This window comes from Balaenoptera musculus, chromosome 8 (assembly GCF_009873245.2).
Source record: "Balaenoptera musculus isolate JJ_BM4_2016_0621 chromosome 8, mBalMus1.pri.v3, whole genome shotgun sequence".
In the NCBI taxonomy this organism is placed as follows: domain Eukaryota; kingdom Metazoa; phylum Chordata; class Mammalia; order Artiodactyla; family Balaenopteridae; genus Balaenoptera; species Balaenoptera musculus.
Window position 1 is genome coordinate 48,609,703 of NC_045792.1, and position 72,089 is coordinate 48,681,791.

General features: G+C 41.4%; 1 protein-coding gene and 1 long non-coding RNA gene across 2 annotated transcripts; both read left to right on the forward strand.

The window, feature by feature from the left end:
- Positions 1-7,655: 7,655 nt before the first annotated feature.
- Positions 7,656-56,046, forward strand: LOC118899974. Its single transcript, XR_005021016.1, has 6 exons — positions 7,656-7,890; positions 11,228-11,389; positions 26,458-26,617; positions 42,896-42,983; positions 54,960-55,073; positions 56,010-56,046. It is a non-coding gene; the product is annotated as an uncharacterized LOC118899974 (long non-coding RNA).
- FAM181B (family with sequence similarity 181 member B) lies at positions 47,555-49,432 on the forward strand. The gene has a single exon (XM_036862066.1). It carries the CDS (start codon positions 47,712-47,714, stop codon positions 48,990-48,992), a length of 1,281 nt encoding a protein of 426 aa, XP_036717961.1. The 5' UTR covers positions 47,555-47,711; the 3' UTR covers positions 48,993-49,432.
- Positions 56,047-72,089: the final 16,043 nt, after the last annotated feature.

Below are 72,089 nucleotides of genomic sequence, written 5' to 3' on the forward strand. Positions count from 1 at the left end.
TAAGGTGAGACGTCCCCTCTGCTCTGGCTATCACACTCTATTGGGGGTGTGATCTAATCCCAATTGCTGGAGCAGAAGCCCTGAGGGTCTGGCCCAACCTGGCTCTGTTTCCTTTAATTGTGTGTTTTCCCTTCTCTCCTCACTGGGACCGTTGCCACAGAAGGGAGCAGTGCTGAATCAATAATTCATAAGTGTGATGGAATTGTAGAATGGGGTCTATTATCATTTGAGGCTGCTAAGCGAAAGTTAGCCAAGTGTCCTCCCTCCAGCTCATCACTTCCAGAAGCATAAGAGAATATAAAGTACCCCATTGGTTTGGGTTTTGGATCCATTCAATTTGCTTTTTCATTTTTGTCCTGACTCTGCCTTGTTCCTTTTGAGACTAATTTGGTGCATCAACAGCTTCCCGCCCTCAAGCCCAATCTCAGCCACATTTGACTTCTTTCTCTGCCCTCAACCCCACGTCCAACCCATTGCCAAGTCGGTTCTTCTGTCATCCCAATACCTGTCTCATCTGTTCATCTCTGCTCATAAAGCTCATAGTAGCAGCTTGATTTGATTTCACTGGGTCCACTCCTCAGATCGTCCTCCCAGCTTCCTTTATTTGGTGAAGTGTTACCTGATTTTTAACACTCAGATTAAACTTGGCCAGTTTGTTAAATCTGTGCTGAAACTTCCCCTTGAGGGTTACTATACTGTATACTATGCTTTATACTTTTTTTTTTTATTGAAGTATAGTTGATTTACAATGTTGTGTTAATTTCTGTTGTATGGCAAAGTGATTCAGTTATACATATATATACATTTTAAAAAATGTTCTTTTCAGATTTCCCTGGTGGTACAGTGGTTAAGAATCCATGTGCCAATGCAGGGGACATGGGTTTGAGCCCTGGTCCGGGAAGATCCCACACACCGCAGAGCAACTAAGCCCGTGCACCACAACTACCAAGCCTGCGCTCTAGAGGCTGCGAGCCACAACTACTGAAGCCCGTGTGCCTAGAGCTCGTGCTCCATAACAAGAGAAGGCCCCACAATGAGAAGCCTGCGCACTGCAACAAAGAGTAGCCCCCACTCACTGCAACTAGAGAAAGCCCATGCACAGCCAAAAATAAATAAAATAAATAAGTTAAAAAAAAAGCTTTAAAAAAAATTCTTTTCCATTATGGTTTATCACATTATATTACTGAATATAGTTCGCTGTTCTATACAGTAGGATCCTGTCGTTTATCCATTATATATATATAAAAGCTTACATCTGCTAACTCCAACCTCCCACTCCATCACTCCCCACCCCTCCCCCTGCCCCCCACTTTGGCAACCACAAGTCTGTTCTCTATGTCTGTAAGTCTGTTTCTGTTTCGTAGATAAGTTCATTTGTGTCATATTTTAGATTCCACATATAAGGGATATCATATGGTATTTGTCTTTCTATTTCTGACTTACTTCACTTAGTATGATGATCCCTTGTTCCATCCATATTGCTACAAATGGCATGATTTTGTCCTTTTTTATAGCTGAGTAGCATTCCATTTTATAGATGTACCACATCTTCTTTATACATTCATCTGTCACTGGACATTAGGTTGTTTCCATGTCTTGGCTATTGTGAATAGTGCTGCTATGAACATAGGGGTGCATGTAGTTTTTTGGATTAGAATTTTGTTTGGATATATGCCCAGGAGTAGGATTGCTGGATCATATGGTAACTCTAGTTTTTGTTTTTTAAGGAAGCTCCATACTGTTTTCCATAGTGACCGCACCAACTTACATTCCCACCAACAACTTACATTCCCACCAATGGTGTAGGAGGGCTCCTTTTTCTCCACACTCTCTCCCACATTTGTTACTTGTAGACTTTTTAATGATGGTCATTCTGACTGGTATGAGGTGATAATTCATTATAGTTTTGATTTGCATTTCTCTATTAATTAGTGATGTGAGCATCTTTTTATGTGCCTGTTGGCCATCTGTATATATATTCACTTATATTTTGTACACACCTCTTGTAGCCTTCATAATATCACAATGTGCAGTGGACTGAATGTGTCCCCCACCAAATTTATATGTTGAAATCCTCAGCCTCAATGAGATAGGAGATGGGGCCTTTGGGAAGTAATTACGTCACGAGTGTGGAGCCCTCATGAATGGGAACACAGTGAGAAGGCAGCAGTCTACAACACAGAAGAGGACTCTCATAGAACCTGACCATGCTGGCACCCTGATCTTAGACTTCCAGCCTCCAGAACTGTGAGAAATAAATTTCTGTTGTTTATAAGACACGCAGTCTATGGTAATTTGTTAACTAGAACTGACTAAGATACAATGTAATTACTTGCTTTTCATGTTTGTTGTTCTCACTAGGCTGGGAAATCCTTCAAACAGGGATTAACTCCCCTCCCCCTTTCTAAACTATCATTTATTGATGAACTTCTATGTGCCAAGTACTATATAAGAATTGTACCTATGTTATCTCATTTTATTGTTTCCTCAGCAACCCCTGGAAATAGATATTAGGAGTCCAGGTTAGAGGTGAGGATTATAAGAACAGAGAGTTTATTTATTTATTTAACATCTTTATTGGACCATAATTGCTTTACAATGTTGTGTTAGTTTCTGCTGTGTAACAAAGTGAATCAGCATATGTATACATATATCCCCATATCCCCTCCCTCTTGCGTCTCCCTCCCACCCTCCCTATCCCACCCCTCTAGGTGGTCACAAAGCACCGAGCTGATCTCCCAGAACAGAGAGTTTAAGTGACTTGCTGAGCTGTGGTTTGGAAATGTCCTCTTTGTATTCTGTTGTTTCATCCAACTCAGTGACCAGGCATGTGGCAGATGTCCATTGCTGAGTGGCAAGCTAAAGTTCCTGAATGTGAACCTCAGTTTAGATACCACCTGTTCTAGGTACCCTTCTGTACCCTAATGTTACCTCTTTGTTGCACATAAATCCTGCTCAGTCCTCTGTTACCACCCTTATCACTCTGACCTGTGATCTTCTACTAGGCAGGTCACTTTTCTAAGTCTGTTGAGTCGAGTAGATGGATTAGGCTCCTCTTCTGGTCTGAGCGGGCAGGGGTGGGAGAGTGGCCTGCTGGGCCAGCTTGGGAAGAAATGCTCCAGGAGCACCCAGGGCCGAGGCAGTTAATTTGCCCCAGTGGTGAGGAGGAAATTTCTTGTAAAAGCGAGCTCCCCTCAGAACAATGTGGCCTTTTATTTTTTAGCTTTGGAATGGAGCCTAGCTGTCCGTGGAAACAAAGAGAGGAGAGAATCACTGAACCAGTCTCGCACATAAAAAACTGACCATGTCTGTCTTTGAAGTCTCCTTTATGTCGTTCTGAAAACTTTGGATTATAGGGGTGCTTTTTCCTCTTTTTCTTCCTCAGTTCCTTACCCCACCTCAATTTTTTTTCAGAGAAAAGAGAGAACTGGGTGTAAGGGAACCTTTCTTTGAAACAGGGCAGAAGTCATTAATTAAGGCTCCCATTCATTCCTGCTGACACTTGCTCATCAATCAGATTTCCTCTTAGCATTCTGATGACCCTGCTGACCTGGAGTCCTCCATACTGTCTGCCAGACAGAATTGAAACTCAGACCACACACCAGAAAAGAGAGAGTGGGCCCTGGCTCCTGGCTTCCTGAGATGGAGGAGAAAGTGTCTGGGGACAAAGCTGGCTGGTCGGGAGCGCTTCGGAATCGAGGTGAAGGTGAATAAAGAAGATATTTTCCCTGCGGAAGCAAGTGTTGCTCACTTCACTGAAACAGTGATCTATAGTTGCCCTTCCCTTTCTCCCCCAATCCAGGGCCAGCCATGCAGCTCGGAGCCCGGCCAGCTGAGCCGGGGAAACGAGGCTAGCAGTTTCTCTCTGCCAACACGGCACTTCTGAAAGAAGTTAACAGCTCGAAGCCTTCTTTCAGAAAAGTACAGGGAGCTGTTCTGGAGAGGACAGTTGTGGGGAGGGGTAGTCAGCCTGAGCTGTGGGACCTTTATTGCATTACTTATTCATTTATTCACTCAATAGCCATTTACCTGGCACCCACTGTGTAGTAGGCATCACACTAGGTACTGAGGACAGAACTGTGAAAGAGGGAGATGCAGTCTCTCTCCTCAGGGAGCTTATAGTCTATCTGGGAATGTACCTGGGCCTTTTCTTCAAGAAAAATTGGGTATTTAGGAGGACTGACTGTGGTCATGTGCAATTAGAATTCAATGGCTATGTGTTGGTCTCCTTCTATGTACTAGGCATACTGAATACTGAAATGAGAAAGTAAAAAAAAGTGTCCACATTCCACGTCCTCAAGGAATTAACAGAGTAGGCAATGGCAGACTGGTAAACAAGCTCATTAGTATTCGGTGTAATAAGTGTTATTACAGGTACATACAGGATTCATAGGAAATAGAGACTAGTTTATTCCTCATGGAACTCCTTGGCTCTTACTCTGAGTGAGATGGGAACTGCTGAAAAGTTTTGAGCAGAGAAGTGACACAATCTTACACATTTTAAAAAGTCTGGAGAATAGATTTAGAGGGCAAGGCAAGGGAGGAAATAGGGACTCTGGTTAGTAGTTTTATCGCAATAAACCAGGTTTGTTGTCTTGGACCAAAGAGCTAAAAACATAGGTGTGGAGAAGAGGTTGGATTGTAGATATTTGGAAAACACAGACAGCAGAACTTGGTGATGGATTCGATGTCTGGTATTAAAGAAAGGTGTCAATGTTGACTCCAAAGTTTTTGACCTGAGAAGCCAGAAGTTTGGAGTTTTCATTAATTGAGATAGAGAAAATTGTGGAAGTAGAGGTTTTAAGGGAAGAGCAAGAGTTTGGCTTCAGACATGTTAATTTCAGATGTCTGTTAGACTTCTAAATGGAGTTATTTGATGAAGCAGTTGGATATTTAAGTGTGAAAGTCAGGTGAGAAGTCTGGACTGAATTTATAAATTTAAGAATTGTCAGCCAGGCGGTTGTACTTAAAATCATGAGGCTGGATGAGATCACAAGGATATGAGTACATGAAGGAAAGAGAGCAGATCTAAGGGCTAAGCCCTGGGGTGTGCCAATGTTTAGAGGTCAGGAAGATAAGGAGGAACCAGAAAAGGACACTGAGAAGGAGCAGTCAGTGAGATGAGGAGGTTTTCAGTTTCTTGGATTCCTAGTAAACACGATGTTTGAAGGAGGGAGGAACCAAATATATCAAATGTGTCTGATTGGCGAAGTAAACTATGATTAAGAATTAGTCATTGGATTTGGTAGTGTTGATTACTAAAGACCTTGATGAGAGTAGTAGCTATGAAATGGGAGGAGTGAATTCTTGTTTGAGATGGATTCCCTAGAAAACACAAAGAGAGGAACTGGAGAAAATGAACACAAGACAAACCTTTCAAGAATTTTGCTTTACAGCAAATAAATAAGTTAATATCTTTTAATAAATGGAAGAATTGCAGGTGTTTTTTATGCAGATGGGGATGATTTTATAGAAAGATAGTAATCAATGACATAAAAGAGAGAGAAGAGAATTACTGGAGTGATGCCCTTGATTATAGGGAGAGGAGAAAGAATCACTGTAGGAGTAGACAGGTTGGCCTTTGGTAGGAGGAGACTGTCCATTCACAGTCATGAGAGGGAAGGTGGAGAACGTGGGCACAGACACGTGTGAGGGCAAATGTGGTGATGCAGCTTCTGAAGTTCTATGTGAAAGGCAGCAATGATGGAAGAGGGGTGGAGGTTATAGAGAGGAAAACATATGAAATACTTATCTGAGAAAGTGGGAGAGTGAATGGATCAGGGAGACAATTCTTGAGCTCCGAGGGTCTGCTCAAGTTTAGGAGTCATGAACTTAATTCAAACCAGTCAGCATAGTTGTGTGTTTATTTCCAACCAGGTTCAGCTGCTTAGGTGCCGGCTAGGAGAAGTGAAGAGGTGGATCTCGCTGAGGTTGGAATTTTTCAAGAAGAGTAAAATGAAGCGAGAAAGGAAAAGAGCACCAAAGGAGCATGTAAGGGAGAAATTATGTTGAATTATAGATGCTAAGCTGGATAGAGATGGGAGGGAAGCCACAGCAAGGTGCTATAGTGGGGAATAGTGAAAAGGAGTAGGATCTATAGATTGTAGGTCTTTGTGGGGTCAAAGACTTGTTGGAATTGGAATACCCAAACTGGAAAGATAAGAGGTGGTGGTGATCGGAATTGGCATGCTTGGAACTGAGATGAGGTAGAAGTTGCAACTCTTGGTAATAATAAGGTGTAGGATATGACTATGGGGATGAGTGATTATGTTGGGGTATAAGACAATATCACTGGAGGGGATGAGATCAAGTAACACAAAAGCCAGGACATGGAGAAGAACAGCTATATGATTATTGAAATTATGTCTCAGTGAAATTATTGAATTATAACTGAGAATAAAAGTGAGATACAGTCTCCAGGAAATGAAAGAGCATGACTTAAAAGTCAGTAGGTGACAGCAACAATGAAAGGGTAGAGGGTAGTATGGTCTGGCAACATTATTCAAAGTTGGGAATTTTAGGAGGAAAGGGTAAGCGTGGTCACGAGACACTAGGATGGGAAAGGAGAACATTTACTTCACCTGGGTCTGTGGTACAAGGAGTTTGGAGGTAAGACAAAAACCGCTTGAGAGCATTGCTGGGTAAGCAGCGCCCTGCCAAGAGAGTCAGATTTCTGTTAGAATAAGAAGGCAAAGGGACAGTACAAGATTGAGGATATATAGGATTTGCTGATGACTGCTCTGACTTCCAGAGGGATACAGTGGTTGGGTCTCCTCAGGTATTTCCTGAAGTCAAAGGCATCAGAAAATTGGATATAGAGAGCCAAGTGGGGGATGAGAGCCCAGAGGATGAGGATGCCCTGACCACAGGGTGTCTGACTTAAACAGGTATAAAGTGCATGTGAGATTAAGCTTGAAGGTCTCAAGGCAGTTAGTGGTGTGAGGCTGTGAGTGTTAGACAGGGGAAGGAGGGGGAGGTCAGGTCCCATCAGAAGCACAGAATTCTGAGAGAGGCGGTCTTGTCTGTTTCAACCCAGCCTCCAAAGCACTCTTCTCATTTATAAAGCACAAGGTGCTCTGAGGCTTTCTTTTTCTTTTTTTCTTTTTGATGCAGACCATTTTTAAAGTCTTTGTTGAATTTGTTACAATATTGCTTCTGTTTTATGTTTGGTTTTTTGGTCGTGAGCCATGTGGGATCCTATCTCCTGACCAGGGATCGAACCCGCACCCCCTGAACTGGAAGGTGAAGTTGCAACCACTGGACTGCCAGGGAAGTCCCTCTGAGGCTTTCTTCTGACTTTGTTGGTGGATTTTTCTGGTGAAACTGGGTTGCTGTCACTTTTTAAAACCATCTGTGTTGATATTATATAATATAGACCTGCTTTAGCTCTCCGGATAAATTGGGGTCTTGGGAAGTGGCCTGGTTGGCCTGCCCCTAAATTTGACTCTAGGAATAATGAATAACTCAGTTTGGCTGAAGAGAATCACTGGATTAAAACAGAACATTTGTGATAGGATATAACTGAGCCAGGATATCTTTGATTTTGAGATGTCTGGCAAAACACTAGGGAGTAACAGTTCATTGAATCTTAATATGTTCCTTGGGCCAGATCTGCTAGTGGTATACATGCCTTTCTAAAAATATACTTTTTGGACATTCAGATGAATTTTAATATAAATCTTGTTGCCTTGTAGCTCCTTGCTCAATGACGTTTTCATTGGTGGGCAGAGAGACAAGATAGCAGAGTAGAAGGACCTTTGGCTCATCTCCTCTCACAAGCACACCAAAATCACAACTAACTGCTAAACAACCATCGATTAAAAAGACTGGAACCGACCAAAAAAAGGTATTCTACACCCAAAGACATAAAGAAGAAACCACAGTGAAACGGTAAGAGGGACACACTCATTATTTAATCCAGTCCCATACCACTGGGTGGGCGACCCGCAAACTAGAGAAAAATTATATTGCAGTTGTTCTCCCCCAGAAGTGAGAGCTCTGAGTCCCACGTAAGGCTCCCCAGCCTAGGGGTCTGGCATCAGGAGGTAGAGCCCCCAGAGCATTTGGCTTTGAAGGCCAGCGGGGCTTGATTGCAAGAACCCTACAGGGCTGGGGAAACAGAGACTCCACTCTTGGAGGGTGCACCCAAGGTCTCGCGTATTCCGGGACCCAGGGCAAAAGCACTGGGACGGCAGATACCACCTAGAACAAATTGTCCATTATTCAGCTTTCAGTTTCAGACCTGAATTCACTGATGAATACTTAGGAGGAGAATATTTTTGAGAATCAGGCATTTTTGAAAGAAAAGATTGACTTCTAAAGGTCTTGAGCTACCTTTATAGATCAAAGGTGAAGCTTAGATTTCCTAACGTGAACATTTAATTTTAGCCGTGGTTTTCAGACTTTTTGACCACAGCCCATGGTAGGAAATACATTTTTAAAATCATCACCCAACATACACACACATGCCTATATTCATGTAAAATTGAAACAAAAATTTCAGGAAGTAAAAACGAACAGTATAATTAAAAAATGAGCAGAGGACCTGAATAGACATTTTCCCAAAGAAGACATACAGATGATCAACAGGCACCTGAAAAGATGCTCAGCATCACTAATCATCAGGGAAATGCAAATCAAAACCTCAATGAGATATCACCTCACACCTATCAGAATGGCTACTATCAACAAACAAGAAATAACAAGTATCAGCAAGGATATGGAGGAAAGGGAACCCTTGTGCACTGTTGGTGGGAATGTAAATTGGTGTAGCCACTATGGAAAACAGTATGGAGGTTCCTCAAAAAATTAAAACTAAAACTACCATATGATTCAGCAATTCCACTCCTGGGTATATATCTGAAGAGAATGAAGACACAAATTCGAAAAAATATATGCACCCCTATGTTCATTACAGCATTATTTACAGTAACCAATATATGAAAGCAACCTAAGTGTCAATCAATAGATAAATGAATAAAGAAGATGTGGTGTATATATACAATGGAATACTACTCAGGAAGAATGAAATCTTGTCTTGCGGCAACACACATGGACCTAGAGGGTATTATACGAAGTGAAATAAATCAGACAAACCCTGTATGATTTCACTTATATGTGGAATCTAAAAAACAAAACAAATGAACAAACAGAACAGAACAGAAACAGTCTCATAGATACAAAGAACAAACTGGTGGTTGCCAGAGGGGAGGGAGGTATGGGGATGGGTGAAATAGGTGAAGGGGATTAAGAAGTACAAACTTCCAGTTATAAAATAAACATGTCATGGGAATTTAATGAAGCAGATTTAGGTGTACAACATAGGGAATATGTATAATCAGCACTTCGTATGGTGACAGATGGTAAACAGATTCATTGTAGTGATTTTTTCATAATGTATGAAAATATTGAATCACTATGTTATACACCTGAAACCAATATAATAGTGTAAATAATTATACTTCAAAAAAATTTCAGAAAATAGTATTACTCTTACTTAAGGGATTGCCCTCTAATATTTTCTATTCTGTTCAATTCTATTTTATTTCATTTACAAAAATGCTAGCCTTGACCCACTAAATTGATTTTGCAACAAATTAATAATTTATAACATAATTTAAATAGCTACTATAAATCATAGTCCAGGGAACAGTCAGAGTACACAGGGAAAGGCTCTGACTCATGAGACTGAAGAAATTCCACCTGTCTTACCATTGTTAATGTAGGAAGAAGAGAGACCATGGAAGAGGTAGGGTAAGATAGACACTGGAGTCCTCATCATGCCCCCCCCCACTTTAGGGTTCAAGCTTGAGGTGTGTGTATGTCACATGTATGTGTACGAGTGTGTACGTGTACCACAGAAGTCTTCGGATAGGTATGAGGGAACGGTAAGCATTGGAACTAGTGGCCTGGGTGCAGGGCCTAGGGATGCTTCAAGTCTCTAGGAGAAGTTGTGCATTTGGGTTAGTACTAAACCTAACCAGAGTCAGGAACTGTACAGTGTAACAGTACCTGAGAATTGGTCTAGATAGATGGTGTAAGATAGCACTGCTGGTTCCCTTGGCTTGTAAAGAACACAAGGAATTTAAAAGTTTCTGCTTGGGTTGGTGGTGGGGCTGAGATGTGCTGAGGAGCTTGGTGGACTAAAGAATAGGGAAGATAGCAATAGAAATTTTGCAACCACGGGCAAATGACTAACAGTTTGAACTTTAATAGCAGCAGACACTGATATGATATCCACAAAGATCTGACAGGATCAACAACACCTCTGTGTGTACCAGTCTAGGGACCAGACATGAGGGTGATGCATAAGGAACTTCTGAAGAGATATGAGGGCCTTCCTCCCCAGCTGCCCCAGACCTGTGTAACCACCTCCTCACAGATACAAATACCATTCCTGGGGTGGATTACAAGTAGGTGGAGAAAGCCAAAAGCCTGAGCATTTACCCCCAGGACATCAAGATACATGAAAGAGACTAGTAGTTGCCTTTTTGTGTCTGGCTTTGCTGTTCAGGACTAATGGTGGCTGAATATCTGACAGGTGATAAATGGCAACCGTTTATTTCCCTTTCTGTAGTCTGAGGGTTGGTAACCACTGCAGCTGGGAAGCCGCTGCCCAAAGGTGGGGTGAGGTGGGAGAGGGGGCCTCTGAAGCTGCTTGGCCACAGGCAGATACAGTTACACAGGGTTCTGCTTCCAAAGCCTTTGAAGGAAGCTCCTGCCTGTATGCAGACCTTTCTGACCAGCTGGTTTGATGCCTTTTCCTCCCTGGTTTTGAAGCATCAGAGACGGTGAGGGATAAGGGAAAATGCTTTCTTGCTGACTAGAGACCTAGATTGGAAGTCTGAATTATTTGGCTTCCACATTAAAAAAAAAAAAAAGCTCTAAATGAATTGTGAACAGAAGAACTGATGTGTCTCTTATCAGTCTGCTGCCTGTTGACTTTGGCTGGGAGATAATCACCATGGTTAACAAGGCTATTGGCAGCCAGTTATTATTCATTCCTGACCATTCTCATTCACCATTGTTTTGGCGTATAAAACCCTGAAAGAATATGAAATCCCCAGTGCTCTGCTGCATTGTGAGTTTCTCTTTAGGAACCACAACATCCTTTCCCCAGCTCTCTCTCCCTTCCTGCTCCCTTCCTCTCACCCCTACCAACTGCATGGGATAAGGAGGGGGCTGAGCAGGTGGCCTTCCAGACCTCATATCCTCACTCTACCCACAGGAGCTTTATGAAATGACCTACTGGGCACAATTTACTCGGAAGGGTTCCTCTGTGAAACAGTTGAAGACTACACGCTCTCAGATGTTCACGATCTCCAGCTACCAGCTCTGACAGGGGTGAGGCAGTTGCATTCAGGCTTCCTGTTCTCCACCCATTGCATAAGTAAGTACAAATCATTGTTAGACCTTGTTATCTGTCCTCCCCCGATCTGTGACACCAGAAAGAAGGTGAAGGAGCCCTGGTGCATCCTGTTTGTACAGGTGTCTGACAGCTGATTGAATTCATTTTTAAAGTCAAGCCCCAAGTCTCTGAAGGTAGAGCTAATTTTCCTGTCAGGAAAAGGGTGGTCACTCAAGTTTTCTCAGGCTTGGTCCAAATTTTCTTTGGTCCCTGGGGTAGGTTTGAAGTGCCACAGATTAACAGTGTCCACATTGTTCTGTTTCTTTAACTATCCTGGGCCACTTACTCAAATTCGTGGTGGGAGGATACAAAAGGAGCAGCAGGATTGGCTTCCGGTCTCCAGAGGTAATTTGGGCGTCGTCACGAGCTTCCTCCAACCCAGTTCCTTGCTCCCTGGTGCCCAGTTTGTCTCTCATTGATCCCTTGGCTCTCTTTAGTTGACATACTATTTTGGACTCATTTTCCATCACAATGTCATCATTTTCTTTTAAGATATATATATATATAAAGTTTATTTAACTTCAATTTCTGGATCCATACATTGCAACTGGGCCTAAAAGTGTTTCCCTGCCAAACCCCCCATTCCCACCATATCTTGAGGAATAAATCCTAGGGCAGCCTCCTGTCTGAATACTTTTGTCAGGGAAGAGCAGCAAGAATGTGCACAATTAAGGAAAATCCGGAGGAGAGAGCAAAATCTCTGTCAGGAATGGGAAACTGGGCTAGTACATAAAGTTGTTAAATGTTACCAGGACCTGAGACAGGTGATCAAGACCCAGCTTTTATATTCATGGTGCTCATAGGCCAGTGGAGGGGGTATCTTCCAAAGCAAATAGTTCCAATAGTTTGTTCAATGTTTTAATAGATTTCATAACAAAAACCAAAGGAGAGAGTAATTGTTAGACTGTTAAGATCTATGAGAGCAAAGATCCTGTCTATCTTATTCACTGTTATATATTTTGAACTTAGCACAGTACCTGGGACATAATAGTATTTAATATGTATTTGTTTAATTAAATTGATTCAATTATACCAGGTATATCCAATGGCTTGAGTGATTCATTCAATTATGTAGTCATTCATTTTATTATTTATTCACTCCTTAAATAGTGTTAGCTATTTTTAGGTAGTAAGACAATTTATCACCGCTTAATTTGAATGCAGTTATCCTTCAATAACAGTAGGAAGAATTTTGATTAAATATAAATGAGAGTATGACCTTGGATACACCTACCCTTAATTGAACAATCATCGTGTGCTGATTCCTCACAAGATGCATAGTATTGTTCTCCATAGGCAAATAAGAAAATAGAATTTTATAGAGCTGAAATAACTTGCCCAGCTCATACAATGGGATTCAAACCCAGGTCTGTCTGCCTGACTCCAAAGTCTATGATAATTGCCTATCCTACACTGCCTGTGCTAGAGGGTGTGGAACCCTAACGTTAGGTCTTGGAGCAGTGGATGGATCTGGACCCAGGCAGGGCCAGGGCTGAGAGAAGAAGCCTCTTAGCAAAGGTTTGTAGGGCCTTGGAACCCAGGTAAAGTAGGCTGGATTCAGGAAACTAAAGTGCAAACCAGCAAACCATTTGCTAAATTTCACTGAAGGTCATTTTTAGGGTATACCTCTCATTTCCTCTTTTTGCCAATATCTTAACAACACAGCTGCAGTGTGGTGTTGTATGAAGAATCTTAGACTTGGGCCTCCTTTTTTCTACTTGCTGGCTTTGAACATTTTGTCAAGTGGCCTCATCTCTGTGGATTTCTTTTTCCTCAATTTAAACATGGAGATTTTAACATTGGCTTCACTTTGTGACTAATAGGATAATATGAGAAACAGTTTGTGAAGTACCGCACTGTTTGGATGCTGGGGCTCTGTATCCACTGAAGTCTTATTCTTATGTGTTACATTTTCTATAAAACCAGGGCTTGAAACTGGTCTGTGGACAATAGGCCTGGAAAGCAGAAGTTGGTGGAATGGTGCATGTCAATGATTATAGGGCAATGGGGCATCAGTTAAAAATGGACTGCAACTTTCTTTGGGGGAGGTTGTGGGACTTAATGCAAAGTAACAAGAAATGCTCATAAAACAGCTCTTTATGCAGAGGGGAGCCAGTTTTTGCCTTGTTGCTAAGGTCCTGATTGTTTCCTGGCTGTTTTGTGTGTCTGTGTCAGGCCATTCTGTGTGTTCCTTTCAAAAACTTGGTGATATTGGCCTGCAGATAATTAGATCAGTGTCATCACTTTCACCGTCCCCTTTTTTATTCTGCTGGGACAATTTGCATCAAAATAGAAGTGGGTGATAGTCCTTTCCCATTAACAAGGCTTAATTTCTTACTGGGACACAACTTGGGGGAGTTATCACACATAGGGGCTTTGGAAAAAAGTCTCAAGTCAGTAAGTGAGTGAGCCTAATTTAAAGGGGCTTACAAGACCCAAATGTTCAGATAAGTCATCCACTTCCCAAACTGACCCTTCAAATCTTCCCCACATGATATAGAAGAGCTTCATCTGGGGTTAATCAGGATGCAGCTTGTTCCAGAGAAATTTTTGGAAGCTCACATTCTGTAGTGAAATTGGTTCTGATGTTCATAAGCACAGATGTATATGATTTCGTAAGTCTTTCCTCAGTTTAGGGCTTATCAAAGAGCTAGACCTAATAAAAACCTCAGTTTGCAACAAAGCAATTTGGGAGAAAGATTCACGTAGTTGTCATTAATTTGCTGTAAAGCAATGGAGGTATGGTAGAAAGAGGATAGATTTAGGTGTCAATCAGAACCAGATTTAAATGTTAGCTTCACCGTGTACTAGTGGTGTGATCTCAATGACCCATACCCATGGCTTCATGGGGAATTCTCTGTTACCATTAAAAAAATTCTAGCCTGGTCTACATGTGGTTCCACATGTTTTACTGGCTCCAGCCAGAAGTGTGCTTTAGGAGCACATTTAAGAGCAATTTTGTAGAAATCAGTCTGTCTTTTTTCGCAGCCACTCTGCTTGCACAAAGTTGTGCATGGGTTTAACAGCATGGGCCTCCCCGTCTGTAAGGCTGACCTACCTATCACTACAGCTGAAAGCCCAACTTGCCAACAGCAAACATGAATGCTGAGCCCCTTACTTCACACTGTACCCAGGGGGTTGATTAAAATGTCCCTTCCATCACTGAGGGAACACATTTTCTTTTCTTCTTTTTTTTTTTAAACAAATTTTCTCACTAGAATAGTCATTCTGGGTATAGATTTGCTTTCCTTCCCAAATGCTTCTGCCAGCTCCATCATCTATGGACTTACAGAATGCTTTATTCTCCACCATAGCATCTCACATTTCATCGTTTTGTCCAAGGAAATAATGATTTACAGCAAAAGAGTGAGGCTAAGGGCTCTAGCTCATGGGAATCATTGTTTTTATTGTGTAATCACATATCTCATTATCCAGAGGAAGCTGGCTTTATAGGACAGTAAAATATCAGCTGGGAAACAACACTTTTAGAGGTTGGATGCTATCCTACAATTTGCAATATATGCTAATCTAGTGGCCAATATATGATACTGTTCATCTCATAGCTAGAATACACAGGCCTGGAAATCAAGGGGTTAAAGTGGGAGTTGCTCCTTTCATCACCTCAAAAATTTCAGAATTTTTTCTTCCCATATTTATGTATTTGGCCACTGCTGATTTTAAAAGTATTAGTACTCAAAGAAAGTATGCTTTCATCAGGAAACATGCAATGGTTCCATTGAATTGGAAGTTGAGACTGTCACCTGGCTATTTTGGGCTCCTCACATCATTGATCTAACATACAAAGAAGGGTGTGACTGCCGGGGCTGAGGTGATTGATTCTAATTTCCAAGGGAAAATTGGGCTGCTGCTACACAGTGGGGAAAAGAGAACAATGTCTGGAAACTAGGGGATTCTCCAGGTGTACTATAGTGACCCAATAAATGTAAGACTGCTAAAGCTTCAGACCCTTTAAGAATGAAGATTTGGGTCGTTCCACAAGATTATGAACCTTAATCAACTGAGGTAATGGAAGAAGGAAAGAGGAACATGGAAAGTTAGTGTAATAAAAAAAGTATAAACCTCAACTAGAGCATTGTGATCATTTATAGAAATGAGAATTATAGCAGATATTATTTCAGTCTTTGATTTTATGTGTATTTTAGTATAAGTTAACTATTTTGCCTCCTTCCTTTTCTCTTATTTTTTATGGAATTGTTTGTTGGGATTAACTTTACAATTTACTATTTAGGTTAAAAAATAATCAGGTGCAATTTTGACTGAACTAAAAGAGAAGTTAACTTCATCCAGAGATGGATATGGTGGCTGTTGGGACTCTGTCTCCCCTTTTTGGGTGAGAATGTCGTCCTTTGTATAAATGTTAGTTGCATCTTGTTAGGAGGCAGCCTGAGGCTGTTACTTCTGTTGTATGAAAACGTAAATATGCATAGAGAGCTTTGATTGGATACTGAGTAAAGGGGTATATTGTGCATTCTTTTTACTTACCTATTGTCTCCTAGATCTAAGCCCACTATTCTATATTCTGTACTGTGATGCTGGGGCGGGACTCTGCAAACTACTTTTCCTAGATTTCCTTGCTAGCTGGTTTCCTTCAGTTAGGTTGTGCCAGTGAGAGGCACTGGTGGGAAATTGGAAAGAGAGAAGAGAGAAGAAGGGACTGCCTCCCTGTTTTCAGCTCCCTTTGGTGTCAGCTGAAATTTTGATAGTGATGGTATTGCATATGTAGAGCGAGTTGGTTAGTATTGCCATCTTAACAATATTGTCTTCTGATCTGTGAACATAGAATATCTTCCATTTATTTAGACCTTCTTAAATTTCTTTCAACAATGCTTTGTAGTTTTCAGAGCGTAGGCTTTGTACTTTTGTCAAATTCATTCCTAAGTATTCTATTCTTTTTGATGCTATTGTAAACAGAATTGTTCTCTTAATTTTACTTTTGAATTGTTCATTTCTAGTGTATAGAAATACAGCTGATATTTTATGTTGATTTTGTATCATGCAATCTTGCTGAACTAGTTTATTAGCTCTAATAGTTTTTATGTGGATTCCTTAGGATTTTCTATATATAGGATCATGTCGTTAGCAAATAGATATATTTCTGGCTTTCCAATCTGGATGCTTTTTATTTTGTTTTCTTGCCTAATTACTTTATCTGGACTCTCTAGTGCAATATTGAATAGAAGAGGTGAGAGTGGATATTCTTCCCTTTTTCCTCATCTTAGAGGGGAAAACGTTCAGTCCTTTACTGCTAAGTATATGATGTTAGCTGTAGGTTTTTTGCAGTTATAGATATTATTTTTGGACTTTATGTATAATTTCTTAGTGAAATGAATTTTCAGTCCTTTTATGACTATGAAAATATTGTTCATAGACTGACCCATGCAGTAGGTAGTAAAAGACCTATGGAGACTTGTGTCTGTGTATACATCTCACACACTGGAAATTCCCAGAAATAACTTTAAGAAAAGCTTATTTTCTCAATTTAGACTAACAGGGCTCTTGAAGCAGATGGCATTTTTGTCTAGAAAAACATAAGACTCTACCTCCATTTCCCTTTCAAATTATAGTTAATTATTTAAGCATAAATAATTCAAACCTCCATTTAAATATTAGCTTAGTTGTTCTGCCAATAGATTTAAGAAAGTAAATTCATTTCTTCAATGGAAAAATAGCAGTATAACAGGCTGTAACAGAATCGAGAATATTGAAAAAGAGTAGGCCAGAGAGTCAAGCCATGGAGTTTAGATGGGGCTGAGGCTGGTAGCCTGGGATAGCATGGAAGAATCAAGGAACCAGAGGCCTCTATGAGGTGGAAAAGCCTATGTAAAAAAAAAAAAGAGGTAAACTAAAAAGTTGGAAAAATTGGAAGTTGTCATCAAAAAGTGAGATATTAGGGTTTAATATTTCAGAACTGAAACATTTTCACATTTGGATCAAGCCCAGGGTCTGACAAGGGTAGTGGGTGATTGAAGCGAAGCAGGTTTCTGTACTTTCCTTATTCCCTGGAACACTTGTCACCTTTCCCTTTGCCGTTCCTACTGGCCAACTTCTGCTCAGTCTTCAGGTATCAGGTGCAATATTATCTCAAAGAAGCCTTTGTTGAGAAAGTGTCTAAAACATGGAAATACAGCAAAAAGGTAATTCTATGTCTTTTCAGTGTCACACTAAAAAACATTATCCAATGAATTTGTCTAAGAATCATCTGATAAAACTTTGTTTTGGTTTTATTGCCCTGTAGAACACTAACTTAGCAGTCTTATTTTAGGATTCTATTTTTTTCACTGACTTTGAACTGATTTTGTTATCCTACTCTTTCCCTTACTTGTGAGTTAATTAAAATTAAGGCACCCAATTTTTAAGTATTTTAATGAGAATTGTATTTTTAACATTTTGAAAATTATACTTCGAGTCTTTCTCCCCATCTTTCTATTATCTGTCTCTCCTTTCTGTTCTCATAGCATCCTGTGCTTACTCCATACATTGCATTTTATATCTGTCAGTTTCATTCATTTGAGGAATACGTATTAAGTTCCTCCTAGGTGCCACATACAGTGATAGGTGCTAGTGATACTGTGTTGAACAAGTCAGACATGTCTAGCCCTCAAGGACTTTTTCTGTTGCACAGCCTTCTCCACTTACCAGAGTGCAAGTCTCCTAAATATAAAGACTATATCTTAGCAGTTATGGTATTCTCAGTGTTTAGCATTGTGCTGGCCTACAAAAGTTGCCCAATAAATATTTGTTGGATAAGTGCATGGATAAATGTTTAACAGTGGAAATGTGGCATTCATAGAACTGAGATGCTAGTGTGTTAGATGTACTGTATCCTTGAACATTAAAGTAAACTAAGGCAATGGCAGGTATTAGAGTGGAGAGGCAGACTACAACTCAGTCTTCAGTAAATGGAGAGAAGAGACTGGCTTGTGACAAAACCTTAAATTATAGGAAGTATTTACATGATTGGAAGAGGAGAAAGGGCTGGAACTGGCCCTGGGAATTGAATGAAATGCAAGGCAAAGTAGGATGCTTAGGGTAAATTTAAGTTTTCATTAAGGCAAGATGGTAGATGGAATTTGAGGGAAGAGTTGAAAGATGTCACGAGAGTTGTTTTCAATGGAATAGCTTTCTAGAAGGCCCTGAGGAAAAGTTTGGGTTGGAGGGATTGGGAACAGTGAGAGGTTGATTCAAATCAGATGATGAATGGAGATGACAAATTTTGATCACAACTTAAAGTTTGATCATATAAAACTCTCTCTTTCAAGTTCTGTTTCATAGCACTTTATCTCCTGCTGCCTGGTCTCATGGTCATTCTCCTCATTCATTGATGGTGTCAGACCCTGGCTTCCATGCCACTCTCCAGGCCAAGGTCTTTCATTACCCTAGTGACATTAGTGTCTACATGGACGAGCCATCCAAAACCTTTGTCTTTCTCTTTACTGAACTCTTTATCATAAATGTTTATTGAATGTTTTCTTTGTTTCATTTACTATAATACATAGTGGGTTGAGAATGATTTAAAAAAATCATGCCTCCCATCGTCATGAAACCTACTCTACACTGAGTGACATTGACATTCAATATAAATGCACAAGGAAATATACAATTGCATTATTTTGGTACCAATGTTATGAAAACAGGTACTATGACAGAGAATAATGCTGGGATCTAATCTAGCTGGAGGGGCAATAAATGAAAGTCTCTCTAAGGAATTAATATTTCATCCAAGCATAGAAGAACAAGCAAGAGTTATCCAGACAAAGAATGGAGAGAATAATTGAAAAACTACCACATGGGGTACAACATTCTGGTGAAAATAGTTCTGGCCTAGGAGACAGAGAACTTGAGCTTGGTAAGAGTTTGATGTTCAGTTACACCTGGCTTGGATTGATAAATTGTCTTAGACAAGTCTTATTCCCTTTCTACATGTCAATTTCTCTGACTTTCTCTTTGGAATGTATGAAGAATTGTAATGGCAGATACACATTATTTTCAAACTACTTTTATTTTAACCTCCTTTTAAGGAGTATGGTTACTGGATGGAAGGCCCTTAGTTCAGCTGAGGCCTTGATGGATTTGGAGAGGCAAATTCGGAGGTAGGAGTTAGAGAAAGCTGAACTATCTTTTATAATAAAAGGAAGATAATTCAGTGGTGGGTGGTGGGTGGGGACACACAGTTCAGGAAGGAAAAAGCCCACTTTGGAGGTTATATGGTGTGAATAGAGAAAACTGACCTGTTATACACAACTGTTCCTCCTTTTTTTGATTCAGTACTGGGTTCCAGACAGAAATTATCAGATTCTTCTGAGAAGGTTCTCTGAGCAATTCTCTTAGAGAATTAACCCCTTTATCATTATGTAGTGTCCCTATTTATCCCTGGTATCTTACCTGTGTAAAATTAATATAGGTACTTCCACTTTTTTTGGTTAGTGTTAGCATGGTATATTTTTCTTCATCCATTTACCTTTAATCTATATGTGCTTTAATTTAAAGTGGGCTTTTGGGGAATTCCCTGGTGGTCCAGTGGTTAGGACTTGGCCCTTTCCTTGCTGGGCCTGGTATCCAATCACTGGTTGGGGAACAAAAGATCCCACAAGCTGCGTGGTGCAGCTAAAGAAGAAAAGAAATCCACCAGAAAAAACAATAAAGTGGGCTTTTTTTGTGGATAACATGTGGTCATAATTTTTGACAATCTGTGTCTTTAAATTGATGCTTTTAGACCACTGATGTTCAAAGTAATTATTGATATAGTTGGATTAATATCTGCCATATTTATTACAGTTTATTATTTGTTGCCCTTGGTCCCTGTTCTTTTTTTTGTTTGTTTTCCACTCTTTTTCTGCCTTTTGTTGTCTTAACTGAGCATTTTATATGATTCCATTTTCTCTCCTTTCTTAGCACAGCAGTTATACTTCTTTTTTTACTTTTTTTAGTGGTTGCCCTTGAGTTTGCAACATGCATTAACAACTAATCCAAGTCTATCTTCAAATAACACTATATTGCTTCACAGGTAGTGCAAGGGCCTCATAATAACAAAATAATTCTAATTCTTCCTATCCCTTGTGTCATTGCTGTCATTCATTTCATTTATACATAAACATATATAAGCATATAGATATACACATACATATGTATGTGTACATAAGCATATATAATCAAATACATTGTTGCTACTATTATTTTGAACAAACATCTGTTAGAGCAATTAAGAATAAGAAAAATTAAAGTTTTATTTTAGCTTCACTTATTCCTTCTTCAACACTTTTTCTTTCTTTTTGTAGATCCGAGTTTCTGGCCTATATTATTTTCTTTCTCTCTAAATAACTTTTTTTTAACATTTCTTGCAAGGCAGGTCTACTGGCAACAAATTCCTTCGATATTTGTTTGTCACATGAAAAAATGCTCAACATCAGTAATCATTAGGGAAATGCAAATCAAAACCACAATGAAGTATCACCTCACACCAGTCAGAACGGCCATTATCAAAAAATCTACAAACAATAAATGCTGAAGAGGGTGTGGAGAAAAGGGAACCCTCCTGCACTGTTGGTGGGAATGTAAATTGATACAGCCATATGGAGAACAGTATGGATGTTCCTTAAAAAACTAAAAATAGAACTACCATATGACCCAGCAATCCCATTACTGGGCATATACCCTGAGAGAACCATAAGTCAAAAAGAGACATGTACCACAATGTTCACTGTAGCACTATTTACAATAGCCAGGACATGGAAGCAACCTAAGTGTCCACTGACAGATGAATGGCTAAAGAAGATGTGGCACATATATACAATGGAATATTACTCAGCCATAAAAAGGAATGAAATTGAGTTATTTGTAATGAGGTGGATGGACCTAGAGTCTGTCATACAGAGTGAAGTAAGTCAGAAAGAGAAAAACAAATACCGTATGCTAACACACATATATGCAATATTTAAAATACGGTATTGATGAACCTAGTGGCAGGGCAGGAATAAAGATGAGGACATAGAGAATGGACTTGAGGACACAGAGGGGGAAGGGGAAGCTGGGACAAAGTGAGAGAGTAGCATTTGCATATATGCACTACCAAATGTAAAATGGATGGCTAATGGGAAGCTGCATAGTACAGGGAGATCAGCTTGATGCTTTGTGACCACCTAGAGGGGTGGGATAGAGAGGGTGGGAGGGAGATGCAAGAGGGAAGAGATATGGGGACATATGTATATGTATAGCTGATTCACTTTGTTATACAGCAGAAACTAACACAAAAGCAATTATACTCCAATAAAGATATTTAAAAAACTGTTTGTATGTATTTATTTCTCCTTCACTTTTGAAGGATAATTTTACTGGGTACAGAATTTTAGGTTGGTGGTGTTTTTTACTCTCAACACTTTAAATATTTCCCTCTACTCTCTTCTTGCTTTCATGATTTCTGAGGAGAAGTTGGATGTAATTTTTATCTTTGCTCCTCTATAGGTAAGGTGTTTTTTTTCTCTCTGGCATCTTTCAGGATTTTTTCCTTATCTTTGATTTTCTGTAGTTTGAAAATTATATCCCTACATGTAGCTTTTGTTTGTTTGTTTGTTTCTGGTTTTTTTGGCATTTATCCTGCTTGCTCTTCTCTGATCTTTCTGAATCTTTTATATGGTGTCTAACATTAATTTGGGAGAAATTCTCAGAAATTATTGTTTCACATATTTTTTCTGTTCCTTTCTCTCTTCTCCTTCTGCTATTTTCATTACTAATTTTACACCGTTTATAACTGTTCCACAGTTTTTGGATATTCTGTTGTTTTTTTCCCTCAGTGTTTTTTTCCTTTGTTTCTTAGTTTTGGTTGTTTCTCCTGAGATATTCTCAAGCTTAGAGATTCTTTCCTAGGCCATGTCCAGTCTACTAATAAGCCCATCAAAGGCATTCTTCATTTCTGTTATAGTGTTTTGGATCTCTAGCATTTCTTTTTGTTTTTTTCTTTAGAAGTCCCATCTCTCGCTTACATTGTCCATCTGTTCTTGCATGCTGTCTACTTTATCCATTACAGCCCTTGGCATATGTCCCTAGTTGTTTTAAATTCCTGGTCTGATAACTCCAATATCAGAGTTATATGAGTCTGGCCATATATGAGTCTGGTTCTGAGGCTTGCTTTGTCTCTTCAAACTGTGTTTTTTGCCTTTAAGTATGCCTCATAATTTTTCTTGATAGTTGGACATGATGTACTGGGTAAAAGGAACTGCTGTACGTAGGACTTTAGTAATGTGGTGGTGAGATGTAGGGGGAGGGGAAGCATTCTGTAGACCTATGATTAGGGCTCAGTCTTTTAGTGAGCCTATGTCTCTGGACTGTAAGCTCCATAAGTCCTTCTCAGGTTTTTTCCTTTCCCCAGGTAGGTTAGGCTCTGGTTAAATAGTTTCTTCTGAGAACTGACCTTGTTCAGAACAGAATGGTCTGGCATATTTCAAGATGGCTCCTTCTCCCCTCCCCCTGCTGAAAGCACAACAGGATTTTTCTCTGCTATTCACTGTGAGGATGGGTAGAACTCCAACAGGTAAAACTTACAAAATTGTGGGGATTCCAAGATGGCAGTGTGCCCCTGGAGTTTTTATCTCTCCAACTTTTTCACACTGAGCCTCCAGCAATTTGTCAATTACAGTTCAGGTCATCTTACCCGAACACTGGTTCCCATAGATGCTTCTGTTCTAGTAAGTTGTGTTTCTCTGTATTTGTCTGTCTGTCTCTCCAGTTTGGAGGGCAGTGTTTTGCCCTGTGACCTCAATTCTCTTATGGAGCTAGAAAGGGTTGTTGATTTTTTCAGTTTTTTTTTTTCTTCAGCTTTTTACTTTTTTGGATGAGGTAGCAACTTCTAGGGTCCTTTCATCCAGGACCCAGAAATCTTTTAACTTTTTATACATAGCTCCCAGTTAAATTATTGGGTTTCTAAAAGAATACATTTTAATCTCTTTTCTAAATGATATACTTTAAATATGTGAAGAAAGCTATTGTGTCATTTCTAAGTTTCCCTGGGCTAACATTTTCCTTTCATTGTCTCACATTCCCTTTTTTCTCTTCCCTTTTCTTTCTTCTTTTTTTTTTACTCTCTTGTCAAATATTTCTTAAACCTCTACCTGTCATACTTTCCGTCAGGCACTGAGGACATCTTTTTCCTTTCCTCAGAAAGATAACACACGGGTAGGAAAAAAGGCACATAAAATTTTATTTCTTAAAATAAATAGAAGAATTCAAGGATGTTCTGAATCCTATAGAAGCGTACTTTCTCCTGTGCTTTAATTTTGATCAGCATCACTCTCCTGGTCATTTTCCTTTAGACAAGTTGTAACATATTAACATTTTCCTTACTGTGGTCTGGCTGTGGTCAGATCCAGAAGGTTCTCTTATCTCCCATATTTAAGGCTAAATGTCTTTTGAGTAGGTTGATGATTGTTTATGTAGGACAAGTCATGACTGGAAAAGTGCATTTGAGTGACTCGTGCCATGTGTAAAAGTTGGACCCTTCTAATATGTATTTTCTAATGAATATTTACTGCACTGTTAAACGTCAAAATGTAATCAGGCTCACACAGGATGGCACAGCCATTTTGGACTCTGGCAATCTTTTATGGAAAGTGAATGAAACTTTGTTTGCTCTGATGCAGGTGTAGACCCTAATAACCATCGGGGCTCACACTGAGCAAAGTTCCCCAGAAGTTGTCACAGGCAGCAGTTTTTTATGAACCCAGAATTTCATGGTGTAGAGAGCCCATGCTTTACATTGGTCAACCGTGACTCATTGGTGGTAGATGGACGAAGAATAAAACAATACTCTTTAGTGGGTCACCATAGTTACTATTAAAAATGAGCACATATAGAGATTTATTTTTTTCAACTTCAGGATATTTTCAAGGCGGCTTTGAATTGCTCAAAGCAGAATCCTAAAAAAATTAAATTGATGGCTTAGAATTCAAAATGAAAAATAAAGTAGGTTCCAGAAAGGGAGCATAAAACTTCTTAGAAAGGAAGTTTTGCCTTTTCTATACAGCTTTGCAACTGAAAATCTGTGTTTGGATTCCAGTGACCCTGAACAATGAGGGTGGAAGTGGGCCTTTATTTATTTCACATTGCCTTTCAGATTTCTCTTTAAATTCCCTGTGATGAGTGACTTTTGTCGTTTTTTATGGTAAAACGATGCTTAAAGATGAAAACCAGGCCTTGACTAGGGAAGCCTATAATGTACCCAGGAGCCAATTCTGTATAAAGATTTGAAAACATGAAGGATAAGGGGATCTTGTAAAGAATAATTCCCAGCTCACAGCAGTTTAGCAGAGAAAAGCTAAGACCACCATATAGTTATTTTATCTGCTAAAACACAGTGGCTTTTACTTCTTGCACATGAGAGTTATTGGAAACCATAACATTCCAGCATATGTTAGTAGAAGTTCTATCTCACCATGCTTAGAAGTGATATAACTCAGAAGAAGAAGTTGAAGAGAAAGTTCTTTGGTGCACTTATGCATACTGCTGAAATCTCAAACCTAAGAGAGAGGCTGCTGAGTTAGATGTCAGAGCACAATACTCAAATCAAATATAACTCTGAGCTGTAGTGTGAGGAGAAACAATTGGATCTCCTCCTGGAGAGATTCCTTATTCCTGAAAGAGAGCAGAAAAACTGAAAAGAATGGCCCTTGGTCCCTCAAATGTCCCAAGAATGAAAGAGAAAGCCTGGTCTTAAACAAAATAATTTTAAAAATTAAAAAACAAACAAACAAAAAACACTTCTTGTGGCATATTGCAGAGTCCCTTCATATTTCCTTCCCAAAATTAGGTCAATCGTTTGTTTTCTCTGAGAGCCCAAGACTCACTTTGGGGCAATGCTAGTGAATAAAAAGCATCACTATCTTAAGCGTGCATTCTCTGCTTTTATGTCTCATTGCCTGTCACAAGGAAGTTTCCTGGACATTTTACACTTTTTTAAAAACTTCAATTCAATAAAAATGAACATTTTCCTTTTAGGTCACCATTTCTTCTGGCAGACTGAGTCTAAAGTGCACTTTATTTCCCTTTAATTTAACAGCTCCAGCAGCTTTTCCAGTTAAATCGACTGTTCATTATTGAGCCCCATTTATGAAGGGGCTGTGCAGTGCAGTTTAATGAATCCTTGGCACAAAGCTCCCTTTCAGGACTGGGAAAGAATAGGGGCTGTTCAGGCCCTGTAGGGCTGTATGTCAAAGCCAGCCCATAATGCCTGTCAGCCAAGGGCAGAAATTCCCACTGATATAAGAATGTGCAAGAAATCAACTTTCACCACCGATGAGCAGATTAAGACACGATCAGGAAATGAGACTGTAGGTTGAGAACAGTGACACCTGTTTGAACAGAGCATTTTCCCATCCCTTGATCACTGTGTGGCTGGAGCGGGGGCTGGTAGATACAGCAGCACAGCCAAGGTCTCATAGCCTTCCAGGGTCTTCTGAGAGCGGACGGAAAGACCAAAAGACGACTGGGGGCGGGGGCACCTTTGCTAGGTCCTGCGCTAAGTGTGTTCACATTCCTTTTTCTACTTTAATCCTCATAACAAGCCTATGAGGATTACTTGCCTGTGACAGGGGAGGAAACTGAGGCTCACATGCCTTCATTTCTGGTTCAAGGTTACACTACTAAGTGGCCATGAAATGGCAATGATGGGCTAGACCATAGGCCTGTCTGGCTCCCAGGTGTTTGTCTTTCCCAGTGCTCTGAAGTGAGGCTTATCAATTGATTTGGTCCTTTGAAAATATCCAAGCTCTAGCCACTAGGAATACGTAAAAATTTTTAATTGCATGGGGTATATGTTGGGCACCTCCTATGTGCTAGGCATATGTGATATACATTGGGGATACAGGCTGATGAGTCATGGCGTGAAGGTATAAGGAGTGTGGTTACAGGCCTGCCTTTTGTGCTAGACAGGCCTGGGTTTGAACCCCAGCTCTGACCATGTATAACTTTCATAAACTTCAGACCTTGGGAAACCCTGGGGAAGTCCCCGTCACTAAGCCTTGGCTGTGCTGCTCTTTCCCCAGCCTCCACCCCAGCCACGCAGTGATCAAGGGATGATGGCTCAGGAGACTCTGGTATTGCTGACTACTCTCTGAAGGGTAATATGGTCCAGAGGATTTCTGCAGAAAGGAGTCCTTGACGCCTTGTGTTACATTAACGTCATATGATCCCTGAGTTCTCAAGGTGGGTGTGTGGATTGGTTTTCTTCCAGTACCATGGCTCAGATCAAGCCTGTTGACATATAATTTTTAAAAAGATAAAATCACTACAAATATAAAATGAACCACATGTAAGAGATTCTGTTGAACTCATGAATTAGTGAGGGAACCAGTAAGATGTTATGACTGGTTCAAAGAACATTAGAAAAGTCAGATATATATTATATAATATTAGGATAAATTTACTAGGTTACATTAAAAACTGGGTTATAAATCGTTGTGGTTATCTGTTCCATGGACAGAAATTATTTGCATATCTATGAGACAAAACCCTACCAGGTAATAAGTGATTTCACTAAATCAGGGACCTTCAATCAATAGCAAATTGTGAGAGAAATGAGATTCATACCTCCAGACAATCTCTGAGTGGTCTTTGTTCCTGTATAACATTGAAAGAATGTGGGACCCACCTTTCTGCCTTATTTCCAAGTGGATAATTTTTCTGAAAAACCCTATATGTTATAGACAAGTAGATTTAGGATCCACCTAGAGAAAGTAAATGATTTGCTCACATGACAGTGTGTCAGTGGCAAAATCAGAACTAAAACCCAGGTCTCCTATCTCCCTAAAAATGTTTGTTCCACTTTACTGCTGTGGAACCACATAGCGATCCTGTTTCCTCCACTAAAGACTAGAGAAGGAGAGAACTTGCACTCTTCTGATTGTATTGTGATCTGATTGTATTGAAGGGGCATTGTATTTTCTGGGACAGGTTTTAAATTAAGGTCAATTAAATGTGAGAATAAGAAATATATGCTAATTGACCTATGTTACTGAGGTACAAATTAGGAAGTTAACCTTGGGGTTACTTCTTACTAATGGCACAGAGGTAGTTTGGTTTCTTGGAGAGGGATCCCTGCAGACAGATCTTGAGATGGAGAGTTGTGGGGAGAGGTTGATTGAGGAGGACTCCTGGGAGATACATCTGTAGGGAAGTGAGGAAGTCAAGATTGAATGGAAGGAGAAGGAAGCCATCACTCTCAGCTGATCTTACAGAAAGTTCTGGAGCTGGGATTGCCTTTCAGTTTGGACTCAAATTGAAGGAAGTGGGGTGGGGGGGTGGGGTCTGGCCTTTGTATCCTTCCATCAACCAGTCACTGGTCTCCAGTGCACTTGGGAGAGGACGTGACCTGGGGCAAGGCAGTGTCCTTCAGCTGTGGGCAATGCTTGGTGAGGGGTCCATCTGTCAGCCATCAGCAGACAATAGATTCAGCAGCTGAGGGATGGGTTCCTCAGCCCCCCAGAGAGGATCTGGGCAGAGCATCATGGTATCCACTATGTCTGGCTTCTACTACAAGATTAACTGTAATAAAGAGATTTCAACTCAAGGGCCAACACTGATGGATTAGCAGTCTCGGGAGTACTTGTTCAGAAGGGTTCTAGGCTCATCTGAGCTCAGTGGAAAGAGGGTGGGGATTGATTAGTGATGTCTGTAGGACAGTGCGGGCGTGATTCTTTTTGGATTTAATGGTGGTGTAGGTTGACTACAACACACAGTTTGCTGGGACCATCCTGGTTTATGCTTATGCTTCCAGGGTAATTTTTTGTTTCTTTTTCTGGCCACACCACGCAGCTTATGGGATCTTAGTTCCCCAACCAGGGAATGAACCCCGGGCCCACTGGAGTGAAAGTGCTGAGTCCTAACCATTAGACCGCTAGGGAATTCCCATTCCAGGTTAATAATTAATAAATGTTACCTTTTATTCTCACAAACATCCTCCTCCACAAGATTGGTTTTATGGTTATCCTAAGAAAGAGATTCTTCTCAATTTTGCTATTCTTGCCTCTCTCTTCTGAAAAGTATTCCTTTCTCTCTGGGCTCCATTTGGGACAAGTGGCCTCTTATCCTCAGTGCATTGAGGGTTTCAAAGAAGACTGGCAGAAAGAGTTTTCTTTAGCAACTTCTGCTTCTAGCTTAGCAACACAAATCTCTCTTGAGGCATAGGTGCAAACACCCCTGGAAACCTTCCTAGAATGGGCAAGGAGGAGGTGGAGTGTGGAGTTGTGAGACAAAGTACAGAGAAGATAAAACAGACTGCAAACATAGAAAATTATTCTGCCATTGTTAAAGCAGAATTTTGCAGATATAGCCACCGTCTGGCCTGGGTGAAGGTGTGTTGACCCTACATTTAAAATGAGAGACTCAAGTCTGGAGGGGAATGTAGAAATCATCTATCCATTTCACAGAAGGGCAGCAGGCAAAGGCTACACTCTAAGTACTTGTAGAGCAGGGATCAGGACCCTAGTTCCTTAAGCCTCCCCGGCTAGTACTACTTCCCCTGGACCAAATTCTGTTCTCCAAGGGGAAAAAACAGGGTCAGTAGCAGTGACAACAACACGGAGGCAGCGATTTGGCCTGGGATAAAAGAGAACGACTGCTCTCAGACCTGGGATGACTTGGCAGAGGGGCTGGCGAGAAAACTGCTATACGCAAGAGCATCGGCATTATTTTTCCTGTGTAAACAGAGCATGACATCATGTTGGGGGCCAGAGTCTTCTCTGGTGCCAGGAAAGTGACAAATGCTAGAAACTGCTACCAGGAACAAGGCAGTTTGCCACACGCCATGGAACACAAAGATGAATAAGCTCCTCTGCTCAGAAATCTCCAGTGGTTCTCTCCATTTTCCTGAGATCAAGTCTAAGCTCCTTTACATAACTTTCAAGGCACCCTTTCCGATTTTTTGTCCCTCTACTCCCTGCGTCACACCCCGCATTCCAGCCACATAGTGCTGTTTAAACTACCCTGACGCCACCCTGCAGTTTTCTACCTCCATGCCTTGGCTCATGAAGACTTCTCTCTAGGATGCCTTACCCTGTTTTTGAAAAAAAAAAAAAAAAATCTATCAAAACTCTCCTTAAACTGTATGGTCCAACTCAATGGCTTCTCTATGAAGCCTTCTCCAAACTTGCCATACACAGCAAATCACACCCTCTTGTGTGCTCCGGTGATGATCTGCTTGTGCCTCCTGAGGACAGCAGCATGTCTGTGCCGTTTCTCCAGGCCCAGAGCATGGTGTCTCTAGGATACAGCAGATGCTCCTCAAATGTCTGCCTATTGAATAAATAAATGACATGACTGTCAGACTCAAAGAGATCCTTGGGAACACGTCTGTCTTCTCAGGACCAGGACTTACTTATGTATCCCTGGTGCTTAGGATGGTGCCTAGCACATAGTAGGTCCCATTAGATATTTATCAAGTGACAGAGATAGACAAGTACACAAATAGCTGATTCATGGAAGTCTGAGTTTGGGGATAGGAAATTTAGATTTGAAGCTAAACACTGTCAGCACCAGCTGTTAGACCTTCGGCAAGCTGCCTAAGCTCTGTGAGTTTAGGCGTCGTCAGTGAAAGGGGGACGATATTAACTACCTGAAAGGGTTGCTGTGAGGTTTAAATGAATGTTATGTGAACGTGCCCAGGACTGCTTCCAGTGTAAGGTGGGAGCTCAATAAATGCTTGTTGAGTGGATGGACAGATGAATAAGGAAGTCCCATAGAAGAGATAAAGGTAAAGTATCAGGGAAGCATGAGGGAGGGACATAACGACAGCCTGAGTTGGTAACAGAGACGTGGAAGGGCTTTTTGAGAGAGAGGTTAATATTGAATGTGGATTTTGCAGGCAGACTAGGATCTTCAGAAAGTGCAATGGAATTAGTGATACTCTAGTTCTACCGTATAGAAATCTATTCTAACCTATTTTCTGCTGCCCCAAATGCTATGGCCAACAAAAGCCACTTTCGTAGTAATGAGGAACGACCAAGCATAATATAGCAAAACTAGCCCTAGGCAGGGCAGTCTAAATTTAGATTCTCTTTCCATAAAAGTGATCTTGAAGGGTTGGGGGAGGGGGATTGAAAGATAGGTGTGGTGTCCTAAGACTCCAAAGCTCCCCCTTAACTCATTTCCTACTCCATGTGGTCAGGAAGTGCTTTCTGGAAAGAACAGGCAGGTTTAATGCAATTATGTGGTATTGGCCCTCCCCAGCGTGGCCATGTGCTTGGCAACTCCAGCTGGCCTCACACAAGAGAAAGCAAACTTCAGCTGCCCCCCGGGCCATTGTTTTAGCACTCCTCAGAGAAGTGTTCCTGCGGCTGATCGGAGCTGCTTAAGCTGTCTAATTGAATGAATTCAACCTCATATAATAGGATCTAGGTCTTTAAGCATTTCTGTCTGGCACACCGGATATTGGACTGGGGGCTGCTGAAGTCACCCAGCCTCCCTGAGGCCCTGGGTCTCCCTGGTGCCTGCACTTGTCACATTTCGGTGTAAACATTTTCTCGGGCTCAGAGCAGCCTCCTGCTCTGCTCTGATAGAACTGCTCCACATGGATTCAACTTAAGTCGACTATCTCCAAGAGGAGTAAGCTATCAGGTATTTGAATGAAATCTGAACAAAAGAAGATTCCGCGTGGAGGGTCTGGTGTGATTTTCCTCATTTCCAGGGAAAGGAGGGGGCACAATTGCTCTTTGGAAATCAAGCCCTTCAGCTCCATCCTGGACCCCTCTGTATGGGCCTGCAGCAGACTGGCCGGGTGACTGAGCAGGCGCTGAATGAACTGTAATGACAGAGAAGGCGATGGAAAGGCAAGTCCATCTTCTTCAGCCTTGCTCTCTGCCGATCCATCCTTCATTCTCACACCTGAGTGAGATTTCTTTTTGTTTTTTATGTATAATTTACAGACACAGACTTGACAAATCTTAAGTGTACAGTTCCATGAGTTATGACAAACACACACATCCATGTAAACAACACCTCAATGAAGATATACGTTCCTGTCACCACAGAAAGATCCCTTGTGCCCCCCTTCAGGCAATCCCTTCCCCCACAGGCAGCCACTGTTCTGATTTCCAGCACCATAAATTAGTTTTCCTGTTCTACAATTTCATATAAATGGAATCATACCACATGCACACCTTTACAGCTGGCTTATTGGGCCCAACATAGTGTTTTTGAGATTCATCCATCTTGTTGCATCAATAGCTTGTAGTTTTTTATTTTTTTAATTAAAAAATTTTATTTATTCATAGCAGCACTATTTACAATAGCCGAGACATGGAAGCGACCTAAATGTCCACCGACAGATAAATGGATAAAGAAGATGTGGTGTATATATCTATATGTCTATATATATAAAATGGAATATTACTCAGCTATAAAAAAGAATGAAATAATGCCATTTGTAGCAACGTGGATGGACCTAGAGATTATTGTACTAAGTGAAGTAAGTCAGACAAATACAAATATCATATGATATCGCTTATATGTGGAATGTAAAATAATGATAAAAATGAACTTATTTACAAAACAGAAATAAACTCACAGACATAGAAAACAAACTTATGGTTACCAAAGGGGATAGTGGAGGGTAGGGGGAGATAAATTAGGAGTTTGGAATTAACATATACATACTACTTTATATAAAATATATAAACAAAAAAGACCTACTGTATAGCATAGGAAACTACACTCAATATCTTACAATAACCTATAATGGAAAAGAATCTGAAAAAGAATATATATATGTATAACTGAATCACTTTGCTGTACACTTGAAACTAATACAACAATGTAAATTAACTATACTTTACTAAAAAACTATAAGACAGTTAAAAAATTTATTTTATTGAAGTGTAGGTGCTGTACAATATTATATAACTTACAGGTACATAATATAGTGATTCAGAATTTTTAAAGTTTATACTCCATTTATAGTTATTATAAAATATTGGCTATATTCCGTGTTGTTAACTATGTACCGTTTTATTACTTAATAGTATTCCATTGCATGTATATATATATATACTCCATATTCAACAGAATACTCTCTGTCTCTGTCTCTCTCTCTCTATATATAATTAAAATATATACACTACAGGTAAATAATTATATATAAAAACATATATACTATGCTATATATGTATAAAATAATTTTTCTAAAATAAAGAACTGACCATTCTTGGTGTTAGAGTCCTTCATCAGTCCCCCATTGCTTATGTAATAATGCCCAAACTTTTTAGGATGGCATTCAGGTCTCTCTTCTCTGACCACGGCCTCATCCCCTGCCAATCCCACCCATGCAAACCATATTCCATGTACACATTTCACAGTTCTGCTAATACATTCTGTCTCCTACCTCTGTGTATTCTGACCTGGCTGTGTCCTCACCTGAAATATTCTTTGCTCTCTTCCCCCCATGGCAGTTTCCATCCCAGACTTCAAGCCTGTGTGAAGCCTTCCCTCACCTCTGATCTCTGTGTGGCCATGACCCCTTATACATCCCACAGTTACAGACTGGACGTTGGGGTCCTCGAGAGTGAGATAGTGCATAAATTTTCTTGGCAGTCCTAGGGGCAGAACAGTGCTGTGCTCTGAGAAAAGAGGATTTTCGGAGAACAAATTGATACTTTCATTGGTTGGGTAAGGGATTGGGTTGTTCAGCGTTATGCAGAACAGCTTTAACAGCCTGCATGAATCAGGGTCTCTTCACAGTCTGTGAAACTGGCTGGAAAATCAGGCAATGCAGGTGTACTACCTCCCTGCTGACCCCATTGCTTCAGAGAGCTAGTGCCCATCTCTACATCACTTTGGGGGGGGGGCTCCTTCTCAAACTTTTGACATCGGAGAACTTCTCAGTGGGAACTCAGCACACATGCATGCCACTAATTTTTTGTTTTTGAGATATAATTCACATACCATAAAAATTCACCCCTTTAAAATGTGCGGTTCAGTGGTTTTTAGTATATTCACAAAGTTGTGTAACCATCACCACTATCTAATTCCAGAACATTTTTATCACCTCAAAAAGAAACCTCACTCCCATTAATACAGATCACTAATTTTAGATAAATGAAATAAAATGTTAAAAAATTAATTATGGACTATAGCATGAGGACACAGCTTTAAAAAGTAATAAAAATATTTTACATCAGTCAGAGGAGTGAAATCTTATGCAGTTCTTCAGCAAGATGACTCTGTCTAGATCAGTAACAGATTGCTTCAGCTATAGGTCAGATTTTACAACTAGACAATATTTCTTTTTCTCTATTTATACCAATTAGAAGTTCTTACTCCTGTTGCTGAAACTCAGCCTCTGTTGACCCGTGCTGAATAGAAGCGTGGAGACAGAGCATTGGGTGAAGTAGAAAAGAGTAGCTTTTATTGTTTTGCCAGGCAAAGGGGGCCACAGAGGGCTAATACCTTCAAGACTATGTGTCCCACCCTGGAGGGGGTAGTGAGGAGTCTTACAGTGTTCAAGGAGCAGGGCGTGATCAGCTCGTGGACATTCTGATTGGCTGGTGGTGAGGTAATGGGGAGTCAGCATCATCAACCTCCTGGTTCCAACCTGTCTGGGGTCTACGTGCTTGTGGGCAGCATACAGTTAACTTCTCCCACCTGGTGGGGCTTTCAGTATCTGTGAAACAGCTCAAAGGACATGGCTCAGGTTATCTTTAGCCCTTGAGGAGGAACTAAAGGTCCTTGACTTTGTTTAATGGCTAAAGTATTATTATTTTGTCATGCTTGACTGTTTTCCTTTCTTTCTGCATTTTCTCACTTCTCTGATTAAATTTATTCTTTGACTAAAGTTTTTCTACAGACAAAAGGCAGGCAGAGGACATGGGTGGGTTCTATTTTCGGAAGGTCTCTTAGGGTCCTTCTCGGTTACACACACAATCGTAGGTTGTTGGGAATGACAGCAAATGTTTGGTGGTTTTCTTAGACAGTTCTGGAGATTTGGATCAAATGAGGCATCTTGTCCATTCTACACCCAAAGCCATGCTTCCTCCTTTTTCTGCTAGCAGAACAATGATCTGTTTAGGTGTTGGGCAAAGAGCCCTCCATCTCAGTAAGTGTAGATGCCTATGTGATCCATGGGTAAATTATGATCATCCTAAACAAATCGTAATTTTCTTCCCCATGGTCACTGAGTCGTATAAGGGTAAGCATGTAATCTGGTTTGGGGTAATGAGATGTTTTTCTGGGGAGGGATTCCCTTTCTGTATAAAATCATAAAGGCCCTGAGGAAAAGTCCCTTTGTCCCTTTGGAATAGGGGTGTGATGGCTGGAAGTGGATCAGCCATTTTGCAACCATGAGGCACCCACATGATTCAAAATAATCTCATGTGGCAGGCATGGAGATGCACTGCTTAGATTCCTCTTCAAGAAAGGATTCATTGCCCAGCTGCTGCAAGTACACTGAGCTGACAGCCTTCAGGTGTTCACGTGTTCAGGCTTCCTGCTCTTCTAAGCTGAGGCCACGCTCTTCTGGAGGTGACTCCATCTGATGACTGGGCAAAGTGGTGATGCACAGGCCTAGCCATTTCTGCCTGGTGTATTACTCCTTTACTGAGTCATCTTTACTCCAGACGTCCCCTCCGGGCTTGCAGAGAATTTTGTCAGGTCCATGGGACCGTCTGAGGCCCTCCCAGCTGGATTCAGCTTCCTCTTTCCTTTCCTTTAACAGGTCTCAGATCTGCATTGTAGTCTATAGTCTTTCCTTGTCCAATTCCACTTTCTCTCCCTCTTACCTTTCATAAGTGTTACCCCTCAAAAAACTGCTTGCCCTGAAAACTCTATTACTTATAGAACACTTACACCTTTTCCACCCGTGGGGTACTCCCCCTCTTCCCTTTCCCAGTCATCTCAGTACAGTGATAACACAGTTTGGTTAAATTTTCAATGATTATTCTATTATTATGTGAATATTGTTCACAGTTCCTCTACATTTTACTAAAATTTCTTGTACAGCTTTTTGTTTTGCCTGAAGTTAATAATTGCCTTGTTTTGGGGGTGATTTAGTTTTCTATGTATACTTCACTTTATGTTTCCCTAAACACATTAATAGAAGGAGAACACCTTCTTATAGAACTTAGAATGCTTTTGATTGCAAAGTAACACCATACCCAACTAAAAGTAGCCTAAACAAAATAGGTTTATTTTCTTACTCTTAAAGAAGTCTGGAGATAGGGAGTTCTGGGGTTGGTTAACTCAGTGACATTATGATATCATTGAGGATTCAGGTGTTTTCATATTTCTGCTCTGCCAACCTTAGCATGTTGATTTTTTATTTTTAGGCTTGACTCCTCATGGTTGTAAGATGGCTGCTGCAGCTCCAAGTATCACATATATAACAAAGGCAGGAAGGAGAGAATTTCTTCCTCTCTCTTTCTTTTTTCTCCTTTTATCTCTTTTTAAAATATGTAGGTGAAGAGGGACTTTCCTAGAATTCCAAGAGTAGATTTCTCTTAATGTCTCATTGGCTGAGATTGGCTCTCATGTCCCTGCTGTAGTTAAAGGGGAGATGCAACTGTCTCATTTTCAGCCTCCACAGAGAGAGGAACGCTCTGTCAGGTAAGAATAAGAATAAGGTTAGGATATTCAAAGCAGCAAGAGTGGGACTTCTCTGGTGGTGCAGTGGTTAAGAATCCACCTGCCAATGCAGGGGACATGGGTTTGAGCCCTGGTCCGAGAAGATCCCACATGCCGCAGAGCAACTAAGCCTGTGTGCCACAACTACTGAGTCTGTGCTTTAGAGCCCACTAGCCACAACTACTGCAGCCCGCGCGCCTAGAGCCCGTGCCCTGCAACAAGAGAAGCCACTGCAATGAGAAGCCCGCGCACCACAATGAAGAGTAGCCCCAGCTCACCGCAACTAGAGAAAGCCCGCGCGCAGCAACAGAGACCCAGTGCAGCCAAAAATAAATAAATTAAATAAATAAATTAAAAAAAAAGTAGCAAGGGTATCTGTCATCTCCTATCATCATCGTCAAATACATAAGAAAATTAATCACTTCCACTGATTTTCTTGGCAACCTCCCTTCCTTCTCCAGGAATTCTCCATTTTCCTGTTCTAATTTAATTGATCGTCACCACCCAGCCTGCTATATGGCTGTGGTAATACTTCTCTCTGTCACTATCCAGGTAATTCTCTTTGACTCTATCCTGTGATGGATCCCCTGTTTTCTGGATACCATTTGCTTCTGTGTTTTTCATGGCGCACATTATTTAGTGGTTCCTTGAGAAAAGTTTCTTGAAAGGCAATTTCGTAAGATATTGTATGTCTGAAAATGTTATTCTATCCTCATGCTTGATGAATCATTGGATTCGGTATAGAATTCTAACTAGGAAATAATTCCTTCTCAGGTTTTTAAGGGCATTGCTCCATTTTTTTTCAAGTTCTGGTATTGTTAATCAGAGGTCTGATATTATTATGACTTTATTTTTTGTACATCACATTTATCTCTCTTTAGAGTCTTTAATATTCTGAAAATGTATAATAATGTGCTTTGGTGTGGATCTTATCGTTGTTTACTAGGCATTTAGTGAATTCTTTTAATCTGGAAATACATATCCTTCAGTCCTACAACATTTACATGTTTTATTTCTTTGATAATATTTTCTCCTCCATTTTATCTATTTTTTTCCCCTGAAATTCCTCTAGGCTTAATTTTGAACGTTTCTTGGACTTTTTGTTCATCCTAGGGGATTTCCTTAACTTTATCTTCCAATCCCTTTATTGACTTTTAAAAATATATTACCACAAATTTCTAAGAGTGCTTTCTTATTTTTGATTTACTCCCTCCCTTTTTTTTTGTAACATCTAATTCTTGTTTCATGGTTGCAATATTTTCTCTTATCTCTTTAATCATTAATCTTATTTTATCTCTGAATTATAATTTATATGGAACTTTTGCTCTCTGCATTGTTAGTTTCCTCTGGGATTATTCCCCCTAATGTTTTTCTGGGGGGGGGTCTCTATTATCCATGTTGGAGGCATTGCCAAAATATTTGATGAATGCTGGATGTGAATTTATATTTAAGATTGGATAGCTATTATAAAAAACTTATTGAAAATCCACCCAGGCTTTTCTCTTCTGCTAGTAACCCTTCAGAGAAGACTACTCCAATTTCCTGACTGGGGAGTATGTGACCTGCTGCAAACATTCTAGAAACTGACTGGAAAATGAGGCTGAGGGTCATTATTCATTATTCAAAATGTAGAATTTCATTTAATTCCTTTGTTTTCAGTATGGTGTGTCATTGCTCACTCTACATTGTACATGGAATCCCCTACACTAGAACCATTCTGGTTCAATCCCGTAGAAAATAAAATTCTTGTTTTCAACCCAACGGGCTATATGGGATGGGGGAGGGGATCTTGAATTCTAATTGCTTCTTATACAGGCTTTCAACCAATTCTCCTATTTTCCCTCTCCTCACGCTTACTTTCTCAAGTACTGAGGCTTTCCTGGGTTCTGTGGCTCAAATCAGTTAGTTTCCAAATTTCTTCTTCTTTCTTTCTTTATTTTTTTGCAGTCCTTATACAAATTATTATACTTACAGATGTGTTTATGCCAGCATGTATATTTTATATTTTCATTTGTCTTGTTTACTATATATATTTATAATTTTTTTACTATTTTTCTCACTAATTTAGTACTACAAAATTGCTTTGAAGCTATTGATCTGCTTTCATAAATTTGAGATATAGACGTAATATATTAATAATAAAGAAAATGGAAATGTAACCAACAAAAACTCTAATGTGTAAATTACATAAACTTGAGGTGAAAACCATATCTATTAACTGACTGATCATGTAGTTTAGCTGGAACAAATGTATGCAGTCTTTGATATACATGTGTAACCATTAGGTTATGATTATAAAGAAAAACTGTGATTTCTTTGAAAGCCATAATTTTTTTCTTGTGCTGTTGCCTCCCTTATTTATTTATTAATAATTTATTTATTTATTATGGCCACAAAAAATGTTCTATTTTATTATACCAGTAATGATAATAATATTAAAAAACCCTGACATTAATAATAATAGTCACCATTTACCATGTTGCATAGAGTACATGTCAAGCACTGTATTAGGTGTTTACATTGTCTCACTTACATAATTTTTCATTTAAAATTTATAAAATATATGTACACAAAATTGTTTCAGTTTTCTTTTGAAAACACCAAGCCGTCTGGGGATCACCTGAGTTATCACTGGTGACAAGCAGGGGGAAGGAGGGCACAGTTTAGAAAACACTGACTTAATGATTGTCCAGGGTAAGGAGAATCCTTTGTTGTTTTTTATGCGTGTACTGCTTGCTGCCCTGGTTTAGCAATATTCTGGAAAGCCCATAAAATTTTTTAAAAAAATTGGACAAATGGCAATTGGTAGGATGCTTTCCAATTGCAAAATGCTTTCACATTCATTATCTCAGTTGAAGTGGGCAGGGCAGGGATTATCTTGCTTAAGAGATATTTCCAAGGTGTTCAGTTAGAATGAAAGCTTTCTGTTCAGTTGCTTTTAACAGATTTATTGGAGTGTGGTGCTATTCTTCTATAGTGAAGTCTATTATTTAAAAAATAGGTCATTAAACTTTTTGCATAACAAATCATCCCAAAAGGTATTGCCTTAAAACCAAAATTTATGATTTCACATGATGGTATTGGTTGGCAACCTGAGTGGTTCTTTTTTTTTTTTTTTTAATAAATTTATTTATTTATTTATTTATGGCTCCGTTGGGTCTTCGTTGCTGCACGCGGGCTTTCTCTAGTTGCGGCAAGCAGGGGCTACTCTTCCTTGTGGTGCGTGGGCTTTTCATGGCGGTGGCTTCTCTTGTTGTGGAGCACGGGCTCTAGGCGCGCGGGCTTCAGTAGTTGTGGCACGTGGGCTCAGTAGTTGCGGCACACGGGCTCTAGAGCGCAGGCTCAGTAGTTGTGGCGCACGGGCTTAGTTGCTCCGCGGCATGTGGGATCTTCCTGTACCAGGGCTTGAACTTGTGTCCCCTGAATTGGCAGGCAGATTCTTAACCACTGCTCCACCAGGGAAGCCCAACCTGAGTGGTTCTTTTGCAGGTCTTTCTTGGAACCACTCATGTGGCTTCAGTTATACGATGATTTGACTGGGTTTGGAGGGTGTAGAACGGTCTCACAGGCATGTCTGGCAGTGGTGCTAGCTCTTATCTGGGGCACCTTGATTCTCTTGGGATCGTTCATAGCATGGGGTCTTAGTGTTGCGAGAGTGTGAAAGTGGAAGCTGCAAAGCCTCTTATGTTGCATGTTTGCAAAGGTTTGGAATTTGTGCACTGTCTCCAGCACAGATTCAGAGGTGTGGAGAAACAGACTTCCAGCTCATGATGGGAGGAGGGGCAATGTCATACTGCAGAGGGGCTTGGGCTCAGGGATCAGTGATCCGTTAGAGCTGTTATTATAAGGATCATCCACAGCTGTTGTCTATTAAGATTGTTCACTCCATTTTACACTTTCCTCCTCATGAGGACCCTTGAGAGAAATACCTGACTGGCTCTAGAACCAAGGATCCTTCTATTTATCCTAAGCGATTGGTTTCCTTTTATGTTTTAGGTAGTGTTAATTATGGTAACTGACTGGATTTCACTTTTTCCATTGGCTCTTAGGAAGATTACACAGAATATGCAATTATTTCACAAGGATATAATATATATTTATAAGGTTTAATCTCATTCTAGGTCCCAGGGCCCACTTAATACTTTACATTTTTATTTCTTCATGAAATCCTCCTACCTTTTTTCTTTTTTAAATAAGTCTTTTATTTTAGAATAGTTTTAAATTCACAGAAAAATTGCAGAAACAGCCAGAGAGTTCCTATATGTCCTGTACCCAGTTTCCCTACCTATTGTAAGCATCTTACATTACTATGGTACATTTGCTGCAACTAATGAACCAACATTGGTACATCATTATTAACCGAAGTCTATACTTTAGATATCCTTAGTTTACCTAATATCTTTTTGTCTGCTTTGGGATCTCATCTAGGAGACTACATTACAGTTCTGTGTCTCAGGGTCCTCTTGTCTGTGACAGTTTCTCAGACTTCCCTTGTTTTTGGTGTCCTTGGCAGTGTTGAGGGGTACTGGTCAGACATTTTGTAGAATTCCCCTCAATTGGGATTTGGCTGACTTGTTTTTCTCATGATTAGATGGCAATAATAGGTTTTTGGGAAAACCACATTAGTAAAGTGCCATTCTCATCTTATCAAGGGTATGTATTATCAATATGACATCACCATTGTTAACCTTGATCACCTGGCTGAAGTGGTGTTTGCCAGGTTTCTTTACTATAAAATCACTCTTTTCCCCTTCTTTACATGGTGTTCTTTTTGGAAGAAGGTCGCTATGCACAACTTACACTTAAAGAGTGAGAAGTTATGCTTCACCTCCTTGAGAGCAGAGTATTCATATAAATTATTTGGAATTCCTTTTTATGGGAGATTTATCTATTACCCTCATTTATTTATTTATTTATTCAATCATTTGTTTACGTCAGTATGGACTAATGGATATTTATTTTATTCTTTGTTTCATAAGCCAATATTACATTATTTATTTTGTTGCTTAAATTGTTCCAATTTTGGTCATTGGGAACTCTTTTAGTTGGCTCCTGTGTCTCTTTGACATAGTGTTTTGAGCACTTCTTTACTTTCTGGTACTATAAAATGTTCCAGGCTCATCTTTTATATTCCCTACCTCCAGTCCTAGAATCAGCCGTTTCTCAAGGAGGTCTACTTCCCTTTATTGGGGAATGGTATTAGGAACCAAAACTTGGGCACTAGTTTGCAGTTTAATTTGTGTTATCTCATTGCATTTTATGTACTCTCATAATTGGTCTATATTTCTTTCTGAAATAAAGTAGAAAAGAATAAGTTAATAAACAAGACGCATTTAAAAAGTAGATCCAAACCTTAAATCCAGGTCTTTTCTCTCCAGGTCTTATTTTCCTTTGGCATAAACCAAGCCCAACAATATCTCAAGAGATGCGGAAAGAAAGAGACATACTACAGAGTTTACATTGTCTCTTGGCTTGCCATTTGATAATCCCAGCCCAGTTAGTGTTGTCTCCTACTATTTTCCTATGCATATCCAGGAACACAGAAATCCTCATTACTCACTGAAAATGCCATCCACACTCATTTGAAAAATCAGTATTTTAACTAATATATAATGTATATTAAAAAATAGTACATTAAAACATTCTCCTTGTAAAAATGAAAAGATCTTAGCTAAGGACAAGCATTAGAACTAAATTTCCATGCAGTCTATATCGAGTATTTATTTGTCTTTATGTACTTTGGGGACTTCTGCTCTTCCTGCTCTATTCAAATATCACATTATCTATGTCTCCTTGCCAATTTCCTTTATCCGAGTGGATTCTCTTTCTATTGAACTCACAGTGATTTGTTTACACCTTATTTTACATGGCTTTGCATTCTGCTGAATATATGTCTGCGTTGTCTACCAAATCATGAATTCCTTGAAGGTAGGACTCTGCTTTATGCATCTTTATGTTCCTCCAAAATCATACCACTTTCTGATGCATAGTCTGAATTCAATAAATGTTTGTTAAATAAATGAAAGAAGGAATGAAATGTAAATTAGTATATGCCTTATTTTCATAACTACATCAATATTATGAAAGGAGCACCAGACCAGTAGTTAGGAGATCTTGGTTTTACATTGAAGCTATTTATCACAGCACTGTTTGTCATATAAAAGGTCTAGAAAAACCCAAGTAATTTAATCATAACAGAACTGGTTTAGTAAATTATGGTAGATCCACTCAGTGGAATACTACACAACTGTAAAAAAAATGAATGAAGATGTATTGCTGTTAAGTAAAAAAAACAAGGAAGAAGAAAATGTATAATAAAAATATGATTATCTAACAAAGAATAAGCCTGAACCCAAACAAAACAAAACAACAACAAAGATTACCTATAGGAAGGGGGGAGAAAATTGGGTGGAGGGGACCACAGTAGAAGTTAGCTCTCTTTGAATATGTCTTGTGATGTAGTTTTGACTTTGAAATCATGTAAATTTTTAAAAATCTATAAAACAAAATTAAAGATTTATAAAGCAATTTTATATAAAGCAAAGTAATAAAAATAAACCTAACTGTGTATTGAATTTGTGGTATAACCACACAGAGAGGATTTTTAAAAGTGAATTTAAAACATAGTAATTGGACTGTTCATCACTAGTGGGAGATGTTTTGAGGACAAAATAATGGAAAAAAGGAGAAAAAATAAGATTGTTTGTAGTAATTATATTATTAGTAAGAATATTGGCATTGTTATTCTGAAACCATTATAAATATTATAGCATATATTTTATAGTGTGTGTGTGTGTGTGTGTCTGTGTGTGAGCACTATAGCATAAAAAAGAACATGAATCTGACCAAGCCCCTATATCTACTCCTCATTTTCAGGAAACACAGGGGCCAGAGAAACATATTAAGTGATACCAGGGAGATGGATGCAACCAACCAAATCCAGAATGTGGGAGAAAATGACAAGGTAATGACCAGTTTCTTCAGTAAACCAATTGCAAAGAAAACGAAAGGCGGGGGGTGATATAGATGAAAAGAGATTTAAGAGACATACCAAACAAATTATTTGCAATTTCTTCCATTGAGGGCTGGATTCTAATTTCTCTCCTCTTGAACTGGCCTTAGTGATTTGTTTGACCAATAGACTGTAGTGAAAATGATATTCTGGGAATTCTGGAGCTAGATCATAAGAAGCCTGACAGATGCCACATGGGGCCTATTGCAACACTGTCTCTGGGATTCCTGAGCCTCCATGTAAGAAGTCTGAGTACTCTTACACCAGCTACTGGATAGGCCAGCATGTGTAGGCACAGGTGCAGTCATGTGAATGACGCCATCTTGGATCCTCCAGACTAGCCATTGTCAATGTCACATGGACCAGAAGGATGGAGGAAAGGATGAGAAAGAAAACAAGAGATACATTTTGGGGAGTGTACAATTTGAAAGGCAACATTATTTTGTGATGAAATTGATACTTTATAAGTTGTGTGGTGATGCTGAGGAATTAATTTGTTTTATTTGAGGTTTGAAAAATAGTGAATGACAAGCAGTTGTTATGGGAAGAGAGAAAGAGAGTAAAAAAAGATGCATAATTATTTCTCCCTTTATGAATGTGCATTCCTGACAGCCCTGAGCACTAAGATTGTCCTGCAGGGAATATGATTAAAGTTACAAAGAGGAAAACAAAATAAGTAAGTCAGCTTTTGATCCTGCTGCTATATTTACCCACAAGAAAGGAGGCAGCTCTCAGGTGGGCCTTTGTCTAAGTAATGTCCTGAAATCCAAGTGTAAAAGAACAATATGAAATCTCAATTCTCCCAAACGGTTTGGGGCAAGTTCAGCCCTTGAGTCCCTGGGGGGCTTGGTTCCCAAGGAGACTAATCCCACTTGCTCAGCATTAGGTATCAGTGGGGCAAAAGAGCTCTAGTTTGGAGCTCTGCAGAGAGGCCTGAGTGCAGGCTGGAGCCAGGTCCCTTAGCCCCATAGGAAGTGAAATGGATTGATGTCAAAACCACTCAAGTGAGCGTGCTTGCTCAGCGTGTAGGAGGAGGGGCCTGATGGCTGGCAGGAGCTGGCCTCTTACTTTGCTGAAGCTCATTCCATCCGAAATAGAGCTCTTCCCCAAAGGAAAGGGGAAAAGCAACTGAGACCATGAGGTGGGGTCCACATGTGCCATTTAGCTGCACATTGGAAGCACTAAGGATTTATTTTGCTCTCAGTTATAGAGCTATTTCAAGCAGAAGTTGCTCTTTGTTGCCTTCTTATCTATAGTTTTCCATAGACACCATTGCTTTCGTATGACCATGTCCCTGCCCGGCTGTTCCCAGAGATATTGCTTGTTTGCTTGGCACACTCAAATGTATCATTTAATTCTTAGCTCAAATGGTACCTGTTTATGCAGGCTTCCCCAACTCCTCTGGTCAACTTGAAGGTCTTTTATCCCATCAATTATTGTACCTTTAATTTACTTCTATTAAGAAGTATCACATTATATTACAATGGCTTGTTTGCATGTCTGTCTGTCCACCAGAAAGGGTAGGAATCATGGCTTCTTATCTCTGTATCCACAGTACCAGCACAGTGCTGAGCACATGGTTGGTGTCAGTATCTTTCTGTTGAATGAATAAGTGATTGGATGGATATTTTATGCATAAGGATCAATTTTGTGAATCAGGCTATAGAAATTCTAAGCCATGAATATCTTATATTTGTATACAGAGCTTTATGGTTGACAAAGGACTTCCATTTCCATTATCTCACTGATTTTCACAATAGCCTTATCAAATTGATTCACATGATTATTCCCATTTTATAGATGGGAATATTGAGGTACAGGAGGTTAAGTGAATTTTTATAGTCAGCTGGATAATGAGAGGGTATATTGGACTCCAGTCTCAATCTCTGTTTCTAATTTTAGCACTCTCTCTATGCTATTACACTGCGTTTTTCTGTTTCTATAACCCGCAAGTATAGCTGCTCTTTTTCATTTGGAAATAGTCACTTTGTTGGGAGAAAGAACAAATGATGTTGATTTTATAGGGTGATATGTTGGTAAGAAGCAGGTGGAGCCTAAAGAAGCAAAAACATGGGCATTTGTTGAGCTGCTATTTTGTGCCAGGAACTTTCATATACACCATCTCACAACAACCCTGAGGAGCTGAGATGATCTCCATTGAGCACATAAAACAAGCAAGATTCAGGGGTATTATTTGCCTCTTAGGATACCTCATTCTCACAAAGACTCTGAGAACAGTTAGGACCACTTCCATTTTTCAGATGAGGAAACTGAGCTTTAGGAAGACAGATTGACTTGTCCAAGGGCACTCACCTAGCAAGTGGCAGGCCAGAATTTGAACCTGTCCTCATCTAATGCCAAATCAATTTTGATGCTCAGAACTCCAATGATCTGAAAACAGACTTTTACATATTAATATTTTCATATCCTATTTATTTTGAATATGATTACATGAGGGCTTAGCTAACTCTGTGGGGATTACGAGAGATTTTTCAGACTAAAGATGTCAATTAAATATATTGTCCTCTGCAATCTCGGGATTTGTAAGAGCTGCTCAGTTGAAAGAAAGTAAAAAAAAAAGGAGTTAGTGCTCTTGCTGCCAGACGCAGAGGTCAATGGAATGGTCCTGCCGAAAGGGAAAGGGAAGTGCTGACATCCACATCCGAGGGGGGGAGAAACACAACTCAGTGACAAGCCCACACAATTTTCTGAGTGCAAGGTCACCAACAATAAAAAAACAGTCCAGTCATGGAGGACAAAACCTTGTGTGTTACTCAAACGAAAAGTACATTATAATTGAGCCAACCTGAGTTAAAAAAAAGTTTGTTTCAGCATGTTGGCTTGGGAAAAGTACTTCATCTCCCAAATGAAAAGTGTTCATCTGGCCCTTTTTTTTTGGTAAGGCTGTACCTTCAGGGTGCTCAAAAATGGTCTTGCTACATCCTGAAAAATGAGGCTTAAAGAAAAGAGTTTTGAAAGAGATGGTCTAGGGACTTTCCTGGCAGTCCAGTGGTTAAGACTCTGGCTTCCACTGCACACGGCACCAAAAAAAAAAAAAAAAAGAAAGGAAGAAAGAGATGGTCTGTATCTGCCCCGGGTAGACTCTGCACCTAAACTATAATAACTTATTTAGACAACACGTTATCACACACACAGCATCTTCATGTATGTTACCTCACTTAATCCTCATGAACACCCTCTGACTGAGGTGTTCTATCACATATTAGATGTTCATGTAAGGAAACATAGTCACCTTTTTGTGTTTTAGAGAAATAAGGGCAAATACTCATCACAGGCTATAGAATAGTCAATAGATAAGGATTTTCCACAGGATGTTTCCTTTAAAGATCACAAGTACCCTGTGAGGTGGGCAACCTTACCTGCATTTAACATGAGTAAGCTAAGGCAGAGACAGGTCAGCTGGTTTGCCCGAAGCTGTGTACCCATCAGAGCAAGGATTTCAACCTGTCACAGAGCTATTGAGTGGTGAGGCTAAGACCAGAACCTGTCTTTTCTGAATCATCTTTCGTGCTCTGCCAAATTACTCATTTCCTCTATCCCAAGAAGCTTGCCCAGGTGAAAGTGGGTCTAAATGAACTTGAAGGTGATTCTTGAAATGCAACAGAAGTCCCAAAAGGGCAACCTAAATGGCATGACAGTTAGGGGAGAGGTTCCAGTCCATACTTTGTCCTAAGAGGCTGAGAGTTTTATACACACACAGGGCTGTTTCTCTAAAGCACCAGCTAGCTTAGTGGGAGTGACTTCCTTGCCTCCTGCTGTCTACTATTAATAAAAGATGGGTCAAGTGCTGGCCTCAGTTTGCTATAAACAATTAACGGGTAGAAGAAAGAGCATCAGAGTTGAGAGTCCTGCAGGAACTCGAGTTAGAATCTCAGGACCAGGGCTAGAGCTTGAAGAGACACTAGTTTCCTTCTCCTATATGATAGGTGAGGAAGCCGAGAGAGAACATAAGTTTTGTCAAGGGCTTAGGAATGGCTTTGGAGTCAGCCTGGACTGGATATAGCTTTGGCCGACTCACTGAAACTCTCTAAGGCTCAGTTTCCTCATTTGTTAGATGGTGATAATAATACTGATACGTACTTTACAGGACTATTGTTCAACGGTTAAATGAGGAAATGCATGGACAGTGCCTGTCATAAGCAAGCTCCCCGTAGCTGATGGCTACTATTGTTACCAGAGCTGGGACTGAAACCCACGGGTCTGGACTCTTCCCTTCTCAGCCTCAGGGAGAGTGCCCAGCGCCAGGGCGTGGTTGTATCGGAGCTGGAGTCTGAGGACGGGCCATCCCACCCTCACGTCTTGCGGTTGGAGCTAGCCAAGAGAAACGCGCGGGGCGAAGGGAAACTAAGGGGTTAAGGCGATGAGCTTGAGAAAGCCCAGAAAACTAGAAAAGCGACCCCCTCACCCCCACCCCCGGCTTAGCCCAGCTAAGTAAGCCCCTCCCCTTCGCCACCGGGGCGGTCGCCGCGCTCTCCCTCCCTCCGCCCTTCGCTTACAAGACCTAATGAGCTCCCCCGGGAGGCCTAGCAGCGAGCCCGGCCCCAAGCGAGGAAGCTGCGCCGCGCGCACCGCGCCAGGGCGGGAGCCGGGCCTGGGCGGGGGGCGGGAAGCGGCCGGGGGCGCACGGGCGGCGCTGCGGGCCGCCCGGGAGCCGCGGCGATGGCAGTCCAGGCGGCGCTCCTCAGCACGCACCCCTTCGTCCCCTTCGGCTTCGGGGGCTCCCCTGACGGGCTGGGAGGCGCCTTCGGAGCCCTGGACAAGGGTTGCTGTTTCGAGGATGAGGAGACCGGGACACCGGCGGGCGCACTGCTGGCGGGCGCCGAGGGCGGGGACGTCCGCGAGGCCACCCGCGACCTGCTCAGCTTCATCGACTCGGCGTCCAGCAACATCAAGCTGGCGTTGGACAAGCCCGGCAAGTCGAAGCGGAAGGTGAACCACCGCAAGTACCTGCAGAAGCAGATCAAGCGCTGCAGCGGCCTCATGGGCGCCGCGCCCCCGGGCCCGCCCTCCCCGGGCGCCGCCGACACGCCCGCCAAGCGGCCGCTCGCCGCCGCCAGCGCCCAGACGGTCCCGGTCCAGGCCCACGGCAAGGCGGCCCCCCGGCGGGAGGCGTCGCAGGCCGCGGCGGCCGCCAGCCTGCAAAGCCGGAGCCTGGCCGCGCTCTTCGACTCGCTGCGCCACGTCCCCGGGGGCGCAGATCCTGCCGGGGCTGCGGAGGCGGCGCCCGCGGCCGGGCTCGTGGGAGCGGGCGCTGGGGGCTTGGGAGGGGACGCGGCCGGCCCCGCAGGGGGTCCGGCCGTCCCCGGCGCCAGGAAGGTCCCGCTGCGGGCCCGCAACCTGCCCCCGTCCTTCTTCACCGAGCCGTCCCGGGCGGGCGGCGGCGGGTGCGGCCCGTCGGGGCCCGGCGTGAGCTTGGGCGACCTGGAGAAGGGCGCCGAGGCCGCGGAGTTCTTCGAGCTGCTGGGGCCCGACTACGGCGCCGGCACCGAGGCGGGCGTCTTGCTCACCGCGGAACCTCTCGATGTGTTCCTCACCGGAGCAGCCGTCCTAAGGGGACCCCCGGATTTGGAGCCCGGCCTCTTTGAGCCGCCACCCGCGATGGGGGGGAGCCTACTGTACCCCGAGCCCTGGAGCGCCCCGGGCGGCCCCACGACCAAGAAGTCACCCCTGGCTGCCCCCCGTGGTGGCTTGACCTTGAACGAGCCCTTGCGCCCCCTGTACCCAGCCGCCGCGGACTCTCCGGGCGGGGACGACGGGCCCGGCCTTTTGGCCTCTTTCACCCCCTTCTTCTCAGACTGCGCTCTGCCACCGCCGCCCCCGCCCCCGCAGGTGTCCTACGACTACAGCGCGGGCTACAGCCGCACGGCGTACGCCAGCCTTTGGAGACCGGACGGGATTTGGGAAGGGGCGCCCGGAGAGGAGGGGGCGCACCGGGACTGACTGCGCGGTACTCTTCTCCCCCAGTGGAGACTGCTGTGGAGGCGGCAGCCTCTGGGTCTCTTCCAAGACTAGAGAACGATGGGCAAATGCACGTGGAGTTGAAACGGGATTTAAAAAATTCAGTTAATAAAAGAAACTTAAGAAAAAGAGCTGAAGAGAAGTTGGGGGTTGTTTTAATCACAGCCTCGTGTTTAAAAAAAAAAAAAAAGCCGTTGGAAGGTTCTTACCGGATCAGACAAGCCAAGAAATCAAGACGGGATTTGGGGAATGGGGTGGGGATGGGGGAAGGGGCAGGAGATGGCTTCTGTAGCCACCTGTCCCTTCTCCAACTTTTCATCAAAAGGTCAGTGTATTTAGTGTGCTTGCCCCCTCCAAACAGTGCCCTGGGCCCTCCCCTCCCCTTAGAGTGCGGTATGAATTAAAGTCTGTATTGAAAAGAATGGAGCAGAGGTATGTTGTTATTGATTTGGGTGTTCTCTTAGAGGACGGTTTCCTGTGTGGTCTCTCTGCCTTGTTAGGTGAGAGTGTTATTGAGGACGTGAGGCCAGTGGGCACTGCCGACCTCCCCTGTGGTGGTCCCGGGTATGCGTCTCTCTCTGTCACTTTTCCTCCTAGGTTTCTTCAGGCTCCCTTCTTTCTTCTATCTCTTTAACTTTCCCACTTTTATCAGTGCCCTTGTTCACTTTTCTTTCTCTGGCCTCTCATTGCTCTATTTTTTCCTGTGGGCTTTTCTTGCAAATTTCTGATGCAGGAGGCTTAAATTTAGCAAACCTGGGGTCCATTTCTCTCCTTTTCCCATTCTTCAACCACTTTGGGAGGGGGAGACTGGGCAAGTTATAACATCTTTGCATCGAAGTTTCTTTATCTGAGAGGGTGGGGATGACGATATTCCGAAGTTTCTTTATCTGAGAGGGTGGGGATGACGATATTCCTCCACTTTTCACTTCTTCACAGCTTGTTGGGTAGCTCAGAGGGAAAATACATAACATGCCTTGAGCACCCCACTCCCAGGCCAGTGCTTGATTGGTTCTGCAGGTATATATACTTTACATACCTATATGTTTTCTACACATGGAAGCCATTAGGACTGTAAGTCCCATGCTCTTTGTTGGTCCATCTATTTGCCTGGTGATTGCCCTTTCCCTTACAAGCTGTACACTCTCTCTACCCTCTGTCATCCTGTTCCACTCTGCCCCCCCCCCCCACCTCCCCGCCACATTGGTTTCTGCCTCCCTGTGCTTCCTCACACCCTTATACCCACATTTTCTCCATGAAAGGGAATAGTGAAGGTGTGAAGTTTCCCAAAGAGACTCTTCCCTGGATAGCAGGTTTGATGAATGGAACCTGAAGGGGCCCTGGAGTCTGATCCGTTCATCAGAGGGAGATTGGGGAAAAATCAGAAATGTTTTAACCAGCCATGAAGTGGCAGAGAGGACTCATGGCATATCAGGATCATTGAAGGGCAGAGAAGGAAAGACTGGGTGGGAAGTGAGCTGCTGGAAAGAAAAAAGTGAGCCCTTCAGTTCTGCAGCCTTGCTGGTGAAAATGTCTGGAGAGACCAACACCCAGACAATACGAGATGTTGCCTACTGGTTATGTTGCAGAGGAGAGAGAGCTGCCTCTGTTCAGGCAGCCATGGTAGATTGTAAGAGTATCCACATGTGAGAAAATTGAAACCCAGTGTTATGCAAAAGATTTTAAAATCTAGATCAGTGTTTGCCCAAATCAAAAGTACAGCGATCTTTTCAGAAAAGAATTTGGGAAAAAAAACAAGATACTGAGCCATGGCAGACAGCTTTCAATGCTATCCCTAAGTCACTTTCTTCTGAATAAAACCTGTCTTCAGAAAGCACCACAAGAAATACAGCAGAGAGTCCTGTTAACTATGAAAAGAACGTTTGCAAGTTTAGAAACTTGGTGTCTATTAAATTGCAAGGTGGTGACAAATGATTAATTCCACTGTGCTATCAGAATATTATTCAGCAATTATTTAATTTATTGAAATGACTTTATGCTGTTATGATCCCCATTTGAAAAGTGAGGCTCAGACAGGTTAAACAACTTGCCAAAAGCAAGTAGTGGGTCCAAGATCCAGATCTGTAAGTGTCCTGTCACCGAGACCCGTCAGTTACTTTGCTTCTGTTGTGCTTTGTTAGTGTGTACGGTTTCCAGTCCCCCGCATTATGCTACCAGCAGGGATTCAACGCTACCACCATTGAGATTTTGGGCAGGTTAATTCTTTGCTGTGGGGACTGCCCTGTGCATAGTAGGATGTTTAGCAGCATCCCTGGCCTCTACCCACTAGATGCCAATAGCACTCCCCTACTTGTGACAATCAAAAATATCTCCATTACCACAAATCCCCTGGGGGGCAAAATTGCTACCAGTTGAAAACCACTATGCTAGACAAATATATAAGCAGCATCTATGGGGTGCCTGGCACTTTCACGTACATGACCTCATTTAATACTTACAAAGGTTTGTGCTTAGGTATTGTTATTATCTTCACTGTTACAGGTGAAAAGTAAGAAGGGCAAAGGGAGGGGCTAAATCAATCAGCTTAGCTACATCTCATCTCTGCTAATTTACCAGCCATGGACTAGTTAACTGTATTGAAGCGAAGTCTTCCCCTTGGCTAAATTGGATAACTATCCCAAAGGGTTATCATGAGGATTTGGCATAGGGTATGTATAAATGCCCACCACCAGAGAAAGAGAGTTCTTAGTACCAGGCAGCCAAGTCTTGGCATTATGTCAAGGTTCCAAACCATCCGGGATGCCAAGAATGTGTGCTTGGCCCCTATGTAGCCTCCAAATTGCCCCATCTCTGATTCCTCTTCTCCCCATGTTGCTTTCCAGTCTGAGCTGATGTATGCCTGACTGTGCCACCTACCACAGTACAGTAAGGAGTGCCCATTAATAATAGTCCTGCCAAAGGCTGAGTATATTTTTTGCTTCCTCTCATGTTTCATTTTCTCCTGAAGCCTGTTAGAAAGTATTTTTGTCTCCTGTCTAGCCACGTACTTGCCCATAGACAAGTCTTTTTAAGTGCAATGGTAGATATTTTTCAAGACTGGAAATACGTTATAATATGCTTGTAGTTGTATGACTTTGGACAGGCTGGGGATCTTAGCCTAGCTGGTGATAATAATTACGTTATATGCTGCGTATTCAGGATTCCCCATCTCAGCTGGGCATTCCTGGGTGCTTGGAATGTGCTTTACTGTTTTCTTACATCTCCAAGCCTTTGCTCATCTCCATTTAAGCCTCAACCCCACCCCTCTCCTCACTCCGCATCCTGACAAGATGGAAAGCATCTGTTGTAATCCCCCTCCATTTCCCATTCCCACTTTCACACATCGGGTTTTCTCTCAGGCAGGTGGGACCTTCTCCTACCCTCCGGACTCAGCATCCTGCCTCTTCTACTTCATGAGGACAAGATGCTGCTCCAGCAATTATCCTTAGTCTCCTATATCTCCAGCCTCATCCTCACTTTTTCCTTTCATTATAGAAATAAGCCTTCAGCATGGTTTAAAAAATAAGAAAGAGGGGGAATAAAGAGGTGAAAAATTCTCTCGACCCTGTTTCCTTCTCTAGATATTACTCTATCTTCTTCTCTTTAGAGTTGTCTCTCAGAAAAAGAATCTACTTTTTTGCCTCCATCTCACCTGCTATTTAAACCTGAACTATTTTGAGTCCTAAGGTGACCAAACATCCCAGCATGCATAGGACTGTCCCAGACAGAGTTATTTTGCCTGGAGCAGTGTGTTTGGTGGCAGGCATAGAGGATATTGTGACATGCTTTCGATCATTCGTTCCACCCATAGATCGTGACCAGAATTTTCCTCTGTGAGATTAACAATAACTAGAAGCCCTGTTCTCAATGAATCTAAAATTGAGTTGGACAGTTCAGACTATAGGTACAAGAGATGTTTAGTGCCAATATGAGAGTGAAGAAGCAATACAGGAAAATAATCTGAGGGATGTCACAAAGTACTCGATAGTTTAATTCCTAAATGAATAGTATAGGCAGGTGTTCTTTTTTTTTTTTTTTTTGCTTACAAAATGTGATGTTACTAGAAACATATTCCAGGTTGAGAAACACCATATTTATGTTTTCATAGAATGTGATGGCAGGGATGGAGAGGGGAGAGAGAGAAAGGAGGGAGAATATGTGGCTAGATTCCTGGCAATGGACTCAAGATCCACTTATTACCTAGAATTAATGTTATGGGTTGGATTGTGTTCCCTCAAAAAGTTATGTTGAAGTCCTAACTCCCAGGCCCTCAGAATGTGACCTTATTCGGAAATAGGGTCTTACCTAATCAGAGGTTATCAAGTTAAAATGAGGTCACTAGGGTGGGAGCTATTCCAATATGACTGGTGTCCTTATAAAAAGGAGACATTTGGACACAGAGACAGACGCAAAGAGAGAAGACAATGTGAAGATACGAAGGGAGAAGACAGCCATGTGACTGGAGTGATGCATCTACAAGCTAAGGAGTGCCAAGGATTGCCCACAAACCCCAGAATCTAGAAGAGGCAAGGAAGCATCTCTCTCTAGCACCTTCACAGAGACTCTACCGACACCTTGATTTTAGACTGCTAGGCTCCAGAACTGTGAGACAATACATTTCTATTGTTTTAAGCCAATTAGTGGCACTTTGTTATAGCAGTCCTAGGAAACTAATAAAGTAATGAACACTATGACAAACAAAGTTAAATCCTATTTATTGGGCCACACAAAGTTGTTTTTTTTTTTTGCATGCTTAAACAAGACTTATGTAACTATGCCATATTTTATTTCATTTCACTTCATTTCATTTTAGGAAATACTAGGAAAGGGAGTCTGAACAGCTGTAACACAACGTCTAGAAGCTGTCTACAATTTGAGGGATAGACTGTCAGCAGCCAAGAATGCTAGGGAACAGACCGAGCAGCTCAGTTCATGCCCAGGCTTGGTCAGAATGGGCTGCATCTGGCAGAGACTGCTGACTTGTTACGCACCCTGATGCTCTTGTTGAACCGCATCACATCCAGTGTCACTTGGCTGCAAATCCTCAGCCTCTGGGCCAGGAAGAACCTACCCTGACAGTGCAAGGGGGTCTGCTCCTCACCAAGAAGTGGGTCTACTGGACAAGCATCTGTGTGCTCAAGTTTGTGCAGCCTTTCCCCTGTCTTCCTTGCTGTGTGCTTGATCGGTATGGCACTGCTTTTGCCCTGTCTCCCACTCATGTTCGGCTGTGTCTGGAGCTCTACTGGGACACCCACTTCACTTCGCAGGGGCCTGGCCCTTTGTTTTCACTAGACTTGAGGCTTGTGAACGCAGGCATTGTGTGTGTCCTGTTCATTGTTGTACTTCCAGGGACTATCTGTGTCTGACATACAGGGACTCAAACACTTATCAAGTGAACAAATTGCCAGCCCTCCTTGCTATTGGCAAGACTCTGTCCTTCCTTGCTACCAAATTCTCTGCCAGCTCCAGCCACTACTTCAAGATGCCTTCGAAGATGGCTTGGAACTCAAATGCTGCCTCTCATGTAACTGCCGTTCCTGGATTCTAACAGCTCTGAATGTCTCACCTGCCCCTCTCATCCTCTCTTCTCCTCAACGCGTTTCCAAGTCCAAGTCCCACTTGCCTCTGGGACCTTGTGACTAAGCTGCTTTCCTAGACCCTGATCCTAATCAGTATCTCTAGCCCTGTTCCACTTTCTTTGTAATATTTACCCCACGAAAGACCCTCACTTTTCATTTCCCAAAAGGAGAAGTTTTTGTTAAAGTCAGAAATTAGTAGAATTTTTAAAGACACGTGAAATTAACTATATAAGTCATGATTCTATGTGTTTGGCAGCAGTGTAAAAATAACTATTTTTTTCAAGGTAGAAAATAGTAGTAAAGAAATATCAGTCAGGAGGAGGGATGTCAGCGAGATGACGGAAGAGATGGTCCCAGTTTGTCTCCTTCACAGAAAGACCAGCTAGCAACTGTGCACAACAAGACACCTCTGAAGATTCCAGAACCCAGGAGTGGGGTTGAAGCATACCCTTGGATCACAGAAACCAGGAAACACTGCATTAGAAGGGTAAGGGCAGGACTTCCCTTTGACTGCATTGCCCCTCCCCCAGGCTGGCCTGGCTCTGTACCTAGAAGGTCCCCCCAGGGCCTACAACTTCTCCTGTGGGAAAAAGAGAGTTCAAGTGGGCATCCAGCTTCCCCAGCATTCCAGGATGCTTCCCAGGAGGCCCACTGCAGTCTTGCCTTACAGGAATCACTGGGGGAATCAGTAGGGTTAGACCAGCAGTGATCAGCTAGAGACGGAGAAGGGGATGAGGCTCACAGTAAGCAGCATGTGGGTCTTGGCCGACTGTGTTCCTGCTGGTGGTGGCACCTGAGCAGAGAGCCCAGCTGGTGGCCATGCCTATCCACAGAGCTGAGGTAGCGGCCCTGTCTGGCCAGGGAGCTCTTTGGGCAGTTCTGTCCAGTTTGGGTCCACAGCCAATGGGCTGTCCAGCTGTAGATCTCATTCTATGGCCCCACCTGGACAGGGTGCCAAGCCCTCAGCCCGGCCTGGTTGCTGAGCACAGCCTCCAGCCCTGCCTGACAAGAGGGCATGGGGAGAGAATCCTGAGCAGCCTCTGAGCCCAGTTTACTGCTCTGATTGGGCAGGGAGCCAAGCCAGCAGCCCTACATAGCATCAGAGCACAGACTGTGGCCTCACCCAACCAGAGAGGCTGAGCACTAATCCTGCCCAGTCTCAGAGCCTAAGGCCCAGGTTGATTATTGAGCATAACTGGTGGCCCAACCCAGTCAGGGAGCCGGGCCAACAGCAGAGCACAGCCAGCGGCCTGTCCAACTGTGGATGACAGCCTGTGGCCCTACCAAACTATGGGACACAGCCTGTGGCCCTGTCTGATCATACAGTCAAGCCAGCTGCATTTTATGAGGCTAGCATCTCCCTGATACCCCTCGACTGAAAAACAATGCACAACCTAAAAGTTGAGAGTTTTGTTTTATTCAGCAGGCAAAACTGAGGACTTAAGCCCCGGACACAGCATCTCAGAGACTCCTTCCAAAGAGGTAAGGGAGGAGTCGGGATATGTGGGAGTTTTTGCCACAAAGACCAGGTAGTTGGAACATCAAAAGATTACTGTTAACTGAAGAAAACCAGACATCTCAAGTTAAGGAATTTAGTGCTTTTCTATGTGTGGGAAGATGCAAGGGTCTGGGCTCACTGAAATCATTCCTTTGATATGCATGTCAGTATCTCATGCTTTCTCACCCTGAATCCCCTCAGGGTGTGTAGTTGGGGGTGAGGGCTTGGCTATGGGCAGCCTATTTGTCTCCATCCTGTGTACCCTCAGGGCTCACCCTCTGGGTGGCTGTAGTGGCTTTATGGCTGCAACATCCTTTTTTTTACTGATATGGCAGGCAACAATTTTTTCATTGACATACCAAAGCCAGATAACAACACTCTATGAAGAGAAAATTAAAGGCCATATCCCTGAGGAATATTGAAGCAAAATCCTCAACAAAATATTAGCAAATCAAATTCAACGGTACATTAAAAGGATCATACATTATGATTAAATGCAATTTTTCCCATCAATCAGTTCATGCCTGACCAGGAGAATCCCTAGTATCTACCTTCACAGAAGACAAGAACACAATAACAGCATGCAGTAAGCAGGGACTCGGAGCAGGAGTGGTCTAACTTGCATGAACAAAACCACAATTTGGGGACAACTACAGCTAGGTTTCTTTATGTTTAATTAATTGCTCAACCACCTACTGCCTTATTTGCATGAATTCTTAGTATCTCTCTGCTAGAGTCTTCCCCTCACCCCAGAGCATGCCAGAACCTGGAGGCTTACACGGTCCAATAGACATATAGTCCAAAAAGGGGATTCAGACTGGCTTTGCCATTCAAGTGAGTCTAGAACTGGGGTCTATAAATCTGCTACTGTCATTGCTTGTCATGCAGCTCGGTTTCACAGAGTTGTACAGATCATATACACTGTGGAGCTTACACATTCAAGGAGATGAGTGGAAACTAAAATCCAGCCCGTGCTTACTCTTGGGCCACTAAACTGGCACCCAAGGAAGGGGATGCCTTCTTCTTTTTAAATTTGTACAAAGACGCTAAATAGGTAGCTCAGACCCTGGGTGTCACCACTGAAAACTGGTCTTACTCAGAAGAACAGACCTGTTGGTGCAGCTGAACCCATTTGCTGCAAAAGTTCCATGTGCATTGTGGGAAGACAATCTCCTCCCAGGAGCACCAGGTCAGGACTAGTCTGGAACTGCTACCTCAGGGACCAGCACCACCAACACTCTCCTTCTCTCTTTCTAGGATCTACTTGGGTCATCAGCTTTTCCTTTTAAACCCTTTCCCTGAACTATGGGTGTTATGGATTGAATGTGTGTGTCCCCCCCAAATCCGTATGTTGAAACCTTAATCTCCAATGTCGTGGTATTTGGAGTTGGGAACTTTGGGAGTTAATTAAGTCATGAGGATGGTGCTTTTATGAATGGAATTAGTGCCCTTAAAAGAAGAGGCAAGAAAGCTAGCTCACTTTCTTCCTCTTCCTCTACTGTGAGGACACAGAAAGAAGCAGGGGCCTTACCAAGAACCCCACCACGCTGGCACCCTGATCTCAAACTTTCTGCCTCTGGAACTAGGAGAAATAAATGTCTATGGTTTCAGCCACCCATTCTATGGTAACTGTTACAGCCGCCCGAGCTGACTAAGGCAATGGGGCCCCTCATTTTTAAGGGAGGCTTCCTCAGGGTTCACAGTTGATTTCCTGTTCCAACCTATTCTTTTTTTTTTTTTTTTTTAATTTTATTTATTTTTGGCTGCGTTGGGTCTTCATTGCTGTGCATGGGCTTTCTCTAGTTGTGGCGAGCGGGGCCTACTCTTCGTTGCGGTGTGTGGGCTTCTCATTGCGGTGGCTTTTCTTGTTGCAGAGCATGGGCTCTAGGCACGTGGGCTTCAGTAGTTGTGGCATGCGGGCTCAGTAGTTGTGGCTCGAGGGCTCTAGAGCGCAGGCTCAGTAGTTGTGGCACACGGGCTTAGTCGCTCCGCAGCATGTGGGATCTTCCCGGACCAGGGCTTGAACCCATGTCCCCTGCGTTGGCAGGCGGATTCTTAATCACTGCACCACCAGGGAGGTTCCCCAGCCTATTCTAATCTAGCTGGAAACTCCTACCTTCTGGTAGGGGCCGCTGTGGGTGGGTCCTGGCTACATTTCTTAGGTGGTCTGAATGTTGAGGGGCATCTTTGGAGCCAGACAGTCAGACAGAACTGAATGTTAATTCCTGCATTGCTCTCTGAGCTGTGTGCCCTTGGGCAGAATAGTAAACCAGAGCCTCAGCTTTCTCTTCTGTCAAATGGCAATAATGATATCACATAGGGTTGTGGCTCCATTAGGTGATGTATGTAGAGCCCCAGGCATTATATAAAGACCCTTTTAAACCTGTCACTCTTATTGTAACTGCTATTGCCCAGAGAGGCCTCAGTAGAGAGCAGGAAAAGTGCCTCAGACTTTGTGGTCGTTTCTCTTCCCTGCATCCAGTGAGGAAGGGCTCTGGATGCCCCGAGATTTTCATCTCAGGATTTAAAAGGTCACTGGAAGCTCTGGCACTGAAAACGCCCGATCCCTCCACAATGACTCGGAATCCGTGACTAACGGGCCCCTTCACATGAGCTGGTTCCTAAAGAAGCGATGGCGGCGGAGGGAGCCTTTACCCCAGAAGACAAAACAAAACCGGCACAAAGGACTCGCAGCGGCGGCGGGCGGGAGTGGTGCATCCTGCCCACGCTCTGCGCTCTGGTCCTTCTCCCGGCCGGGCCTCCCTCCGAGGGCTCGATGGCGGGTGGTCAGCTTTGTGCCCGGGGAGGTGCAGGACGCCCGGGTCCTGGGTGCGGAGTGCTGCTCAGAATCCGATCTCTCAATCAATTCTGCCCGTGACAACAGGATTTCATTGTGTGGCAGGGGACCAAAGTGCCCAGAGAACCCCGGACATGTTTGAACAGTAGCCCAGTACTCGGGCGGAATCTGAATCACCTTGGCAAAGGCCCGGGTCATGGGTGGCTGCCAGAGCAGCCGCTCTTACCCACCCCCCGGTGGCATGAGGAAACAGGAAGCCTGCGGTCTGACCTTAATTACTGTCCTCTCTCTGAGCAGAGGTAGAGGTGGGGAGCTTACCTTAGCTCCTATGTGCCACTGCACACCAACGGCCAAGAGCAAGCTGGAACACACTGGAGACTTGGGTAACAATCACAGCTACACCAGCTGCGCCTGGACCTGCAATGGGCACAGACCCAGGCAGACCTGTGCTGAATTCTGTTCCAGCCTTTTCCTAATGATGCCATTGGTTGTTACAGAACCTTTCTGAGTGTTGGTTTTCTCACCTGGAGAGTGCGAATAAAAACATTCCCTGCTGTTCAGGGCAGGTCTGACCATAAGAAATCATGTATATAGCTATTGGCAAAGGGTCAGGAACACAGCAGACTCCCAGGCAACAGTCGGTATCCTTGTTTCTTACTGGGATGCAACCAACTCTGCTATTTACAAGCACTGGGTAAGTCATGTCACTTGACCATTTTTGAGTATCATCTATAAAACGAGGACACTGGTGTCTCCACATGTTGGTTGTGAGATGAACTGAAATGTAAACAGCCTGTCTGCCACAGTGTCTGCAGCGTTCAAGGCGTTTAGTAAATATTAGCGGAATCTGAAAATCATGGGGTCAGAGAATACGATCCCCTCCTTAGCTGTGGATTTATTTCCATTTCACCTGGAGTCTGAGGAAGATCAAAGTCCTGTTGGCTCTTTAATGGTTCCCAGCTCTAAGCTCATGCTTATAGCTGACTTATAGGTCAGTTTGATATCATTTCTTCTGCATGAGACTTGTCATTTCCTTTTGGCTAAGGGAAAAGTTTCAAACATAACAGCAAATCATGGCGAGCAGAATGGTCCTCAGTCCTGGCTGATCTTCAGAATCACCTGCGGTGAGGCAAGGGCTTGAAAAACAGCCCCAGCTCCGCCAACACTCCCTGAAGTGGCTGGTCCAGCTGGGCCAGGCTTGGAGCCCACTTTGAAGACCACTGTTCTGTGCCACGTGCTTCTCATAGGGTCCTGAGGACTGGCTGCTTCTTCTATTGCCTGCTTGCTCCTCAGCCTCTGTCAATACCTTTTTTGTTTTTCTATTTTCTTTATTCACATAGTTGACAAAATGTACAGCTAGAGCATGTACAAGTTAGGGCTAATCTTGACACTGGACAAAGTTATAGGGTCATGTTTGATGGGAGAGAGAGGAAATAGTTCTTTTCTAAACATTTAAAAAGAATTTAAATATTTATACTCTATGTGGCAGCAAGTGGATAAAATTGGCCTTTGGGCCAATTAAAGTGTTTGGTGTTAAGTTTAAAAAACCTATTTTAAGAGGAAATCTGGAAATGTGGATTATAGCCTTAGCCCTGTCAAAATGGGCAGGTTCCTAAACTTCCCTGAATCTCAGTATTTTCCTCTGTGAGATGAATATAGTGAAGACACTACTTGTCCTGTTTACTTCACTATGCCATAGTGAGGAGAGAGGGAATTAAAGAATGGGCAGTGTTTTGTAAAATGCAGAGCACAGAACAATGGAAAGAACTACAAGTTCTGCATCTGCCTCTAACTTGCCTTGTGACCTCGGGCAAGTTAATTTTCATTTTAGTCCCTCGGTTTCCCCACCTGCAAAGTGGGACCAACAATGCCTAATGTCCGCCTCAGTGGGATGTCATGGGGACAAAATAGAGGGTGTTTGTGAAAGCACTTGGAAAAGCCGGAAACCTGTCTTAAATGGCTGTAGTGTTAGAGTCTCCACTTCACGAGGATGAAATGAAGTTAGTGTGGGGCGATGTCCCACTGAGCATCCGGGGCAGAGCTGGGGTTCTAACCAGGCCTGGTGGGCTCAGCGTCTCTGCCTCTGGTGGACATTCCCAGTGCCCTTCGTAACTGCGCTGCCTTCTCTTTTCTCTCAGTTGCTAATCTTTCTGAGGTGCAGGCAGGCCCAGACCCATTCTTTGGGTGAGGCCAGGAAGAATAGGGCCATTTACATCTCTCTTCAGGTACTGGAAAATCCTTTTATCCTGCATCGCTGAGAAGCATCTGAGATAAAAACTTGGGGAATCCAAAGGCCTAAAGAGCCACCTAGTGATGACACATGCAAAGGACTCTATCTTTCGTCAGTAGCTTCATTGGCACAGAGGTAATAGGGATGCATTTGTTTTCTTCCTCTCTTAAATTTGTGCCTACCCTGGCAACCACCGAACGGAGATTGATGTAACTGTGCCTCTTCTCTGCTTGTAAACCAGATTGCTGAGTGATGCTGAATGAAAGCTGGGAATTCCTGCAGACCTGAACTGCTACAAAGTATGGTTTCCACTCTCAGTTTCCAATTTGTAGTTAGATGCGTGCATGTGACTGAGTTTTAGGTGATGGAATGTGAGTGAAAGTGATGTGCTTCACTTGTAGGTTGGCCCCCTAAAACTTCCCTTGTGTGATCCTCCATGCTTTTTCTCCTTTGTGGTTTGATGCAGATGGGCATGGCAGTCTTGGAATTCATGTGCTGAAGGTGGAGCCACAAGATGAAAGGAATCTAGATCTCCAAGTCATTATTTAGAGGACAACTGCCAGTCAATGAAGAAAACTTCTTTTGGACTTTATATGAGCAAGAAATAAACCTGTATCGTGCTTCAGCTGTAAGTCATCTTTGCGTTTGTTACAGAAGTTAGAGGGAACTTAACCAATACAGGTGTGCCTGCTGGTTATGGTAATCAGATCAACAATGGGAATCAGAGACAGGTTTACCATGGTTTACCATGAAGCTGATGAAACTGTATCTTTAGGGTTCTTCACTTGCACAGGACCCTTCCAGGGCCCAGGGCGTGTGTATCTGCATGTGTGAGTGTGTGTATTTGTGTGTGTGTGGTCCCCTGGCAATGTATTCATATGGTTATGTTTTGTGCAATTTATAGAAGTAAGATATTCTTAACTGCATGCAGCTGGTTAGGATGACTGTCTCCTACCTTTTCAGCTTCCCTCCATCACAATTTCCTTTGTCTTGTATGCTATTGGAGAGGCCATGGGAATTTTTCTTTTAATTTTTATTTATTTAAAAAAATTATTTATATATATATATTTTATTTTTGGCTGCGTTGGGTCTTCATTGCTGCGCGTGGGCTTTCTCTAGTTGCTGCGAGCAGGGGCTACTCTTCTTCGCGGTGCGTGGGCTTCTCATTGTGGCGGTTTCTCTTGCTGCAGAACACGGGCTCTAGGTGCGTGGACTTCAGTAGTTGTGGCGTGTGGGCTCAGCAGTTGTGGCTTGTGGGCTCTAGAGCGCAGGCTCAGTAGTTGGGGTGCATGGGCTTAGTTGCTCCGCGGCATGTGGGATCTTCCTGGACCAGGGATCAAACCCGTGTCCCCTGCATTGGCAGGTGGATTCTTAACTACTGTACCACCAGGGAAGTCCCAGAATTTTTTGAATTTAATGGGAAGTTGAGTGGGATACGTTTAGTCTGAGTTTAGTGGATATATTTATGTGATTTTCTCTCTCTTCCGTGGAGAATTAAGTTATTGCTAGTTGTTCAGCATAGGAATGGTTTCCAGGAATACTCATACACTCACTGTGCAGTTGATAAAAGAAGGTGCACGGTTAGAGGTTGCACTATAATAGAATCTGTTTTAAAGTGCCTGGTCCAGGAAAAATATGAGCAGTGGAGGAGAAACAAGGTTTGATTTCTGTGGAGTCACAAGGCAGTCTGTAGAAATTTCTTCTAATCCATTAGGTATATTAAACGATAGAGTATTCAGTTCTCATTGATGCTTTGTCAAAATTGAATTTCTCTCTTGTCAGAAATATACTTGGTAGTTTTTAAAAAGCATATACAGTTCTCAACACTTTACATTTCTCCTCTTGACAGGAATAGTTAATTGATAAAACTTTAATATGCATTTAAACTGCTTTTCTGAAAGATGTTTTGGAACATTTCAATAAAGTTGAATTACAGAAATTACAGACTTCTGATATGACCTTATTTTAACAAGTTTAAAGTTAGTTATTTTCAAAGAACTGAGAGAAGATACAGATAAAAATGACAGAGTATCAAATATGAAAGTAATAAATAAGATGAGGAAAATAATAAAAAATTATTCCGACTATAAGAAGTGAGTTGAAACAAATTTTTTTTTCAGATGATGCCCCAAACAGTAATTCACTAGAAGAGAGAAATTTCAAATAGATGTAACTATTAGGCTCTTGGATTATTTGGTAATCCATTTACTGAAGAGTAGTAAATTATATGAACACATCAGAAAAGATTTAAATTTCTTGATAATTCTAACGTTGAAAAAATAACATACAACTCAAAATACACCAGTACAGCAAGAATATTAACAGCAAACTGGTTAACAAGTATAACAATTCAAGGATGGTTTAAGACTAATCACTGCACAAAAAATCTTGAAATGTCTTGAAATCTTAAAGTTCACACACGAAAGAAAATTAATAGAGATTTCCCCAAATTTTGACAGCAATTCTAAAATTTCACATGACACTGTAAGTAACAAGTTGTGAGTGTAAAAGTAACTTTCCTAAAATCAAGAGAAAAAAAATGAATCACCATGCTAGAGGAAAGACTAAATTGTCTGTTTTCTCCATAGAAAATAAGATTACAATATCATTGCCGTATGAAGGGGGCAGTTAAAGAAAACCACTGCCAAAATGTAGGACAAAAGCATTTTGAGAGCGGTTCAGAAAAATATTAATTTACTTTTTAGAATTTGTGGTGTTTCTGGCATTTGATAACTTTTATAAACCTGTCATCCGTTGTGATTTTTAAAAATTTGAAATAAATATTTGCGTGGTGATTAATCTCATAAGTTTGTCTTTTTTTTTGAATATTTACTTATTTTTCATTGAAGTATAGCTGATTTACAATATATTAGTTTCAGGTATACAACATAGTGATTCAAGATTTTTATAGATTACATTCTATTTAAAGTTATTATAAAATATTGGCTATATTCCTTGTGCTGTACAATATATCCTTGTACCTTATTTTATACATAGTAGTTTGTACCTCTTAATGCCCTACCCCTATCTGTCCTTTCCCCCTTCCCTCTCCCCACTAGTAACCACTAATTTGTCTTTATATCTGTGAATCTGTTTTTCTTTTTTGTTATATTCACTAGTTTGTTGTATTTTATAGTTTCCACATATAAGTAATATTATACTGTATTTGTCTTTCTCTGTCTGACTTATTTCACTTAGCATAATACCCTCCAGGTCCATCTATGTTATTGCAAACAGGAAAATTTCTTTTTATGGCTGAGTAGTACTCTACTGTGTATATATCACATCATTTTTTTCCCCCTTTTTTTATAAGTTTGTATTCTTTTTCTTGCGAGGGTCCTAAAGTTGTATAAGCTTTGTTCTCTACAAAACCAAAATTCACCTTTGAGCCTGGAACCTGTTGGTACCTTCCCTGAGTGAGGCTCTGGGAGACTGACTTCAGGGGTGATCTCAATGGGTTGGCCAATGGGAGGCCCTGGAGGAGAAAACAGAGGTTGGGGTACTTATTTCCTTGCCTCCGCCACAAGGGTCTGGATCTTTGATTCTGGCAGAAGCTGTGCTCCTCTTTGGCTGTATATTAGTTTTCTATCACTGCTGTAACAAATCAGCACATTTAGGGGCTTAAAACAACACCCATTTATCAGCGCACAGTTCTGGAAGTCAGAAGTTCAGGTGGATTCAGCTGGGTTCTCTCTTCAGGGTCTCATAAGCCTGAAATCAAGGTGTCAGCTGGGTTGGGTTCTTATCTGGAGGCTCGAGATGGAGGTGGGGATGTCTGCTTCCAAGCTCATTCAGGCTGGCAGAATCTAGCTCCTGCCACTGCAGGACTGAGGTCCCGTTTCCTGGCTGGCTGTCTGCCCAGCTGCCCACTCCTCCTGGAGACTGTCTGCATCCTTCCCACATGACCACTCCATCTTCAAGCCAGCAATGGTAGGTCAAGTCCTCAAAGTTTGAGTCTTTCTGGCTTCTCCTCCTACCTTCTTCTCTTACCAGGTAGAGAAAACTCTCTGCTTTTAAATGCTTGTGTGATTAGATTCAGCTCACCTAGGTAATCTCCCTTAGTTAAGGCCATTGGTGCCACATGACATAACACAATCTCAGGAGGTATAGCTCATCACATTTAGAGGTTCCGGAGGTGAGAGTGTAAAATCTTGGGGCCACTCCTAGAAATTTAGCCTACCACAGGCTGCCTTTCCTGCTTGGTGGTCCTACTCTGGGGCTCCAGCTCGGTCCAGGTTCTGCTACCATTGTTTTTCTTTCATGCCTGGGGTGATGAAGCCTTCCTGCTGCAACTAGTGCCTGGCTCTTCATCCATCACCAGTTCCCTTACCTCCACCCACATATCTGTAGGTAGGACCTTTGTAAAACTCTCTTCATTTTCTTCCTTTGAGCATATCATCTGTTTACTGTGGAGACTCTGACTGATGGAGCTGGGAAAACATAGTTTGATGAGATGCTGTTACTCTTGTGTTTTCCTTATACACAGAGAGGATGTTAGATCTTAGTCCCGAGGAAACCCATAGGGAGAGGAAAGAATTTTGATACTGTGGACTCTGAGATTAAGACTGTATTGTTCCACAGGTGCTGAGGATGAAGTCTGGTAATTATATCTGCCTGATTTGGATAGAGCACCAGGCCTGGGCTCAGATTCGTTATGTTCAAAAACTGATCCTTCATTTTTAAAAATTGAAGTATAGTTGATTTATAATATTATATTAGTTTCAGGTGTGCAACATAGTGATTCAATATTTTTATAGATTATACTCCATTTAAAGTTATTATAAAATATTGGCTATATTCCTTGTGTGGTATAATATATCCTTGTAGCTTATTTATTTTATACATGGTAGTTTCTATCTCTTAATCCCCTACCCCTATCTTGCCCCTCTCCCCACTGGTAACCACTAGTTTATTCTCTATATCTGTGAGTCTGTTTCCTTTTTGTTATATTCACCAGTTTGTTTACTTTTTAGATGCCACATATACATTTATACACACAGTATTTGTCTTTCTGTGTCTGACTTATTTCACTTAGCATAATACCCTCCAGGTCCAACCATGCTGTTGCAAATTTCATTCCTTTTTATGGCTGAGTAACATTCCATTGTATATATATATCACATCTTCTTGATTCATTCATTTGTTGATGGACACTTAGGTTGCTTCCATATCCTGGCTATTGTAAACAATACTGCTATGAAAATAGGGGTGCATGTATCTTTTTGAATAAGTGTTTTTGTTTCCTTCAGATATATATCCAGGAGTGGAATTGCTGGATCATATGGTAGTTCTATTTTTGTTTTTTGGGGAACCTGCATACTGTTTTCCACAGTGGCTGCACAAATTTACATCCCCACCAGCAGTGTAAGAGTGTTCCCTTTTCTCCACATCCTCACCAACATTTGTTATTTGTGGTCTTTTAATGAGAGCCATTCTGACAGGTGTGAGGTGATATCTCATTGTGATTTTGATTTGCATTTCCCTGATGATTAGTGATGCTGAGCATCTTTTCATGTTGACCTGTTGGCCATCTGTATATCTTCTTTGGAAAAATGTCTATTCAGGTCTTCTGCCCATTTTTCAACTGTTTTTTAAATTTGATGTTCAATTGTATGAGCTGCTTATATATTTTGGATATTAACCCCTTATCAGTCATATCATTTGTGAATATTTTCTCCCATTCAGTAGACTTTTTGTTTTGTTGATGGTTTCCTTTGCTGTGGAAAAGATTTTAAGTTTAATTAGGTCCCTTTTGTTTATTTTTGCTTTTGTTTCCTTTACCTTAGGAGACAGATCCAAAAAAAATATTGCTACAATTTATGTGAAAGAGTGTTCTGTGTTTTCTTCTAGGAGTTTTATGGTTTCTGGTCGTACATTTGGGTTTTAATTCATTTGAGTTTATTTTTTGTATATGGTGTGAGAAAATGTTCCAATTTCATTCTTTTACATGTAGCTGTCCAGTTTTCCCAAACCACTTATTGAAGAGACTGTCTTTTCTTCATTGTATATTCATGCTTCCTTTGTTCTAGATTAACTGACCGTAAGTGTGTGGGTTTATTTCTGGGCTCTCTATTCTGTTCGGTTGATCTATGTGTCTCTTTTTGTGCCAGTACCATACTGTTTTGATGACTGTAGATTTGTAGTATAATCTGAATTCAGGCAGTGTGATTCCTCCAACTCTGTTCTTTCTCAGGACTTTTATGGCTATTTGGGGTCTTTTGTGTTTCCATATAAATTTTAGGATTATTTGTTCTAGTTCTGTGAAAAATGTCATAGGTATTTTGATAAGGATTGCATTAAATATGTAGGTTGCTTTGGGCAGTATTGCCATTTTTACAATATTAATTCTTCTAATCCATGAACACAGGATATCTTTCATTTCTTTGTATCGTCTTCAATTTATTTCCTCAGTGTTTTATAGTTTTCAGAGTATAGGTCTCTCACCTCCTTGGTTAAGTTTATTCCTAGGTATTTTATTGTTTTTGATGCAGTTTAAACAGGATTGTTTTCTTACTTTCTCTTTCTGATAGTTCATTATTAGTATGTAGAAAAGCAACAAATTTCTGTATATTAATCTTGTATTCTGCAACTTTACTGAACTCATTTATTAGTTCTAACAGTTTTTTGGTGGAGGCTTTAGGGTTTCCTGTAGTATATAGTATCATGTCATCTGCAAATAGTGACAGTTTTACTTCTTCCTTTCCAATTTGGATGCCTTTTATTTCTTTTTATTGTCTGATTGCTGTGACTAGAACTTCTTATGTTAAATACTATGTTAAATAGAAGTGGCAAGAGTGGACATATTTTTCTTGTTTCTGATTTCAGAGGAAACTCTTTCAGCTTTTCACATTGAGCATAATGTTAGCTATGGGTCTGTCATGAATTGCCTTTATTATGTTGAGATATGTTCCCTCCATACTCACTTTGATGAGAGTTTTTTTTTTTTTTTTTCATTTTTTTTTTTTATTCACACACACACACACTGTATTTTATTTTTACAAGACATAAATAGACTGACACCAAGCATTGTACATGGATGACCACAACAAAAGCAACAATGATTGCAATTACCAAACATGAAACACACTCATACTATGTCATAATATTGACATTCAGTCCAGTAATCCTCCACTGTAACAGCTCCTTTACTTTGCAGTGAAAATTGATTTGTATATTCTTTGCCTCTGAGTCCTTGTGGGATTTTTTTTTTTTTTTAAATTCAGACAGAAAGTCACAAAAATTATACTCATCCTCATCAGTTCACTCAGTCCCATGTAATTAATTTTTTTTTCATCTTGATCTTTTGTTAGCACTTTTATGAGTTCATCAGTTTTTCATTAGAGTTCTGAAAATGCTTATTCATTCAGTTCAGCAGTACAGTCAGTTACCAGAAACCTGTACTTGTCAGAGTCTTTTCCATGAATTTCTTGAAGATGAAACCCTTTTATAGGAACATATTTGCAAAATCATCAGAGTACACCCAGAACTGTCTGTAAATGACAAAAGACTTAAAAATGACCACGGTTAAAGATTTGATGAAAGTTCATAATAATGCAGTTGACAAGAAAATTAGTTATTTCTGAGATATACATTTTAAAGTAATAACTAGGATTATTACTTATAACATTATACCAGAACATATAAGATTTTTAGAAATTTCATGTAATGTCTGAAACATTTATATTAACATATTTCCATACATATTTCCATACAAATACAAATATAAGATTTTTAGAAATTTCATGTAATGTCTGAAACATTTATATTAACATATTTCCATACAAATAACCCAATGAAAGTTTAGTATTAGTTGTTTTGTTTGTTTTTTTATACTGCAGGTTCTTATTAGGCATCAGTTTCATACACATCAGTGTATACATGTCAATCCCAATTGCCCAATCCAGCACACCACCATCCCCACCTCACCGCAGTTTTCCCCCCTTGGTGTCCATATGACCATTCTCTACATTTGTGTCTCAACTTCTGCCCTGCAAACTGGCTCATCTGTACCATTTTTCTAGGTTCCGCATACATGCATTAATATATGATATTTGTTTTTCTCTTTCTGACTTACTTCACTCTGTATGACAGTCTCTAGATCCATCCATGTCTCAACAAATGACTCAATTTCGTTCCTTTTTATGGCTGAGTAATATTCCATTGTATATATGTACCACAACTTCTTTATCCATTCGTCTGTTGATGGGCATTTAGGTTGCTTCCATGACCTGGCTATTGTAAATAGTGCTGCAATGAACATTCGGGTGCATGTGTCTTTTTGAATTACGGTTTTCTCTGGGTATATGCCCAGTAGTGGGATTGCTGGGTCATATGGTAATTCTATTTTTAGTTTTTTAAGGAACCTCCATACTGTTCTCCATAGTGGCTGTATCAATTTACATTCCCACCAACAGTGCAAGAGGGTTCCCTTTTCTCCACACCCTCTCCAGCATTTGTTGTTTGTAGATTTTCTGATGATGCCCATTCTAACAGGAGTGAGGTGATACCTCATTGTAGTTTTGATTTGCATTTCTCTAATAATTAGTGATGTTGAGCATCTTTTCATGTGCTTCGTGGCCATCTGTATGTCTTCTTTGGAGAAATGTCTATTTAGGTCTTCTGCCCATTTTTGGATTGGGGTGTTTGTTTCTTTGATATTGAGCTGAATGAGCTGTTTATATATTTTGGAGATTAATCCTTTGTCCGTTGATTCCTTTGCAAATATTTTCTCCCATTCTGAGGGTTGTCTTTTCGTCTTGTTTATGGTTTCCTTTGCTGTGCAAAAGCTTTGAAGTTTCATTAGGTCCCATTTGTTTATTTTTGTTTTTATTTCCATTACTCTAGGAGGTGGATCAAAAAAGATCTTGCTGTGATTTATGTCAAAGAGTGTTCTTCCTATGTTTTCCTCTAAGAGTTTTATAGTGTCCAGTCTTATATTTAGGTCTCTAATCCATTTTGAGTTTATTTTTGTGTATGGTGTTAGGGAGTATTCGAATTTCATTCTTTTACATGTAGCTGTCCAGTTTTCCCAGCACCACTTATTGAAGAGACTGTCTTTTCTCCATTGTATATCTTTGCCTCCTTTGTCATAGATTAGTTGACCATAGGTGCGTGGGTTAATCTCTGGGCTTTCTATCTTGTTCCATTGATCTATGTTTCTGTTTTTGTGCCAGTACCATACTGTCTTGATTACTGTAGCTTTGTAGTATAGTCTGAAGTCTGGGAGTCTGATTCCTCCAGCTCCATTTTTTTCCCTCAAGACTGCTTTGGCTATTCGGGGTCTTTTGTGTCTCCATACAAATTTTAAGATGATTTGTTCTAGCTCCGTAAAAAATGCCATTGGTAATTTGATAGGGATTGCATTGAATCTGTAGATTGCTTTGGGTAGTATACTCATTTTCACAATGTTGATTCTTCCAATCCAAGAACATGGTATATCTCTCCATCTGTTGGTATCATCTTTAATTTCTTTCATCAGTGTCTTATAGTTTTCTGCATACAGGTCTTTCGTCTCCCTAGGTAGGTTTATTCCTAGGTATTTTATTCTTTTTGTTGCAATGGTAAATGGGAGTGTTTCCATAATTTCTCTTTCAGATTTTTCATCATTAGTGTATAGGAATGCAAGAGATTTCTGTGCATTAATTTTGTATCCTGCAACTTTACCATATTCATTAATCAGCTCTAGCAGTTTTCTGGTGGCAGTTTTAGGATTCTCTATGTATAGTATCATGTCATCCGCAAACAGTGACAGTTTTACTTCTTCTTTTCCAATTTGTATTCCTTTTATTTCTTTTTCTTCTCTGATTGCCGTGGCTAGGACTTCCAGAACTATGTTGAATAATAGTGGTGAGAGTGGACATCCTTGTCTCGTTCCTGATCTTAGAGGAAATGCTTTCAGTTTTTCACCATTGAGAATGATGTTTGCTGTGGGTTTGTCATATATGGCCTTTATTATGTTGAGGTAGGTTCCCTCTATGCCCACTTTCTGGAGAGTTTTTATCAGAAATGGGTGTTGAATTTTGTCAAAAGCTTTTTCTGCATCTATTGAGATGATCATATGGTTTTTATTCTTCAATTTGTTAATATGGTGTATCACATTGATTGATTTGCGTATATTGAAGAATCCTTGCATCTCTGGGATAAATCCCACTTGATCGTGGTGTATGATCCTTTTAATGTGTTGCTGGATTCTGTTTGCTAGTATTTTGTTGAGGATTTTTGCATCTATATTCATCAGTGATATTGGTCTGTAATTTTCTTTTTTTGTAGTGTCTTTGTCTGGTTTTGGTATCAGGGTGATGGTGGCCTCATAGAATGAGTTTGGGAGTGTTCCTTCCTCTGCAATTTTTTGGAAGAGTTTGAGAAGGATGGGTGTTAGCTCTTCTCTAAATGTTTGATAGAATTCACCTGTGAAGCCATCTGGTCCTGGACTTTTGTTTGTTGGAAGATTTTTAATCACAGTTTCAATTTCATTACTTGTGATTGGTCTGTTCATATTTTCTGTTTCTTCCTGATTCAGTCTGGGAAGGTTATACCTTTCTAAGAATTTGTCCATTTCTTCCAGGTTGTCCATTTTATTGGCATAAAGTTGCTTGTAGTAGTCTCTTAGGATGCTTTGTATTTCTGTGGTGTCTGTTGTAACTTCTCCTTTTTCATTTCTGATTTTATTGATTTGAGTCCTCTCCCTCTTTTTCTTGATGAGTCTGGCTAATGGCTTATCAATTTTGTTTATCTTCTCAAAGAACCAACTTTTAGTTTTATTGATCTTTGCTATTGTTTTCTTTGTTTCTATTTCATTTATTTCTGCTCTGATCTTTATGATTTCTTTCCTTCTGCTAACTTTGGGTTTTGTTTGTTCTTCTTTCTCTAGTTTCTTTAGGTGTAAGGTTAGATTGTTTACTTGAGATTTTTCTTGTTTCTTTAGGTAGGCTTGTATAGCTATAAACTTCCCTCTTAGAACCGCTTTTGCTGCATCCCA

Bases quoted from the DNA above. Each gene is read 5' to 3' on its own strand.
- FAM181B (XM_036862066.1), top strand. From the start codon at position 47,712: ATGGCAGTCCAGGCGGCGCTCCTCAGCACGCACCCCTTCGTCCCCTTC.